The following is a 70435-nucleotide window of genomic DNA, read 5'->3' on the forward strand; positions in this document are numbered from 1 at the left end:
TGCTAAACTCAAGAACTCCTATAATTAATTGTCAGTCAACCACACACAGCATTGTTAATCAAACTGAATATTTTATACAGAAGGGAAGAGAGAGGTAGATCAGATGAAAATGATGTAAATTAGAGTGTAGCTTCATAGGGGTGCAAATTTGAAAGGACTGAAATTGTCTTTATGCTTTATTGCATCAATTGTGTGATTATTGTCAACCACATAAGCAAACAAACCCCTGAGGAGGCTCTTCTCATCGCCCAACTGCAGTCCCTGAGTGAGCCCTACTGTCTTTGACATTTGAGCCACAGGGTGATGGCAAACTGCTAGAGAGACACAGCAGTGAGCACCAGTCCAGAGGGGACGGCATGCAGCTCACCCCTCAACTCCTGCCAACAAATAATTCATACTGCTAACATTTACTTTGTTCAAACGCTGTCCGGTCTTTATCCACCGCCCTGTCTCTGAACCTCAAAGTACCTGTCTGAGGTGAATGAACTAACTTAGTGAAGAGCTAAAATATTGCACATGTACAGAAGCTTTTAAAGTTTTACTGTAGGAAAAATACTTTGAGTGCTCAGCAAAACTTCATGATCTTAAAATAAATATACATGCTGTGGCTTGAAATGCACTTTAATATACAGTAAGTAACAATTGGCTTTACAAAGAACTGGGCTTTACAAGAGTCCACTTCTTAAATAAATAAAAAGAAAGACGAAAGTATCCTTTGAAATTGCATTTCAGCAGATAACATACTGCAACCCAGAGGTGTCAGCGAACTCCAACAGGGAAACCTAAAGCTGCAGGAAGCTTCACATTTTGGCAGCTGCACACAGAAGAAAGAGGACACTATGAATTTTGAAGACCTCAGTTCCCAGAAATGATGTAATATTGCATCAATAAAACTGCTTAACTTCCTCCTCTTCTCGCAGCAGGTTCATCCCTTGATGGAGTGAATACTAATCATTAGAAAAGTAGTTTCTGACTGACTTCGCCACTTTAAAAATCAGCCAAATACTGTTCATTCAAGTCCAAATAAAAAGGTTCAAGCAGAATGAAACAATCATTCATTCTTGATCTTCTTCAGAGGTCTGGTTGAGGGTCGGAGGTCTTCGGGTCCATGAGCGAACGCGCAGTGTTCGGCCTGCAGGGGGCAGCCCTGAGGGTGGTGGTCGTGAAACCAGCAGGGTCGGGTTTTTAGGGCACCAGGGGAAACGGGCTTCCTCTTGGCATCCGCCCTGGAGGACTTCCTGTCCCGCCAGTCTCTTATATACACCCTCCCTCCTTCCACTGAGAGACAAGACACGACAGGGAGACCTCATTAGTCAGAGTCAAAGTGTTCCTATAGCGTTGCCAGCTGGGACGAGTTATTTCAGACATCCAGGGTTAAAGTAATGCATTAGATCCATATATTATTTTCCCAGTAGCACAAACAATCAAACAAGTAAACAAACTGACAGTTGGAGCTTTTCTAATGCTTGGATGGGGGTGCAAAATAGGAGCAACTGTTTTGGAAAATATCTGGTTCATTGGTAAAAAGTCAAAGATAAAAAGCTTGTGTGTATAAAAATTTAAAGGGGACATATTATGTTTTTTCTGATTTTTTGTTATTTATATACTGTTATGATGTCGGATGTTTATATTAAACATGTTCAAAGTTCCACAACTTGAGGTTAATGTAGGTAGAAATGCTCCCCACGAGTAGCCTTTGTTGCTAAGGTTGTTGCTAAGGTTTTTCCATGTGTTGTTTGCGTTGATCACTCATATTTCGGATCGGATTTCGGCTCAAACACGTACGGATGTGTTTGAGAAGCTGACATTTCAAGTAAAGAACGAGAAAAAGTAGTGAAATCCTACTACTGTGGTTTGTTGCAAGTCTCCCGAGGGAAAGCTTCCAAGAGCTGACCAATCAGAACATAGTGGGCTCGGAAAAGGGTCCTTAAAGAGACAGGAGCTAAAACGACCTGTTTCAGACAGAGGCTGAACTGAGGGGCTGTGTGAAGGGTCAGTATGAGTTTAGAAAATTTTTGAACCGAAAATCATGTAAAGATATTCCAGTAGAGCCCCACAGACCTGGAAATGTGCATAATATAGTTATTTATGACTCTCAAGGAGCATTTCAAAAGGAAACATGCAATCAACACGCTTAAAATGCTGTTAACGTCAAGCAGAAGATTAATCAGTTTTGTACGAATTCATCAACTTTGGCACCGTGTTTTGTTCCCAAATTGCAACAACTTAGCGTTCTCCAATTGCTACAGCTCATTCAGCATGCAGCTGGCTTCCTCTCCATAGCAACAACAGCTGTGGCTGATGGGTATTGTACTATTTGGGGCCATACCAACTGACAGAAAGTAACAGTACTTCTAAGAAACAAAGAAAATTATTTAAAAAATATTAAAATCGACAGCCATTACATAAAGCTATTGTAGTGTTAAAATAGACTCCTGTGTTTCTATGAGCATTGAGGACATCATTAAAAGAAACTTTCCAATTGGAATTTACTGTGGTAAAAAAAAATCTTCCACTTCAACTGTCATTAGTATCAATTTAATACAAATAGTGGAAATCAAGTATGAATAAAGGCTTCAGTGGACTAATAGCAGAAATAGTTACACATGACTACACTGGAAAAATACATATTTTTCTCCAATATCATGTGGACTAGCTGTGAGGATGTAGAGACACGTGTAGTTCAGCTACCTCTGAAGACTTGATGGTTGTTCTTGAGAAGCGTCTGAAGGCCTCCGCACTCCTTCTTTAGGAGCTGTAGGGTCTCCTGCTCCAACAGCCCAGCGACCTCGCTCACAGAAAGGCTGCCTGAGGAGGAGGGAGGAGGGGAGGAGAGTGATAAAAGAAGCAGAAGGAGGATGTGGCAGTCATCAATATATTTTATTAAATCATATTTATCCGAGACTTCTTCTTTAAAGAAAGAAGCGTCTGATGCAGCTGATTGACTCGAAGTGGGCAGTTGTTTTGAGAGATTTTACAGAGAGGAAAAAAAAACCACCTCTGTCACTGTCTTTCAGTGTTAGTCAGGGCCGTGAAGTGTGCTCAATTAGAGCTGCTCCAACGAGCTGTCAGAGCGACCAGCATGCATTTCACCGTCGCATCTCCCACCGGCCATTTGAGAGCGTGAGTCATTGTTGTCACTCCCCCACTGGGACAGTAATTTTAGATACCAAAGAGCAAAAAAGGAGAAAGGGGAAGTGAAACACACAGAAGTCCCTGCTACGAGTTCTCATATAAAACAACTCCATGAAAGGAAACTGTAAGCAAATAAATGACATGCCCCTTCGTGTTCACAGCAACCCGCCTTCGGGCTCCTTTTCATAAGAATTTCAGTATTTCTGGCTTGCCCTTTTTCTCCCCAGAAGGGAATTCAATCACGGCTGACATTTGGTTTGTACAAATGACAATCTTCCTCCTCTTTTCTCTGACATATTGGAGAGGACCACACCGCAGGATTTCTAATACTCCTCGTGCTGTTTCGTAACAATGTTTGACCCAAATCTGCAAACATCTTAATGAGATGTTCCAGTCAATAATGTAAAATTATTAAATAATTCAATCCAGGCAGCTTTTTGTTTTCATTTACATGTTAAAACATGACTGCTCTGCAACACCTTCGGCATACTTGACGACATATTCGTGGTGGTACTCCAGACAATCCCTGCAGTGATTATTGAAAATATATTGCCTCTGATCCGAGGTCAGTTGGTCATAGATGTACTGTTTTAAAGCTAATATTTGGGTTTGTTATAACTCTAAACCACATACCAGAGCATCCGTTTACAGCCATGATGGCTTTCTTCTCTCTAAAACTTGTTTTTCTGCTACTGAAATCCTTCAGAAACATACTGTCCACCCAAATACGCCCTAAATTTAGACGGTCAAATTGCTGAGTTAATCTGTAAAATATGCAACACACTCCCACATTCACAGACACTCGCAGAGCCAAACACAGTCCTGCGCAGCAGAGTGTGAAACTGGGCAGACTGCCGTCCTAAAGCCCAGACGCCAGGGAGCTCCAGGCTTTAATATAATATCAATACACCGTTTAGAGCTGCCCTTTACTGCCTACAATGTTAATGAGGATTAATGGAAGAAAGTCGGTATTGACGGAGTAGCCAGATTCTGCTTGGACTAAGACCAGGGCGTAGACTGTTGTTAATGGCTCAGCTTGACGTCCAGTTGAACTTGTTTAAGGTTGGACGTGCCCCCCCCCCGTGTAAAAGATGGCCGGCGATTGATTGCTTGTTGCTGTGGATTGTTTTTGCTGCTTAAGCCAATTCAGAATCAGGCTGAGTGGAGAATAATTAGCGCTGAAATTGCTGAGTGGTGGATAAAGCTTTTTTGAAAGGATCCTTTTCGATTATCAAGAGCACAGCTGTATTACAGGATTATTCATGTTACTATTTTGTTGACGAATAAAACTTGTCATGAGTACAAACTGGAGGTCAGGACCTCCCAAAAAGGTCAGAAGATGATTAACAAGTTAGAAAATGAGAAGAAAAATACAACCATACTATATTTTCTGACTTTTCTCAAATCTTTGCACCTTTACCTGTGAAATATTGGAGAGTTTTATCTTTTCAGGCCTCTAAAAACTACTAAAATGAAACAAGTGTGAGAAGGTGACATAGCTTTGATTAAACTACTCACACATATGACACCTGTGATGAGAACGTTTTGCTTGGCTATGAAGAGTCATAAGCCAAAATGACGGGAATTAGTGCAGTATCCCACTGATTAAAAAAATAATAATAATAATAATAATGATGCAAAAATTCTACTTGTACCAGCTTCTCAAGTGTTAATACTTGCAGATTTTCATAGTCTTCTATGACAGCAAAATCAATATCTTTGGGGTTGGTTCAATAAAACAGGCTATTTGAATATGTCAACTTGATCTTGGAGAAACTGTGATGCACATATTTCACCTTTTTCCTGACATGTTATAGACTAAATAATGAATCTCTAAATCAATAATTAAAAGAACTATGGTCCTAATAATAAAACTCGTGGTAACAGAGAATATTTAGATACTCAGAATCCGTATCACAGCTTAACCAGAGGCTGAATAATAAAGATTATATAAACAAGATCTGTATTTATGGGGATAATATCAGAGTAGGGCTGCAACTAACTGTTATTTTCATTATCAATTAATCCGCAGATTATTTTCTCAATTAATCAGTTTGTCTATAAAATATTATTTATAATTTCCCGCAGCCCAAGCTGACGTCTTCAAATGTCCGACCAACAGTCCAAAACCCAAAAATATTCAGTTTATTATCATGTAAGACAAAGAAAAGCACATATGAGAAGCTGCAACCAGCAAATATTTGGCTTTTTTAGCTTAAAAATAACCAAAACTATTTATTAAAATAGTTTTCTATTGGTCGACTTATCGATTAATCGACTAATCGCTGCAGCTCTATATTAGAGAGCAAGGTATAGTGAGCAGTGTTGGTGTGGATGATGATTCTGCTGGGCCTTCTGGAGGATTGTGAGCCTACTCAACTGGGGGAAAGGTGCTCTGCAGGCACCAAACAGTTAATAACATGCTGTACCGACTCTCACCTACAGTACTGCCTGTTTCTACAGCACATAGCAGCACACCAACACAGTGCAAAGAACATTTTACATCAATACGGTGTGAATTTTAGACCTACTGTATCTCTGTCTTTTGCAAAAACACTGATTACCGGTTAAATATACGGATTTGAGGTTTAGTCTTAGAGATGTACAGATGCACACAGACTTTCTCTCTCAGCATGATTACGTAAGCACATGAGCCCAGTCAGCAGTACAGCATGCATGAATTAATAACTCGACTCAAACCAACAGGAGCTGGCCTCACACGTTCACACCTTACCTTCTCAAAACGTCACTGAGATATATATATAAATTGAGTATTTTAACTTCAGCGCTCAGATATCAAACAATGTGGCAGCAGTAGGACTGGAAGTATTTCGGTACCAATACCATGACAATATTTTTCCCCTTATACCTTAACTTGGGAAATATAAACACACCTTCTGTAGAATATGCCAAACTTCTAAATTCATTAGTGTTAAATCAAAAAATGTTATGTGCTTTAGTAAAATATACTCAGCCCTAGACAACATGATTTCACACACACCCAAAGAAATCAGGATTTTTTTTTAGGTAGACAGTTTGTGTTTTGTTAAAGCTTCAATTTGTCACTTGTGGTGTTGAGTATTGTGTCACATACCCAACACCAAATATTTGTTTGGACAAATAATAGACAAAACTACAACATTGCAGGTTGTTCCTGTTCCTGAGAAATGTTTAAAAATCTAATAAGAGATCAAAAGTGAGGACTATGAGCTCAGGAATTTGGACTTACATCTGAACCAGGAAGCTATACAACCAGGGATCCATCACTAAACATAAAAAATTGATAGATTAAAATATAAATAATCCTCACACTCTTTGAAAACATGTTTAAAATGAAAAGAAATGTAATCTCAACGCCCTTTCAATGACTCTGAGGCCTTCTGGACATATTCAGTATATGCTGTCTCACCCTGACTTTACGCTTTGTTCTTACACAGCAGATAACTGGTAGGAATAACTCAATACAAACGCATTCTCATGCATAAATCATAGCTGGTAGTGCATTATTCATCCAGTCATCTCTATACAGAGTTACAGTCTCCCTTTATTGCCTCTCCCTCATATTTTCATCCTCTAATTTCAGCACTGACATCCTGACAGAGAATTTTCTGTTTTAATCATAGTAGTCCTTATCTCCTTATCTCATTCATATCGTTGGTGTCTGTGTGGCAGCAGGGGTGCAGAGGAGTCGACAAAGGTGATGCGTGGGTGGTGTGTGAGGGAAACAGTGTGTGTTTGCGCGCGATGCTGGCGCAGAGAGGGGACAGGGTGGTGACGAGAGAAGGGGGGAGGGGGGTTGAATGCAAGTGACGGAGGGGGGATCAAATGAGAGGTTGAGACCGCAGAAGTTGCGAGAAGTTGTGAAGAAGTGATTCATCCGCGTTGTTTTAGAGATGTTCAGAACGGGGAAACGACATATTCGTCAAAACTGAGTTAATGGAATAGTTGTGAGAAATACACTTAATCGCTTTATGGCAGAGAAATAGATGAGAAGATCATCATATGTGGCTCTGTCTGAAGCTAACAAAATCCAGCTACCAGCACCTCTAAAGCTCACGAATCAACGCGTTACTGTATCATTTATTGAAGTGTTAAAAACAACATCAACAAACAGTGGACAGAGCCAGGCTAGTTGTTTCCCCCTGTTCCTAGTCTTTTTGCTAAGCTAAACTAACCGGTTGAAGTCGTACATTTAACTAACAGACAGATATGAGAGTGACATCCCTAAAGCGAATAAGCCTTTTTCCCCAATATGTCAAGCTATACCGTTGAGACCTGTATCGGACTTTATAACATCTGTTTTGCCGTGTAAAAAGAGATATTATGCCATAGAAATGTATAACTTTTGTGAAAACTGCTTTTTAAATTTGCACTAAGTACAAACAGAGCTGAAAATCAAACCAAACTGCAGTCTGACGTAGTAATCTGTGACTCTGGACAGCTAAAACAAGAGAGCTAGCAAAATATCAAATGAAAGCAAGCGAGCGAGATAGCCGCGGCTATCCGTACCTGAAGCTAGATTTATTACTTCCCTACCTGTAAATAAAAAATAGTTATTTTGATGAACTGATATAATAATTCAATTAGTTATTCCACATAAGTAAGTGAGGCAGCTGCTAAATCCAACCGTGATGGAGAAGAAAAAAAAAAAGCTAAACCTGCTAAGGGTAGCTAGCTTAGCAAATGTCAGTGGCTGCGTCCCAGGTTTTGACTTTAGTGGAATTCATGGTTAGCTACCTTTAAATCAGACGTTTTAAGATAAAATGTTTTTATTTCAATGTACATCAATGTATATTTCAATATAAATATTAATAGGAGAAGGACAGACACCTAGCAAACCAGAGTTTCATTTATTTCCTATCTGCTATGGGCTGTAAATAGTCAAAATAAAGTCTTAAACAATCTACTCAAGTTAAAATGAAAGTTGAAAGAATGTATCTTTTTTGGTAGATACTACATTTTCTCCTCACACTCTTTTGATTTGTTCTAAGGTATTGATTTTAGGGGTGAAATAATCACCCTTAAAGGACATAAAATGAAAGAATTGCAACATTTCTATCTGTTATCCAGTTTGCAAGACAGCCTGAAAGCTTTAAGCCAGTATGGCTGCCCTGCAACAGATAATATTACAAAGTAATGAATTCAGAAACCCCTAAAGTGCAGAATAATAAGACTGGATGACTAAACATCACAGATGATGCGTCCTACCCTGAATTTAATTTGAACCTGTTCTTCACTTCAGTAGCAGCTCACGTCCAGGGAGATTTGTGTGATTTGTTTGTTTATCTCGGATGTTTTGTGGCTGTTACCTCCTCGGTTCCAGTCGGTGGACAACCCCCCGCCGTCATCCACAGTCATTCCCAGAAGGACATTAGCGACCTGCAGGACAATGCCGTCAACAAAGTCCCGGGGGAGAGCAGCGCAGTTTCGAACCACTTCAACCTTGTCTCGGGGCTGGAACCCGGCTCCCCAGCTGTTCCCGGGGGTCCTGTTGGTTTCTGCATTCCCATGGCAACAGTCTCTGTCATTTCTGATGTCTGACCCTTGAACTGTGACCCCTGAGACAGTCTGGCGGCTCTGAATGTAACAAGCTCTTCTGTGCTCCGCCTGGGCCTCGTCAGACGCCTGGTAGCTTCTCGACTTTCCTACCAAACACACCTGCAAGAGGAAGAGCTGAATGTCAAGACATCTCCCGTGGGTGCTGTGGCCCGAAACTGTAAAACCAGAAACGCTCATTTTCCAATGTATGTATAAACTGATTATGACTGATCCCTGTACATTAAAAGCCCAGTAAATACTTGCTTGTTCTTTTTATGTGTCAATGTGTATTGAAGCCATTAATGGTCATCAGCTATGAAACAAGATCTGATTTATTATGGCTATACTAAACAAGGGTCAGGTGGAGAAAAGGCAGGGATGCACAGCTGTGCTTGTTTGAAGGACAGGAATCCATTTTATGATCATTTTACACAAAAATATTACAAGACTTTCTTATTTTAAAAAGGTACAATATACGCACCAGCATCTCAGAACAAAACAAATGTGCACGTTGTTTACTCAATAAAGTTGAAAAAACAAGAGAAAGCAGCCATTGAACCAACAGCTCACGAAACTCAGATCAAACTGTCAAACTAGGCGGTGCTGATAAAATATGGCTCAAGATTCTGTTACTGCATTGCTTATTTCTCACTTCAGATGTTTTCAGAAACATATTTTAGTGTACTGTTTAGCTGCAATGTGAGAAAGTTTGTGATCCGGCTGCCATGTTGAAAACGTACACGAGAGGACACAGAGGGACTCACATGCACTGACATGTCCAAACAGCTGGACCGGCTATCAAAAAACAAAGAACAGAGAAGCTTGGAAAACAACACACAGAGGGAGTGTGACTTCATTCTCTGCTCAGGACGCCATTACTCCACTATATCTTTACATAGCAAATAGTTTTTTGCTGACATCTAGCAGGGCTGAATGTCATCTATTGCACCCTTAAAAGAAAAAATATTAATCTTATGTCTGCTTTGTTACAAAGACATAGTAAAGAAAGACAGAAAAACGACATTACATAGTATGTGCTACGCCCTGTGGACATAGACAGACTTCTCAGTATTTTCCTATTTTTATGGACGAAGTAAGTAGCTGGAAATGACTTAACTAAAACTCAGTAACATGTTTAGGAGTATAGATTAAAATGAGCTCTATTCAGTCATAAAGTGCACTGTATCACATAATCTGAAATCAAACACATACTCCATCGAGTTGATTTTTTGCCTTTGGATTTTGTGAGCCTACCCGTTTGGTGGACGGTATTCTCAGGCAGTCTTCTTCGGTGTTGAAGCCGCTGACTTGGCTGACCTCAGTGATGAAGTCGATGTATTCCTTATACTGAGACTTCTTACACTGCCGTCTCTGGTATTTTCCATAGAAGTCAAAGAAACAGCAGGGTAGGACGAAGTACCGGCAGGAATAAGATGACCTGCAGTGAGAGCAAGAAACTAATTCTTCACAGTGATCACTATCATGTGTTCATGCACTCAACCTGGTTTTAATAACTTGTCCATTTAAGTTTGGTGAAGTTTGAGAATTGTTCATTTCACCAGACAGGAAGAAACAAACCATTACACCAGATAATTATCAGTGGTAACAGATAAAGGCTCAACATCGCCATCAGGTGGTCACCTTAGAAAACACACACTTCTGCGCTGACATGCACAGACACAAACACGCACACACATTCACACATCCTCCCTCTGCCCATAATGTTATTCCTAATTGGAGAGATCAGCTGGCACTTGAGCCGCTGAGTGAGATTGTGTCTGCTGATGACTCGCCTGGATGCTATAACGGGGATCCACGGTGTGAGCTCGTCCGAGTGGTTCCCAATCAGCCAGTTGGTACCCGGGAATAAGAAGCTCTCACTGGGAGTAATTGCCTTTTCCTGAAATAGCAGACCCAAAAAGCACAAGAGCTACTTAGAGCAGGGAAGATGTGCAGCGGTATGATTTGATTCTGAATCACTTATTGGAAATTGTATGATATACCAGCAACGTGTAAAAGTCTTACACGTAATAATATGTCACAGAACACCTGCCAATGTGTTACAGTTGTTGGTCATTAGTTGATGTACTCAGAAACAGCTTTTTCTTGACAATACAATGACTTTTAAATGATCAAAACAACACAATCCTTGCTAATCCTTTCATATTCAGCTCGTTTAAAAAAAAAAGAGGCCACCACCAACATCACAAATGATGTAGGTTAAGAGTATTAAAGCTCGTGAGGTTCAGAAATGAAGGTTTAGGACGGAGTGCTGCACCCCAGAAAGATTGGTCTGCCTCGTCCTCTCTGCCAAAATCAGTCAATAATAGATGACCTGAGATGGAGGCTGTCAGCAGCTTGTCAAATGAAGGACTGAGGCCAGGAGGCAGACAGGAAAGTGAAGAGTTTTTAGGGCAGCTTTCCTTGCAAATCTGTGTGTGTTTACATGCATTTTCAGCTTAATCCCGTTGTGTGGTAGTGCTTTGCTTTTTTTGGGGGGGGAGTGTGTCCTTTTTCCTTTTAGCATAGTAATGCCTGTTCCATGTAATAACAGAGTAAAAATGTCAGTGCTTTATTCCCGTTAAATAACTATCATTAACCGACATTATTTCTTGCATTTTGAGTGCTAAATGGTTGATTTTTAAAAGGTAAAGTACAGGAAAATAAGCATGTCTGAGTGAGACAAAAAAGTCATCCTGCAACTCTAATTTAATCTTCAGTGTTTGAAATCTATTCACGTTTTGTGCTTTTACACAAAAACATGCATCTCTCGCACACTAACAAAAGAATAGTTATAATAGTTTGACCAGTTTTAAAGTGAAAAATAACTTCCTTCCATTTAATCAGAGCACAAAGCAGCAGCAGCAGCAGCAGCAGCAGTGAGGGGGAGCTGAAACAACACCTACAGCGTGTGATATGAATTCCCAGTTTCATGTGAAAAGATAATAACAGCAATTAAAAACTTGAACGTGTTTATAATGGAGCCGCCTTCTTCACGCTCACCTCCAGCAGAGTCTGGGGGCCGTACATGTCCCAGATCTTCCTCTTCCGAACGTCGATGCCCTTTCCAGGGTGCTGCAACACAAGATGGCATGACGGTCAGCGGCTAATCGCTCTCAGCCACGTTCACACTCTGACACTTTCTCTCTGTGTGTGTAATTTCAGTTTACACCTGACCCAGTTTTTGTTTGGTTATTAAGGCGACACGGTGCTGGTTGATTTCATACATTCAGAGACATGAATTGCCTTCAGCAGCTCCATGTCATTGATTAAGCTGCATGTGAGGATTTTGCTGATTGAAAGACTTCTAGGTTTAAGGGGCCCAGTCTTTAACAGAGGCAGTTTATCTGGATGTAAACATGGAACATCTATCACTTGATTTTTTTAAAATCTGTTGAATGCAGGTTTATATAAGTTTCTACACTTTATAAACTATCAAAGTTTAATAGTATTTTGGCCAGTTGGGGGCAGAATTTCCACAACATGCTGAAAAACACACATTTGATATAATATGACCTCATAAAGTTGTTAGTAAACCGTCATCTATTTACACATCTAGCAGAAGAGTCGTGTAGGTCAAATACTTACTGTCATTCTGGTTCTGCTTTGGTCTTCAGCAACTCCTGAGGGAAATACCTCGCTCTTTAGCATAAATGCTCTTTCACCAGCTAACCACTTACTTAGACTATCTGCTGTGTGGTGCTGAGCAGGTAGAGTACGGTGTGTTTAGCTGAAAATAGCTACTTAGTGCTAATAAAACTGATAACAGCAGTGAAAGTGAACCAAAACAATGAGCTAAAAAAAGCTTAAAGATGCTCTCTAGAGCTGAGGGTGATAATTCTCTGTGGGTTCATCAATACAAGTGACACCTTTTATATTGCATGTGGTCACTTGAACCAGGGTTAATATGAAAATATTGATTAGAGCAGCTTTAAGTGACTCATTTGTCAAATTGTTTTTACTGACTTTTTAGTGAAACTGTTCATTCTGTTAGTCTGGTAGTATAAGAGCTCTACAACAGATATAAAATATATAACAAAGAATAAATTAGACTAGAGCTGCAACGATTAGTAAATTATTCTATTAGTTGATCGACAGAAAATTAACCTGCAACAATTCTGATAAATTGATTAATAGTTTTAAGTCACATTTTTAAAGACTTCTCTGATTCCAGCACCTTAAATGTGAATATTTCTGGTTTCTTTAGTCCTCTATGATCGTAAACTGTATATCTTTGGGTTGTGGACTGTTGGTTGGGACATTTTATGTTACATGTTGGTCTTTGGGAAACAGTGATTAACATTTTTCACAATTTTATAAACAAAACAAATCGATTAATCAAGAAAATAATAGTCAGATGATCGATAATGAAAATAATCTTTAGCTGCGTCCCAGATTAGACAGTAGATTCATAATTTACAAATCAGTTTGTTGAATTGAACAATTTCTGCGCCATTAATTGCAAAGATATGTTGATTTGATTCAGGATGTAGTTTGTTTTTTTAAGAAATCACATCAACTGTCTGGTTTACATTAGTTAAATATTACATCCATGTTCAAAATACCATGACATTAAAGGTACTGCTTCTGAGTTCAGTCTCAGATTCTAACTTCAGTCTGTTGTTTATGTTCAGTTCAGTACAAAACTAGATCCATACAAGCCCTGTTTATAAGGCTGTTAGGTCAGAAATCGCCAGATCAGAAATATCACATCATGATTGTTTTGTGCAGCTTTTGTGGGCTTTCAGCAACCTTTTAACCAGGAAGTAACATTCTATCACAGATGTCGACTTTGATGACAGTCAAAGTTTCAGTAACCAGTTTATGAACTGAACACTGAACACTGAACTCACCCCTTCATTGGTCAGTATGTGAACCAGGAGGCCGTTTCCACAGCCCAAGTCCACAAAGGACTGTTTGTCAGTCAGACCTTTCTCTGCTCGCTCCTCAGACCACAGCACCTGCAGCGCACAGAGAAAGAGAGTAAATACTGCTGTAGAGCCTTCAATCATTTCGGAAAACTCACTGAGTCACTGAGACAGTGTAACACCTGCTGCTGCTGCTGCTGCTGACACCCTTTCACTCACCTCTAGCATGACATATGCATTGATTCACTGGGTTAAAGTAATTTTTCACACTGAAATTGATTGACCCAGCTTTGACTGTATGACCTGACAACATGGCAGATAAAAAAATGAGCTTCACATGCACATATAGACATGTGTATATTCGGCCACACACATTTTTAGTAAGCACACAGAAACTATTCTTTAACGCACACTTTAGGAATAAAGAAACATTATCTGGTGTTAAAATAACATACTATCCAAGTGTGAACCCACCAGGAGATATGTAGCAATGGCAACATCCTCATAGACAAACTTCTCAGGATCTGTCACCTCAGGCCAAACCTAGAGAGCAGAAAAGTGAGAAAAAACATAAAAACATCCACAATATAAAAGAACAGAGACAAGCCTCAGAGTGTCCTCTCTCTCCACCTTGACCATCGCCTTGTACTTCTCCTTCAGCTGCTGGTACATGAGGCTGTACTTCTCCACCGGCAGCAGGGACAAAGTGCTCCTGAACTCGCTGCTCTTGCACTCGGTGGCCCAGCGAACCAGTTTAGGCAGCAGATCTGCCGACAGCCACGGCAGCTTCGGGTAGGCTACGCCATCGGAGAACCACGCATCTGGAGTCAGGACGTGCAGTTCCAAGGACCTGAGGAGAGAAATGGCAGAGTCATCTTGAATGTTTTTGTACTTAAATGTTTATATTTAGGTGCAGCTTACAGGCTGCGAATCAGGTTGTGAAAGCAGATTCTGATTTTCAAGGTTTTTAGTTAATATCTTCTAATATTTCTTAGTGTCTGACATTCAAAGTCTGTTTCCTTCTTGATAAACTATAGTGGACTGTGAGATCACAGGGACAACAATGGAAATAAGTCCAGGTCTTTATCATTTTGTCCCTGAAAAAGCCTGATATGCTGTATTTTACGATATTGTTAAAAGACAGGTTCACAATTTTCCAAGTGTCTTAAAACAAAAGGGATCATTTAATATCCAGTTATCAACGGGAGGAATGATTACAGCGAGGAAAACCTCTTTCAGTGTTCATATGGATACCTGACTGTTGATTTAAGACCAACTTGAAAAATTGTGAACCTTTCCTTTAATACAGCAAAACAAGAAAGCTGATGATCCTGTGTCAGATTTGTTTCTGTGTACATATGTCTGAAAGCATCTCAAAGCTATTCTCATTAACATTATAACATCCAGACAATATTCAGTCCTCGTATGGAGTCATATTATCCTCCAGATACTTAATATTCAGGCTTTGTTGGAAAAAATATGGACATGAAGTGACTCACCATTCTTCATAGTCCTGATGGAGCAGCTGGATCTGATAAATGTTGCCCTTCTTAAGAGACACCTGCCCTTCTGCATCCTCTTCAAATGGTAGAAAGGTCACTTGCTGTCTGCCAAACTCTAGAGAAGACAAATAAATTTAAAAAACAGAAAACTGATCTTGTAAGAGAGCAAATCTTTCATTCAAGTCCAGCTCTTACCTTTGAGTACAACCTCTTTATGCATAGTTGTCCCATAGCAGTTTATTTTAGGAATAAACGTCCTGACACTAGAGGACCAGGGTTTTTCCCTTTCGTGTGTCTGCTCAGGTGAAACCCTGCAGGTCAGGAAGGACAACACATCATGTGAGAGTTCAGAATCAGGGTCATCCAGCAGGAACTTCAGAGCCTCTGTGTCCACATCTTCACTCTCTGTCTCTTTAACTCCGCAGAGACGCTTGTTTACAACATGAGGTTTCTTCACCCACACGTCCACAGCTGACCAGAAACCTTCGGGAAGAGTCTTACATCCTCCTGGAAACTTTATATCGAAGAGTTTTGGCATAATTAAGCCTCATAGGCAAACACGAGCCATGTGTTTACTATCTGTGAACTGTCTTCCGGGTGGCTTTTTTAACGTAAATGTAAGAAAAATGTCACTTTATGATAAAAACTTTTTTGTAAATTAACTCGAATAATTTTACAAATTCACAACCTATCATAGAAAACAAATGTTTAGCTTTATAATCAAATATTACTGTGTAAAAGTGTAGAAAAATATTGTCTCCATCTGATGACGTAACAGACGACAAATAAGCGTAATGACGTCACATGAAAATGTGACGTTATACAGAAGAGGGCGCTCGTGTTCTTTGTGTAGATTTAATTCAATTCAGTGAAAACATGAGATTTCTATTACTGCTCTTCACTATTGTTGGGTTTTTTTTCTTATCAGGAAAAACTGTTGTTGTCATAAATATTACCTGATTCTTTATTACTTTATTACGTTTATAATAAGTACACGAAATTTTCCAGTTTTTTTTTTTATTTAAGCAATTCAAGTCTAGTGAATAACCTTAAATGGTACAAAGGTAAAAAAAAAAAAAAAAAATGTATATTTCAAAGTTATAAAAAGGCATTTTCCAGGTAGTGATAGGTAACAGCTCATAGCTTTTCTGTAGCAGTGGAAGCAAATGAAGCCTTGAAAGTTGATGCAAACAGTTCCTACATGTGTCAGAGCTTTAGTTTATTACTTCCAAACTCTCTGTCTGTGTAAAAGCATAGAGGAGGAAGTGTGATGGTCTGGAGCTCTTTTGCTGGATCCAGAGTTGGTGACTTGCACAGACTGACTGGCAGCCTGGACCAAAGCCTTGACCTCGACCAAAGCATCCTGCAGAGCCAAGCAGTTGATCAGGGGTTCGTCCTGCAGCAAATTAATGATCCAAAACATAGAAGAAAAGAAAAGACAGTAGGCTTCAAATCATGGAATGGCCAGCACAATGGTCATCAAGCTGGTTTGGGATAAACTGGACAGAAGGGTGAACGCAGAGCAACCTGACAGTACAACACATTCAACTTCTGCAACATTGTTGTGAAGAACTTTCAGAACAATATTTGATTTCCATTGTAGAAAGAATGCCATGAGTGTGTCCGGCTGTTATATTAAATATTAAAAAATAGGTAAAAGTTTAATTTCAGAGTACATTGAGATATTAAACTATGTAAATTTCAATAAAACTGGAAAAAATTAGGTGCTCTAAAACATTTGACCAGTAGTGTACAAGTGCCGACATTTTATCAGCTAATTGTATTTAAAGTATTAAAGGTTAAATGTACTCATCATGCATCACAATGTGCCAATGTTATATTATATTCTTGGGTTATTGTTATTACTCATGCATCACTGCATACGCAGGATTTATCTGATGTGTTTCTAAATATAGAAAGTGCATTACATTTTATGACCTGACTGCGCGTTTTTTATGTAAAACATGGTCAGAATTTAAACCTCTTCAAAATTACCAGTAACTCTAGCTGTTAGATAAATGTATCAGAATCAGAATGATCTTAATTGGCCAAGTATGTTTACGCATACAAGAAATTTGACTCCAGTTTAGTGGCTCTTGGTGTTCTTACACACAATAACAACACAACAATCTTCAGCAATGTTCACAAGGAATGACTGTATGCAGGTGAAACTGTTTCTGTGAACTGTAAACAGGGTACGAATAGTGCAAAGAGGTGAAGAGTGCAAACTGTTGAATGAATTTGCCTCAGCGCTGTTGACAGGGGCCATTATTATGGTGTCTTCATGAACACCAAATGAACATCAGCTAATAAAAGAGTGAACACAACAATGTGGGGGATATCATATTTCTCTTTGCTTAGTCTTAGTTTTGCCCTAACACGACTAACACTGAAATTTCCCACTTGTGATTCATACTGTAGCGTCGCCCCCTCACTTCCAGCCAGGCCTGTCTCCTCTGTGGTGGAAAGTAACTAAGTAAATTTACACAAGTACTGTACTTAAGTACAATTTTGACGTACTTGTACTTTACTTGAGTATTTCCATTTGAAGCAACTTTATACTTCTGCTCCACTACATTTCAGAGGGAAATATTGTACTTTCTACTCCACTACATTTATTTGACAGCTTTAGTTACTTTTCAGATGAAGATTTGACACAATGGATAATATAACAAGCTTTTAAAATATAACACATTGATAAAGATGAAACCAGTGGTTTCCAACATTTTTGGCTTTTGATGTCTTACAAAAAGCAGTGTGTAGTCGGGGTCACATTTCAGATGTCTGTGAGTTGTTAACAGCTCCATCAAATAGTGATTTTTCCCTCTAAACTTCTCACATGGTTTCATTTCAATAAATGTTCAAATGATCCAATATGTCACCAAAAGAAAAAGTCCAAAAACTGAAAACAGATTTGTATATCATAACTTTGTTTTTTCTTCTTTCCTCTCCCATGAATCATCTCAGGACCCCTCAGATTTATCTGCTGACCCTTTGGAGGGGCCCGACCCCTAGGTTGGGAACCACTGGACTAAACTAACTAACTGTATATAAAATAGTTCAACAGTTAAATGCTGCTTACACACTGATGCATCAGTATTAATAATCTAATGATGTCATATAATATATAATAATATATCAGTCAGAGGGATGAAACATGTATTTTTACTTTAATACTTTAACTACATTTTGCTGATAATACTTATGTACTTTTCAGGATTTTCCATGCAGGACTTTTACTTGTAATGGAGTATTTTTACATCGCTGTATTGGTACTTTTACTGCAGTAAAGGATCTGAATACTTCTTCCACCACTGAGCTTCCCACACTGTAAGCCGAAACTCAGAAACTTCAGCCTCAGAATGACGAGGTGAAGCTGAGATGAGATTTAAGACAGCAGAACGAGTGTAAACATCCTCATCAGCCCTGGAGACTCAACTGCTCGTCAAACCCGGGAAATGACAGGTTGTTGTCTTAATACCTGTCCATTGGGCGTAGGATGATTTACGAAACTTGTGAATAAGTCAGTTATTCTGGGGCTTTAATGTAGTCATCGCTTGTGTTTGTCATTACTGTTTTGCTCTTGGGTGGAGCAAAAAGAGGACAAAAATAGCCTTATGCCTCATTAGGACCTGAAAACTTGCTCCTGTTAATCTCTTATAACTTTGTTACAGGTGCTTGAAAGAATTAAAAACAAATCTCCATGGCTGCTCCTGTTTGCAGGGTCCTTTGATTCCACTGAAATCTATTGTGTGTGTTGAGTAATCCAGGCAAGCAGGGAGGGAGGAGCGACTGGGAGAGATACTGTACCAGGAAGTGCAAAGTGCAGCCTCCACTATGCTGCTGGGTTTGCATTCAAATAAGCAGCCACATGGAGACAAAAATCCTGTTAAACCTGCTCCGCAACAGCAGGTATGGAGGGCAGAGAGAAAACCATTGGAGTTTCTTTATTTGACTCATAGCTTGGGGAAAGTTTCGTCTGAGTCCAAACATAAAACAAATCTACAAATAATGTAGACTTTTGTTCAGTTATGACTAATAATTGTACTAAATAACATGATTCATGGTATAACAGGGAATGGTCTTACTTCAGGTAAACAACATAACACAAGATAATAAATTACCACATTACTGGGCACACCCGGTTAATGCACTATAATACAATAACTGTTTCCTTCATGAACATAATAAATTGTGCTGATTCAAATTTATGGACTTTTACTGATTGTTTATTTAAGTGTCCGCACCTCTCTGGCACCCAGCTCATATGGGCGTACAAGACACTGAACATGGATATTTCGGGGGCTGTAGTTGGTGCTTTTGGACTGTACTGCATTATTCTGAGATGTGATTCTGATATTTACCAAACCGAAATGAGGTGGACAAAATATTAATTCAGAAACTTAAATTAAAGCTAAACACTTTAATTAGAATTAAACATTTACACCATCCAGTGACATCACATTGCTATCTAATTATTGCTGATTGTAGTCCAACATTACTGTCTTGTGCCAGTCATTTATGGCAGTAGCCACCACCTGTACAGGTACACATATTAGCTAGAGCACGTGGTCCTCAAATTTTTTTATGTCAAGGAGCTCTAAACTGACACAAATTAGACCACGGACCCCCATCTGATAAGATTTTTGCCTTTAGATGTTTTATTACAAGAAACCCATGACTAAAATAGTCATATATTATATCATTGTGTTACTTATTAATGGAATTATAGTGAAAATAAATGAATCCCCTTTATGCTGGTGATCCCCTGGAACCCCCTCAAAGTCCCCTGAGGGTCCCCGGACCACTGCTCTAGAGGTTTTTGCTGCTGTGTGCACTCAGGTGAGAAAAGTCAGGAAGAGGTGTGGTTAATCGAGGAACTGTAAGTGGGCGGAGAAACGAGCCGAAAACACACAGGTAGGCAAGAAAATGCGCTTGCTGCGGACTCACAAAGACATGAAACTAATAAATTAACTATAAACCGAGAAACAACCTGCGTCTATCATATCTAAAGGAAGTTTAGGACTCAGAGCAGAGTTGTGATTTGTGGGGAAGCCGTCCGTCGACGTTGCTGGAGGTTTTAGTGCCAACATGGATCATTTGTCTCGGGGTGTGTGTGGTTAAGAAAGAGCTGTCAGACACCGGAGACTCATTCTGATTAACGGTAGGTGTGACAGGACTTATTGAGTCACTGTTTTATGATACTTGAAAATCTAATGAGAAGTTTATAAGATCTCAGAAAGTTCTTACCAGGAAATTGTATGTATTTATACGTAAGTAGTATGTTAAACTTTACCAAAACGCTCCTGAAATTGTGTTTTTTGACGCTACTAACATATAATGTAACATCTAACAATTTAGTGGTAAACATCCATGGTTTCCATAGTTACCAGATTATATCTCTACTGATTTCTGTCGTGTCTACACTCGGGAAAAAATGCACAGCATCTTGGACACGTAAGGTTCTTCAAAGACGCACCCTTCAACTCTTTAATACAGTGGTTTCCAACCTGGGGGTCGGGACCCCACCAAGGGTCGCAAGATCAACCAGAGGGGTCATTAGACCATTATCAAGAGAGGAAAGCCAACACGACTAGAGCTGCAATGATTAGCAATGACAACAGAGAATTAATCCCTAAATAATTTGACAATTGCTTAATATGATTCCAGCTTCTCAAATGTGTTTCTGGTTTATTTTAGAGCCCAACCGATATATCAGTCAGCCGATATTATCAGCTGATATTGGTTTATCAGAGATATATCAGCATCGGCATATATGTCATCGGATATGCGCCGATAGTTATGTAGGCAGCATTTTATGTATATTTAATCCTTTTTCTTAATTAAAGGTTAATGTATACATATGTTTTTTTGGTTCTGTTTTTTATTTATAGTTATTTATAATTATAATATTCCCAGTGAATTGCTTAATAGGATTCCAGCTTCTCAAATGTGAATATTTTCTGGTTTATTTAGTCTTCTGTTATAGTAAACTAAATATCTTTGAGTTGTGGATTGTTGGTTAGGATAAAAAACATGATGGGCTTCGGCATTTTATCATAATTTTTGGACATTTTATCGACCCAACAATTTATTGATTCAGGAAAAAAAATCGTCACATTAATCAATAATGAAAAAATAAGCTAGTTGCAGCCATAGAAATGACATTAGCATTTTTTTCAATCATTCCTCTAATCTTTGCAGTTTCTTTTTACAGAACTGGTGGATCATTTTACCTTAAAACCTCTGCAAATGATTAAAATAGACTAGACATAAGCATACTAATATTAACAGACATTAAAGGACATTGCTTCTGTCATTAGCCAAACAGGATTAGAAGATTGGTGTGATCGTATCCTAAATGACACGTGATGAGAACTGCTCTGTCAGTGATGAATGACCCATGGTTGAGTTGATCTTGATTTGTTCTTGGTCTTAGTCAGAGGAAACAGGGATCACGAGTGTAAACAAAAGCTCTCAAACAGAAGTGCTGCTGTGCTGGGTAAACAGTGCTGTTGGTCATTTGAAGATTGCAGATAATGACTTGTATGATTAAAGTCAGGCTAGGTAAGTCACATTACTATATACTAAGTGAGTAGTTGCACACTTGGTCACACATGCCATCAGACTGAGAGGATTTTTCAGTAGCTGGGCAGGTTAACGATTCATCACTCTGTACATAAAGGGAAAGATCACAGAACTTGTTGTGTTTACTACCCTTGAATTTGCAGAGAATACATGCCCACTCTATTCTCACTCAAGTAAGGTGCAAATTAATTGGGAGTTGTCCCTGGAAATGAACACAAGCCCAGGCTAGTACCCTCTTGCACTCGCATGATTTTGAAAGTTGTAAGAATAAGCAAAGCTGATTGCTGAAGACAATGTAGCTGTGCTGCTTGTTTAGCGTGGATGTTAATTTTTCCCAGGGTAGCTGACACGGGAATGTCGAAGGCCTTCCCTGACAGCTGCTGGGCTCAGTTTGCTGATAAGCACATGATTTATGGCTGCACAAAGCTTGAAGCCTGAATTATATCCAGCAAGAGAAGGAATTTGATGTATTTTAATATTTTATTTAAAGGAAACTACATTAACCTCATCACATTTGTTGTTGCACTTATTGGTCTGGATGGTGTGATTAAGAGTCAACAATAAACTTATTACAGGAAATGCAGATTCAATTAAAAGGGGAAATACTAGCCGTATCAGGTTATGCAAAGTCATTCTGCTGTTTGACAGTAATTTCGACATGCAGTATGACTTAAGTAGTTACATATTGTGTGAACAGGATCCGGTCGAACAGGTGCCCCGACAGCCACAGACACGCTAATGTTTCTTAGTTTTTCACATTGCTCCAGGACTCCACTGCAGGGTTGTCGCCTTTAAGGTTCAAATTGAGTCGCAGCTCCTTCTGCAGCACTGATACTGGAGCTTTTATGTCTGGTTTTGTTTCCTGTCCCCCTCATCCACCTGTTCCTCTCTCTGTGATCAGCCTCTTCTGTCATCTTTCTCCACTCTCCTAGTCTGATTTTAATCTCTTTGAAGTAGCTCGTTGCCAGTTTAGAGGTATGAGTGTATGCAGAAAAGTTTAAAGATGTACCAATCTGTCATTGTTGATACTTGGATACAATGAATCAGTAGACGGTAAATAGTTGCCAGTTTGAGTTACTGGATACTGACAAATAACTTGTGAAAAGTTGGCACAAGGCTAAAAGCTCAACAATCCCCCTCTGGCATCACACACCAAGGGCTCTTTGTTAGGTCTCCATGGTAACCTAACAAGGCCCAAGTGGGAGCAAAGTAACCGTTACACAGGGTCTTTAATTAGAGTCAGATAGAGACTATTTAGTAATTGTGTCTTTGGGTTTTCATTTTGCTTCCCCAGACTGGAAAAACATGGTTGAGAGCTCAATTTCTTCTTTTGTCAGGAAGTTGTAAAGCCAAACAAAAAGATTTGACGAGATTTCATTCACAGATTTTTGCATTTTCAGAGAAAACGACACAAACAAAAAGTTCCTTTGCTATTTTATAACCTTTGACCTTTTCCCTCAAAGGCAGGTCCATCACTGGGTCATGGTGATGGACCAGGACACTCAGTGGCTGTACCAACTCCTGGCCGAGGTCCAGTTGGAGAAGTTCTACCTGCGTGTCAGAGATGGCCTCAACATCACCCGCATCGAGCACTTCGCCTACGTCAAGGAGGCCGACCTGGAGCAGATAGGCATCAGCAAACCCGGTGAGCCAGATCATCTCCTTTTTATCCACACTGATTACAAATCAAAACATATCATTCACCTGCAGATAGAAAGAATCTCCCACGTGGCTCAATAATAGATGTTTGGTTTAAATGACTTCTGGTAGAATAGAATGGTTTTCTGTTTACTCTCAGTGGTGTTTTTGTCTTTGATTTGTCTCTGATTAACCTACATAAACCATACACATATGCCAAAATTAGATCAATTCATTGTGTTTGTTGTTGAAGTCATTCAGGCGATGCTATCATGAGGAAATACAGCGTCTATTTAAAGAAAATGAGAAGCTACTTTTCAATATCACTACCTTGTTTCTCCCTGTGTTGTTACTTTGTCTTTGATTCAACCTAACAGAGAGTAAACATCACAGAGCAGAAAAAACTATACTATACTGAGACATAAACACGCATAGATAGATAATAGATTAAATTAGTTTAATTTATTGGGAGCTATTGGTGCAGTGTGTGGATCTTTTATCAGGTTTTTGCCTTGAGTTTGATTTTGATCCAACAACAGTAAATATTTTTTGGATGTCCACACCCTTTTCTTGCAAGGCATGAAAGTATTTTTCTTTGACACGCTAATTTTTTTTATTGATGAATCTTTTGATTATTTTACAGTGTTATTATTATTCATTTAGTCTGGAAAAAAGTGAAATATTACCATCACAATTTCCCAGAGCCCAAGGTGGAATCTGTTAAGTGCTTGATTTGTCGAACCAGCAATCTAAAATTGAGAAATATTTAATTTACAGTGCTATGAAATAGAAAAGGAGCCTCACATTTGAGAAGCTGGAACCAGAGAATATTTGTCATTTTTCACTGATCAATGACCAAATCAAATGACCAGTTACAAAAAAAATAGTTTTCAATTAATTTCTGTTGATTGACTAATCGGTTAATTGGCTCATCAATTCAGTGCTTTTATTAAGTTGCTGCAGCATCCTTTTGATGCAGAACAACTTTTCCTTGGACCTTGGAGTTAATGTTACTTCGCTTCTTACAGTAACAATGTTTATAAAAAATCATGTTTTTTGTAGATTTCAAGGCTTTATTAAAACAGGGATTTTAAAATCAGACAGATGTCATGTTGAGTATACTTACATCCATTTTTTCTTCCAGGACAAAGAAGATTATGGGACGCTCTGAAACGCTACAAGACAACTTCACGACCACGCTCATGGATTCCCAAGGTCTGAAACATCTCGTTAAATCAGCTTTGTTGTAGACTTCTTATCTTTTGTGTGTGAACCACATGTAATCAGACTTGTGCAGTAAGTTTTTTATTAATTTATTGATGCACACAGGTGTTAAGCGGACGAGGTCCAGATGGGGGCGAGCAGTGGAGCGGAGGCAATCCGGCTCAGAGCCAGGATGGCAGCAGCCGGGCTCTCCCTTGTCTGATCCAAGACAACGAGCTGGTTCTGGGAGAGAAACTTGGCTCTGGTTCCTTTGGGGTGGTGAGGAGGGGAGAGTGGCACACACCCACGGGAAGAGTGGTAAGAGTTTCAGTTTACAAGATCTGATCAGAAGCTACTCTCCTCTTAAGTTTTGTAAGTGTTAAAGTAATTTTGCTGAAATGATCGCAGCTTTTTATTTCCCTCAACTTTACACTTTGTCATTTAAAACCCACCATGAACAAGTTGTGTTTAAAAAGTGAAGCTGTAGTTGTATGTGCGGGACCAATAATAACAGCAAGACTGAACTTAATGCTGCATCAATCAATATTTTTATATTAGCACTGGATCAGATGACTAGGTGTAATGTGAAAGGTGTTGCTCGTAGCGATTAACCCACAGAGAATTTTTACCCGCCTCACAGTTCCTCTCAGCTTTATGGAGCATTTTAGTGTCTTTTAGCCCATTGTTTTGGTTTTATGGCTCAAAACTTAACTGTTCTGGTTCAGTCTCACCGCTCACCACTCAGTATCTTTTTCAGTTTTCAGCAAAAAAGCAGGCAAAGTTAGCAAATAACTGGTGAAAATAGTGGAGCTAAAGAGCCAGATATTTCCCTCAGGAGTTGGTGAAGACAGAAGCAGAGCTAGAAACCACAGTAAATGTTTGACCTACATGACATCAAATTAATGCTAATGTATCTCTGTTTCTGCTAAATGTGTTAATAGATAACTGTTTGCTATCATGTTATCCCCAAGTGGCCAACAAAACTGTTGCTGTTAACATTAAGGAGCATTTAGCAGCTAAAAAGACTAATTAGCTTAAAAAGAGCTACAAGGAGAGGGAAGCACAGGTGTGGACTTGTTGCCAGAGGGTTTTGTTGTCTTTCCACACCACTTACACTCCACACTAACTGGTTTGAGATCGCCTTTAACATGGCAAACCCTACATGTGAACATGCAAATGGTAGATAGAGCTAGGTTGTAGGGGTCGAATTAGGATTGAAACTCTGTTTTCTTTACTCCTCTCAGCTGCCTGTAGCAGTCAAATCACTAAGGAGCAGCATGATTTTGATGGAGAAATCCTTATACTCTGTCCAATGTCACTATTGATGAAGAATAAAGATGAAGAAACTCCACAAGCTCCAGTTGATGGTTACTTGAATACATGAGGTTCATTGAAAACAAATATCTGATATCAGAGAAGCCTTTGGCACAGTGTATATATGGATACAGTCACACCAAAAACTTTAAGGAGTAGCCTACAGTAAAACAATCACTTCTTGTAGAGCAGCACAGAACACGCAACCTGAGAGGAGGAAACGCTTGGGCACACAGGGTCAGAGTGAACTCTAATTGTAAATAATGAAGATAGTTTAGTTACCCATCATTTCTTCCGCAGGTTTATAAAACTTAAAGTTATATAAACCTGCATTCACCAGATTTTTTAAATGTTTTTTTTTACATTAAGGAGCATTTAGCAGCTAAAAAGACTAGCTAGCTTAAAAAGAGCTGCAAGGAGAGGGAAGCACAGGTGTAGACTTGTTTTGAGTGGGTTTTATTGTCTCTCCACACCACTTACACTCCACACTTACTGGTTTGAGATGGTCTTTAACATGGCAAACCCTACATGTGAACATGCAAATGGTAGATAGAGCTAGGTTGTAGGGGTTGAACTGGGATTTAAGCTCTGTTTTGTTTACTCCTCTCAGCTGCCCGTAGCAGTCAAATCATTAAGGAGCAGCATGTCCAGGCAAACGGACACACTGACGGACTTTCTCCAAGAAGTGACCACCATGCAGTCTTTAGACCACCCAAACATCATACGACTCTATGGTGTGGTGCTCACACAGCCCCTCAAGATGGTAAGATGTTTTGTTGTCTTTTGTTGTTTGAACATGGATTATATATTGATCTATTGACACTATTATCTGTTTAGTAGCCTGAATACACATATATGTCTTTTTCCTTCCTCTAGGTAACAGAGCTGGCCCCCATGGGCTCACTATATGACATCTTGCGCTCACGTCAGTATGAGTACCCTCTGGTGCGCCTCTGGCTCTTTGCTACTCAGATCATAGCAGGTATGGAGTACCTGGAGACCAGGCGATACATTCATAGGGACCTGGCTGCAAGAAATGTACTACTGGCTTCCAGAGAGATGGTCAAGATCGGGGACTTTGGCCTGATGAGGGGACTGACCCAAGAGGCCGATCACTACGTCATGTCGGCACACAGAAGGATCCCGTTCGCATGGTGAGGCCAGTGGAGAAAAGGAGGAAATTGAAGAGGTGTAGGAAGAAACCAAATAATCCTTTTAAATTCTCTTTTTCCTTCTGTCCCATCTACCAGGTGTGCTCCAGAGAGTCTGCGTGTCGGCTCCTTCTCCCATTCCTCAGATGTGTGGATGTTTGGTGTCACCTTGTGGGAGATGTTCACTTACTGCGAGGAGCCCTGGTTCGGCCTGTCAGGCAGACAGGTACACGCTTATCAGCTGCATCTGATCATTCACGCTATGTTGTCAGCGTTTTTATCCAAGCCAATCAGCATATTTGGTTTCATGTTTGGAATGTGCGTCCCCACCCTGTTGCAGTTTACTTTGGAGATATACTCCGTGACTCATCGTTTCAGTATCTCTGACACTTACTTTCTCCAATCCAGATTCTATGGCGTGTTGAAAGGGAGGGCGAACGCTTAGAAAAGCCGCCAGATTGCCCTCAAGAGCTGTATGTTGTCATGAGGAAGTGCTGGGCCTGCAACCCCGTTGACAGACCCAGCTTTGCCCAGCTCACCACAATGGTGGCAGAGGTCTGCGACATACATAACACTTACCATTTAAAATGTGCAGAAATCCACAGAAATGCATGTTTTCTTAGTACATTTTTGTATCCTTTGTCCTCACTTCTCCATCTGCCTCCACAGGCTAAACCAATGGAGGTGCAAGCAACAAGAGACTTTGCTGAACCCAGAAAACTTGCACTTGTGGCCAACGACCTTGTGACCGTCATCGACCACGGGTGGGTGAGAGAAAGAAGGGTGCGACAAAAAGCATAAAGGAAAAACTTTGACCCACACAATAGGCCTTTGTTTAGATGAAATGGAGATTTAAGTCAGCCCCTTCTCAAAAGTGCATTCCAGCCGTGATCTCATGGAGTCCTTGATCCACATTTTCCTTTGTTTGTTTGAACAAGTGGAGCAGCTACAACACTGTCCTCTCGGTGCTTTTTACACCACCACATATGTGGTCAAAATTATGATTGTTGTGTCACTCATTTGCAGTTTTTTTATTGCCCATGATCTATTTGTAATCTAGTCATTGGAGTCCAAGATTTGCATCAAGCAACAGAAAACACGTGACCACCTAAATCCATAAAAACCAGCATAAAATACATATTTCCTGTGAATCATTTACATGCCATTAAAATGGACTTAAGGTATACATCAGAACCCTTTATCCTAATTTAAAATCCATGAAATTAAAGACTTTGACAATGCATCATTTATTTAGACTCAAGTCTTTTGGCATGGGTGGTATGTGGTATGGATTCACCCCTGGCTTGAAATTTCCATCTCACCTGTTTAGTTTTTGTTCTTTATTAATGAAGAAAACTGCAATATATTTAGTTTTTTTTAACATGATAGTTATTTCTTGACCTTTGGGAATCCTAACTCTAACAAAATGATCAAAGTTTAAAGGTCCACTTACTAGCTTTGTGGAGCTTCCAGCCTCGTCTCAGCAAATGGAGCTGGTTCAGGTGTTTGACTTTTATTTGATGACTTGTACTTATTTACCTGTCTCTGCTCTTCACAAACGATAAAATAGTAAAGATTAGCAAAATAGATTGTGGTAATACTACTGAGTACTCACCTGTAACCCATCAGTATCCAGACAGTTTCTGTAATTTAAAGCGAGACAGTAACTCAGTAATGGTAACTTTGAAAGAAAAAATCATTCTTCCTACCAAAGTTTAATTTATAAGCAAAAAAATGCTCCCTTATCCAATTCAACATACTCAGGTTTTGCGGCTACAGCTTTACTTGGTCTGGTATGACCAGTATCTTATGGTGACTAATGTTAGTTTACTTAAAAGGTGGTTATTACTGTGAAATAGACATTAGAGTCAATACACTGACTTTATGACTCACCTCTTCTTGTGTTATTGTTATGTTTTAACACAGTGGACCATGTTCAGCATAAGTTACATAGTCTCACTGTAAACTATGCATGGTCTTCGGTTTCTAACTGACTGAAGTGTTCTGCATCTCCATGTGCAGCCTGGAGCTGTGTGAGTGGAGGGGCCAGAACCAGCGGACTCTATCAGTTGGCTTGTTTCCTGCGAGCCTCACTGCACCGTCACTCCCCGCTGCTGCTGCCGTCGCCACGTCCAGCAACCCAGGGCCCAACTCCACTTCTAGCTCCACTTACATCTCAGCGCCCATGAAGGGCAGCCTGCAACACACCGGGCACGGAGACATCAACCCTGATCGCTGCTGGGGATCACCTGAGAACCTGGATGAGTCAGTGATACTTCTCATTCCTGTTTTGTACAGTAGTTATCTATTATACAAGTGTATGTTAATGATAGACAATTGAGAGAGCAAAACAAGTACAGAGTGAAAAACAAGAATAGCTCTCCTCACTTCATGATTATATGAGGCTTTAGTTGATGCACAAATTTGTATATTTGCTTCTATATTTTGCAAAATGTTAAACCTGAAGAGAAGCTCTTGCTCTTTGCTTCTGAAGGACAACAAACTGTCTCATTATTGTTATTAGCACTCAAAGTTGTTTACTGTCAGACTCTATTAGGTTTGAAACTAACGTTTTCATTATCGATTAATCATTTGGCCTGTAAGATGTCAGATAATAATGAAAAATGCTCGTTATAATATCCCACAGTCCAAGGTGACATCTTCAAAATGTTTTGTTTTATCTGACCAACGGCTCAAAAACAAAAGATTTTCAGTTTACAATTAGATAAAACAGAGAAAAAACTAAAAACTCTGTTATTTGAGAACCCGGAAACAGAGAATATTTGTCATTTTTGCTTAAAAAAATGACTAAAACGATGAATTAATTATCAAAATACTGACTAATTTTCTGTAAATTGATGAATCAGCTAATCGTTAGGGCTCTAAACTCTGTTGAAGCTGAACTGAAAGTATCCTGACACAAAGTCATATACTGTATGTTTGTCTGGTTATGTAAAGAGATACAAATAAATATGCAATAAAACCTGCTTGTCAGTAAAATGATGCAGGAATTATAATTTACCATCTTAGATAAACTGACAGTTATACAGCAGTCAGGCTGTGTCTCACAACAGATTTTGTTCATTTGAACAGACAATAACTCGAATTACCTGCTGGCTGCAGCTAAAAATGTATAACAAATGTTGTTTCCTATATATCCTTGCAGCCTTTGTAGCTTCTCGTCTATTTGTTGTTCCTACAGAATACTTCAAAACAAAACAAAACAAAAAAAAAAAAAAGAGGTTTTTACTCTGCGTATGTTATGTTGAAAACCATATAATCTTAGCGCAGGTCCCTGAGTCACTGAGTTTTATTGCAGAAAGCTAATTGCAGTGCAACATTGAACTTTGACCCGCTGTCCGTCAATATAGCTTGTGAGTCATGGCTAATGTGTTTACTGTTTTGACCTGTACAGTGGCAGCTGGAGGGCGGGCTCCTCCAGGGAGAAGGAGGGCTCCAATCTGCAAAAAATGGCAGGTAGGAACGAAATATAATATAAAATCAGTTGTAGAACATAGTGAGAGCTGCAGGACACACTGTATAGTGTAACCATATAAGTGTCAGTGTCTGCTGCAGCTTTAAAAGATTTGTGAAAAGTGATTTGTCCTTTTATGTTTTCATTTTTTAACCGATTCTGTTTTAAAATGTCTTAAAAGCTGCTTGTTTGTTTCACTGTTTTTAAATGTGAGGCACCTTATCCATCCAACTCAACTCCTGTATTCATTCATTCACTCACTGAATTGATAATGTACTAACAGTTGGACAGTCTGCCCCCTAGTGATTTTATTAATCTATCCCAGCAGTGCCCACATAAACTCTTACATAAGATTATTCACTTGCCATCACCTGTGCAAGACGAATGAATTGTGCAGGCGAGTCTATAAAGATGTGTTTTCTAGTGCAACTTCTGCTCTTTTTCCCTTTTGTTCTCATTCATGTCACTTGTTATGATGGGTAAATGTTTAATTGTACTTTTTGCGTCTCCCTGATTCTTCAGGTATGTCTCGGAGCCTGGAGTCGGTCTTGAGTGGACACCGGCCCCGGTCTCATACAGTCGGGGGGGGCAAAGTGGATCAGCAGGGCAGAGTCATGCCCCCAGGGATGGTAGCCCGCAGTGTGGTGATGCAGCAGGACCCGCGTCGCTTCAGCGAGGCCAGTATCGTCCCTCCTCCCCGACCGCCGCCCCCCAACCTGAAACACTTGAAAGCTCAGAGGAAGCCTACGATCTACCCGGTCCCAGGCACCTCCTGGCCTTCTCAGTTGGTCCTCTCCCCTCCGTCGCAACAACTTCAACCTCAACCCCAACAGCAGCCTCAACAGGGTGTCGGAGGCACCAACCTGGCTAAAATGGCCCACGTGGCGCGGTCGACCCCGCAGTTGGACGAGCAACCAATCGTCAGAGGGAGGGAACGAATCAGAGATCGAGACCGAGAGAAGTCACCTCATGTGCCAAACACGAGAGAAAGTCTCATCTCGCAGGTATGACACAGATTCCTGACTGCTTTAGATACTTTTTTCTGCACAAAACATTGTCCAGTGGATTGAAATACAAGCTTTGTTGCTCTGCTCAGGTAATGGAGGCGGTACATGGAGTGACTATCGAAGAGGTTCGTGCTGCGCTTCAACGTAATGACTGGAACCCACTGCGAGCCGAGCAACAGCTTAAGGTCAGACCATGAAACGACGACACAAAGGGCAAAAAACACCGTATTTACCTGTTTGTGTTTCTGCGTGGGGTCATTTTTGGTTTGAGCATCTGATGCAATAAAGCAAAGACATGAATATTTGGTTTTTATTTAGTAACTGTCAAGAACAAGGCAAGCAAAGAGACTTACGTCAAACAAAAATAAGACAAGATATAAAATAAAAAGTTTAAAAAATCATCCCAAGGGCCCTAAAAATCCTCGATTCCTTGATTAATTGCAGGTTTGTTAGAATGTTTTCACCACATATACAGTACATTATCATCTATGGTGGGTCCTGCGGTATTATTTGTGTTTATATTGTGCTCAAATAATGCAAAAAAAAAGTTGTGTCTAATGAAATTGCCACAAAATAAATTGAAATACTGAAAACCTGGCGCCAGTTAAAATAAATCTATTTTAGCAGTTGTATGGGTGTAATAATAATTAGCCCCAGCATTTTTCTTGTGTGTGAAGTTTAAGCAGCACTAGGTGCTTTTTCACTCTATTATGAGCAAGTTTATAGTTTGAAGATACTAATTCAAACAGAAATCAAGTCAAATTTGAATTCGTAGTCATATGTACGATTGTTTAATACCAAAGAATACCAATCAAACTGAAAGTATTAGGCAAACAGAAAAAATGTACAATGTGTCAAAATACTTTTCATATCATGTTTTTATGAGCCATCAATGAAACAGTTACCATAAAACGTTATAAGTCTCCTTTAGAGGTAATTCAACTGTGAATTTAATTATTATTAAAAAAAACTGCAGTATATGATTCTGCAGTGAAGCATGTTGTATTACAGGGCGTACTCCAGTCTACTGTATGATGTCACAGCAAGTGTTTTGCATTTGAGCGCTGCAGGGAAACAACGTGCGTTGTTGTGTGGCCAGAGTTTTGTTTGTTTCCCCTTTTTGTTTAATTTTCCATAAATGCTTATATTTTTTTCCTGCTTCTGAGGCCTTTTCTTTTGTTGTGTCTTAGTTGGACCAGCTCTACTCACTGAGCCTCTGCTCCAAAGAGGACTGCCTGAGGGTCCTGTCCAAGTACCAGTGGAACCTGCAGTCAGCCAGCCGTTACCTGATCCAATGGTCACTGGACGACAGACCAGGCCAAGGGAGGGATCGACCTCAGATTAGCGCAGAGAGACGAGTGTGAAAGGATTTCTTTTGGGGCTGATACTCTCTTTCCTAATATCTGGATGTTTGAGACTTGATTCACGCTGACACACTCTGACACCGGAAGCTGCCCACAACAACACGTGGGAGATAAAAAAAAATAGGAAAATGAAGATAGAAGAATGTAAAAAGACACACATTTTGAAACGAAGGAATTAAGAAAAAAAGACGAAACTGTTTCTGAGTACTGTTTTTATATTTTTAATGATATTACTCTTCACATTATGTGTTTGTTTTGTGCAAATATTTTTGTATCTTAATGATTTTGTACATATTAGTAATGATTGTTATGTTGAATAAATTGATGATCATACGTGATGATATGAGCAGTTTCCTCAGTTTTTATATTGCAAAACTGCACCGTGATTACTTTAATATTCAATAAAAAGGTTTTATTCCAGTGTACTAACAATCTATTTATTGTGAATTTAAAATATTAGATACTGCACTGGCATAAAGGGATTTCAAAGTAACACACAGTGTCATTGTGGTAGTTTTAATACTTTTATGTAGGAGATTAAAAACAACCTCATATTCACGATGCACCAATCTGCTGCCACTGATACTGACCTTAATATTCTGATCAACCATGAGGTGACTCATCCATATTAAATAGAGTTTCCTTGTCAGTGTTATTATAAAATTCAGTGTTTCCACAGTAATCCCTGGCCTCCTGTTACCTTACATAAACACCATTCAATAGAGGACAACTGAGATTTTAAATTCGGGTAAAAGCGAGCACTGACTGAGTTTTGGAGTCGAGGTATCTGGTGAAATATCAAGTGAGGAAAAAGTTGGATAGTTGCAATAATTATAAACCTCATTTGAGCTCATTTCTCACTGCACACAACAATAAGCTTATTTATGATTGTATAAAACACCGCTAAAGTTAATAAAAGAAACTTCACCGCTCTTCAGAAAGATGAATCTTAAAGGGTTTTATAGAAACTTGATTGAAAGCTTTAAATACCTTGAATATCTTGTGAAAGCTATGTATATTCTGTGTATTCTTCCCAACAGGTGTAACTAAACTTACAAATACTGTGTACATAGATGTACAAGAGTATTTACACAGCAGCAGCAGCAGGTAGAAGTTCAGGTGAGGTACAACCAGTTGCTGATCCACTGACTTGTTGAGTCCTGTATAATAAGGACAAGAGCATTACATATCATGAGAAGACAATCAAATTCAGTTTTTTTCCCAGAAGCTTTGAGGTACAGATGGACATGTGCAGACATGCTCCCAGAAATACTCTGCTTGTATTTCTCACATTCCACCAGGAGGTGGAGCAGTTAGACGTTTAGTATCTAACCAGGGAGGGGGACTTTGTCTCTTCTTGTCGCACCTGAGGTAGGACATGGATACAATCTGTCTTTTAACCTCGATGCAGACAGATAAGAAAGCTGATACTGCATCAATAAAGCACATACTGTACTGAGTAAGTCAACCAGCAACTGAAGTGGAGCAGTGTTTCTTAGTGGAGCTGGACTTTGACAATGCAAAGATCATTTTTTCCAGTGCAATCAGATGTTCCACTTTTAGACTGGTTTCCGAGGGCCTTCCCCTAATATTTCCTGAACACTGAACCAGTGGAACACAAGAGGACATCACTTTTACAATGGCTTAATATTTTTTATTTGTGAACTACTTACAGGGTGTTTTTTGTTTCTGTAAAAAAAAAAAAAAAAAAGTAATTTATAAATCACAAGTTATGAGAGTTACAGAAAAATGGTACAAAATAGATTTTGGTAGAAATACAGGAAACAGACACTGCAGATTTAACGATTTGATTAAAAAAAACAAGCTGCAGATGAACTCAGTGAACATATAATTGCGAAAGTGTTAACCTTTTGGCTACTTTCCACAAAGGCTGATGGTAGCATATACGCACACGCTATGACACGCATTTATACAGTGTGTAATACAAAGCTTTGGTCTGGAATTATGAGTATTAGTGGTAACCAAACCTGACAGGAGGCACACCCATGTAATCCTATAAACGCACAAATGTATACAGAGCAAGAGAATCGTCTTCAAGAGTAATAGGTGACATTTGCAAACATTAACCTGCTTTTTATGTCATTTATTCGAAAGCGCAGTGATCCAATGAGCTGTAAACGGCACAGAATTTACACAAGTTCACATTCGGGTCTCTGTCTGTTCAAAGAATTACAGAAAGTTAATGTATTTCCTTTAAACCCTGTCACTGAAGAGGGTTTCCAACCACACTGAGGTCAGTTTAACACCGACTCTTACCTCAACTTCTGCTTTTTACTTGCTCTCTATTCACACTCTCTCTCTGATATATCATTACACTGGCTCTAGTTTAATGCAGTGGTGTCTGGAGAAATGGAAGGGCGAGGTTCGACACGCATCATGGGTCTCCATAGCAACCACAAGTAAAGCACAGTGGGAGCATGAGAGCATTTCAACTGTGATCTGAGCTGTAGTTTTGTTTGATTTAAGACAAGAGGGCTTCGAGGAAGAGGAACATAGCTGAGAGGTAGAGGAAGAGCACTTTGGTGAATACTATCAGCGTACGTCCACTCTTGTGTTCACAACTTCTAATTAAAAAGACAATGAACTTCCTCTCATTCATGTCACTGAAACAACCACCACTGCCCTGAAACAACCACCACTGCCCTACATAACGGAAGTCTTTTTTTAAACTGTGGCAAATGTTCAGATATTCTCTATAAAGCCTGTTTATTTATAAAAAAACAAGGCAACAAATATGACTTCTACCTCCACATCAGTATTGCACTTACACTAAATATATTGTGATTTCCTCACAAAGCAGTAAGAGTATATTGATAATATATTAACATGCGGCATAAATATGAGCTGTCAATGCCAGTGTAGCATAAAGCACATTCAAAACCCAGATCTAAACATTTCAGATGAGTGCTGATGTTGACTTTTACTTCACTCTGTCGGCACTGAAAAAGCCACTGAGGGCAAGGTTGACTTTCTTGGGAAGGGAGTGAATGTTAGCTGGAGGTAAAAAAATATAGATCTAAAGTCTATAAACTGTATGTAAAATGGCAACATGACAACCAGTGACACTGATCAATTCAAAAGACATCTATGGCAGACATCTGTGATCAGGATCCTTGGATTGGCACCATATTGGCTGGCTAGAATCTGATGAAGGAAGGATTTTTTTTTTTAACAAAAATGAACAGAAAAACAAAGCACTTGAAGAGAGAATGCATATCTAGAGAAAGTCCTTGCACCCATGCTGTTGTTTTCTCTTCCTTTTCCTCTGTTATGAAAACACAGTGCTGCGTTGGTTGGCCTCCCCGACCTTCTCGAAGAACATGAAATCCTGCAAAGAAGAACAAACAAGGGAATGTTCACTACTATCTTCACTTTTCACAGCAAGATCCCGAAAAATCCAAATCATTGGTATTAAAAAAAAAAAAAAGAAAAGAAAAAAAGAATCGGGACTTACGATGAGGAAACAGGCTCCCATGAGCACAGCTTTCATCTTCACGTCCAAGTCCAGCGGGAACTGGATGCCGAAGTTGTCCGTGTCGGTGAAGACCTCCTTCAGAAGGCCGCTCCACTGTTTGCTGATGCGACCGATCGTCTTGTCGCCATCTTTTCCCTTCAGCTGCAGAGCAAAAAGAGCAACTATACTGTCACGATGTAAACATGATAGAGAGGAGAGCGAGAGGGACTATAGCTCTTTTTCTCGCAAGCTGATTCACTGAGTCTAATGAAGTTTCAATCTCACCTTTTAGGCCTACATGCAGTGTGCTGCAAAGTTTTGTCTACATTTAGTGTCTCTCACCAAAACCCAGTGTGTGAATTCTTTAAGCCTAATAAACATGTTGAGTGCATTTTTCTCCCCATTAAACATTTGTAGAGCCTAATTTGTTTTAAATCTTTAAAACACTGTGTTGTTTACATCATGGGTGTATTATATGAAGTGGTTAACTGTGATAACGCTAATGCTAATTGTAGCTAATGAAAAACAGGCTTAAAACAAAATGTACTAAATGGAAAAACTAACCATCCGACTCCTTAAAGAGTCTTTTAGTACAACCAAGCGCTGAACAAGATTTTTTTAGGCGGAAAATGTTACTTTCATGAACTGAAAACACTGAAATAGTGACAGCTACACCTATACTCCTATTATAATCTGGCGTTACGATATGTAACGTATGTAATCAGCATTGTCGTTATTGAACGTTTACTGAGTTAATAAATCAAGTGAGAAGTAGGATCATTTTCTAATAGGCCTCCATACAATTGGACTTCTTTTTGCAACCAGTGGATTCGCCCCCTGCTGGCCACTAGAGAGAATGCAGGTTTAAGTCACTTCCACATTGACTTCATTTTTCTGACCTGGAGCTACCCACATGGGTGTTTCCACAAAAATGTCCAAACTTGGAATGTAGCTTTAAGCCAGTCAACATGTTATCAATCACTAATATCTCCCTATTTTGTTTCCAGTTGTGGTCAAAAAGCCAAATTTCACACTTCAACTAAACTGGATTGTTGGAACTGAACCTGAAGAGTTTCACCAGTCAACACAACAATCCAGTGAGCTCACCTCAAAGTTGACGTCCCCACAGCAGTTGCAGGCGAAGCAGGGCCCCTCCAGTTTCATCAGGGTCTCCTTGTTTGCTCCCTGGATGGAGAACTTCGGCAGGCAAGGGTGCCAGTCCTGTTTGACATAGCCTATGGTGGTGCCTGGCGGTGCCTGGACCTCCATCTGTGGGTGACATACATACACAGTTATACACACATACTAACATGACACAAAAATAGAAAGCTATCTTATGGGGGTTGAAAATCTGCCCTAGTCTCTGGACACTGACAGCTATAAATACATCATCATGGGGTTACGCAGCGGGTTACACGGGAAGGCAGGAATGATAAGTGAGCCTCTGACTGCTCCATTGTGGCACCACATAACAAAGGTAATACGCCTCACATGGCTCCTGTCTGCTCAGTAAACAGAGGGCTGCAGTATGTGAGAGTGTAGCCGTTTGGGTTCAGGTCCATGGGAATGTGCTGTAGCCAGACTGCCAGCGATGTGATTAAATGTAGACGGAGAGAGGAAGGTCTCAGAGGTGGAGGGATGGCAGAGGATTGGGGGGGGAGTCCAGAAGATAGTTTGGACAGACAAAGGGCCATTCATAGTCTTAACAAACCCCTGCCTGAGCAGACTGGCGCACAAAGACGATCGAAACGCCACTCAGCAACTCGACAGTAACACAAGGCCTCTGAGAGCTGTGAGGCTGCAGATTTTTATGCTAATCAGAAATAATGTTTCTTCTCGATGGATGAAAGTGGATTAATCTGAAATAATCTGCTTTAATGCTTTTGCTTTAGAGAAAAACCTGCACACAAACTGCCATTTCAAAATGGCAAAATCCAGGGTCAGTTTAAAAATAAACTTACTTTTAGTGGTTATCTAGACATGCAGATAGTTTTGGTTTTATTGCCTAGATTATGAGATATCTATCTGAGCAACAACATTTCTCAGCAGACACAGTTTTCATAGAGATTACTTGTTTTTGTAGAAAGTTGTACGTTTATTTGTATCATCCAGAGTAATGAGCACACTGTTTTGGAAAAGACGTGTTCCTGTTGAGTCTAATGAACTTTTTCAATCCTGTGAGAATCACAAACAAACTTCCATTCATCTCTTTTACATCAGGGTGGTCTCTTGCATGATTAGATACCATCAGGAGTAACTGAGAAAATGTTTTCGTTTGTAATGTTTTTTTGTCAACTCTGCTTCCTAAGACTTTAAATTAGCATATTTTTTGCTTAGGTTGCTTTTTAAAAAAACATAAAGCAACACATTAGTCACATTTTCTTATATTATATTTACTCTGCATGTTTACTGCATTTGTTCCTTTGATTTCATTTGCCAAACTGCACTTTATTTGAATCGTATTTCTTTAAACTTTTTGACACTATGTATTTCTTTGTTTTGAAGCAATCTGTGATTTGTTTTTTAAAAAGAGTTACAGTATATACAGCAAAGAAAGTGTCCCATTCACTCTAGGAAGAACAAAACTACCCCCTAAGAATGATGATTATTGCTGTTTTTCTTAACCAATAAACTGTGAAAAGTAATAGTTCTCCATTTGAAAATCTTCAAATGATCAATATGGTTGAATATTAACAGACTAATAATGGCACATTATCTTGACACACTTAAGTCAAATATTATAAAACAGATATCAGGGTGTTTATCCATAACTGGTGTGAGTACTCAGGGAGATATGGCACTGACTGAACTATTGACTTTAGTACAATATTGGTCTTGGTGTGATAAATCAATGTGATATGAGGTTATTAAGAACTGTTTTTGACACTTGGAGACACACCTCTTGCAGGCAGCAGGGACACCAGCAGGAGACACAGCGGAAAGGCCGTATGAGGCGGATGACCTCTCTGTCCATGTTGTCCTTGATCTTCATGTCGAAGCTGCGCAGCGAACCGCAGCAGTTCCTGGTGCAGCAGTCGTTCTTCTCTTTGGCCTTGTAGATCTTTTGTCCCAGGCTGTTCTTTATCTCGTACTGGTTGTTGGTCTCGAACCCGATGAATGCTGGGCGGGGTTGGAAAGAGAGGCGAAAAGGAAAGAGGGTGGAAATGGTGAATAGCACAGTAAAGATGAGTAAGGAATTTCAAGGGCAGGTGTCATTTTATTATTATGGTTTATTACTGGGAGGTTTAAAAGTCGCCAGTGTAGCAAAAACTGCTGCTGGTTATTTGCCAAAGGAATTAAGACTAGACAAACAAGTAATAAACTTTACCTTCTAGGAGTTCAACTTTTTGGTGGATCAGAATCTGGTCAATCTAAAACACAAAGAGAAAAACGACAAAACTTAGTAACACTTTTAAATCATAATAATCACAAAATACATCTATCATCAAGTTGTAAGTGTGAGATGAGTCTGAAAGTCTTATTTCTCTTTAAACAAGTGAAAAAACTGCAACCATGATCACTTGTTTGCAATGCAAAGTAACTTGCTTGATTTATTTTCATAAAAATCCCTTCGACTGTATTGAAACCAGCTGCAGTGGAGGAGAGTCAACCTGAGTCACATCTGAAGGTGTGGAAGCAATACCAACAGAGTCTCTATTTACAGGTGACTACCTGAAACATACATTGCTGGAAAGCCAAGCCTTTGTTTAAATACTGTTTGTCTTTTGTTGCAAGTTGCTCCTTCCATATGTACACAAAGGAAACTTTCTGAGTTCTTGTTTTTAGAGAGGTCTTTGTACATGATCTGAAAAATTTCAAAAAGCTGAGAAGTCATATTAAAAATGGCAAATTAAAACCAGATTAGTCCTTTTTTCTTCACTGACTGACTGACTATTCACTTTAACTGGCTCCTATTCCTGACAGAAACCTGACAGTTGTACACTGTGATGGATTTGAAGTGCATCGTTTTATTTGATGTAAAGACAACAAAGTGTCATGCAAAATGCACTAAATGAGGAACTAACAGTAAAAAACAAAGTCATGCATGTTTCCTCTCAACTGATTCACACCTGATTACAAGGGTGGGTTTCACACACAGTCAAGTGATCTCAAGAGTATCTTCTCATGATTAAATCTATCTGAGTCAAGGAGTCATTGTAAGTACACTCAGAGAGGCAACAAATAGAAATGTAGAAGTGGTGCAGGAATAATCAACCTTAGTTCAAGATCTTCTAAGAAAAATCTTGAAACAGGTGATGCTGCGTTTGGAACAAAATCACCTGACTGCACCACTTTTCACTGATTGTAAAGAATTTTAGTTGTGTTTTTATATGTCTCTGACCTACCTGTGTGAGGTACTCGAGCCCTGGTGGGACCCCAACAGGAGCACTGGCTGGGGAGATCGCTCCTGGAGCCCCACCGTACTCCGGCCCTGGAGCATGGCCCGGAGGCCCGCCGTACTCTGGCCCTGGAGCCTGACCCGGCCCCACCGGCCCCGGCTGATACATGACGGGAGGCGGACCCTGATTGTAGCCCATGTTGAACCCTGGCGGAGGCGCTTGACTGGGGTCTCCGTACCCTCCCTGAGGAACTGGATAAGGGGCCACCGACTGGCCCGGCTGAGGCATGGAGTAGGGTCCCTGGTTGGGTATTCCTGGATAAACTGGCAAAAAGACAACGATACTACTTCAAAATGTTGTCCTTAACAGGCTTTTTCTTATATTTGACTAATTTTGAATATTTTGATAAGAGTCCACACATACAGTACGTGCACTGTGTATAATGAAGCTGCAGCTCTCACACACACACACACACACACACACACACACAGTGTTTCTTTAGCATATTATATGAGATGACATTCAAACGGGAAGCAAGAGAGATTCATTTAAACCATGAAACATAAATAACCAAAAAAGAAAACATATGAAATCCATTCAAATTAAATAAAAATAAGTGAGAAACATAAATAAAAATATAATGCTAACAAAGATAAAAACACAAATCAATTGTCTCCGATGAAATAATGCAGAAACACGCATTTAGTTCATCACTGCACCACAGTGACGGGTGAAGTCATGATATATGTGTGTGTGTGTGTATGTGGCTGATAGCAGCAGCTGTGTGTTTACTGTGGATCATCCTGCTTTTCCCTGCTGGGACCACAGAGCCAATAAGCTAATTATTACCTGAGTGCTCACAGGAGAGCACGTAAACAACTAATACGTCTCGCCATTTGAACCTGTTTAGCCGCATCTTCCTGGTTCAATATTTGTTTGAAAAAAAAAAAAGGTTTCAGAAACTAAACAATTAACCTGACAACACTGTTTATTTGAGCATGAATTCAACAGATGCAGATTTTTATCCGACCAGAAGAAACTACAATAATCACTGAGGTTTTCAGCTGGCGGTTTAGAGCAGTGGTCTGGATTTCTTCAGTATTTTCTCAGTGTGCCACTCTGATCTTTTAATATGGGTTTGCACAAGATTATTCACTCACTCAATACATAGCCATTCAAAAATAATATAAAAGAAAACAAATACTGTCTGGAAAAGATGTTAAATGGTTACCGAGAAGTGCGAGTGGATCTCTGTTTTTAATCAACTGGAATGCTGGCTGTCATGTGTTCGCTAAATGTTGACACCATACAAGGAATGTCTCTCAGAAACAGTGATTTGAGATGATCCTGCTGCCTAAAGTTTACATGAGGTTCATTTTAATAATCATTTTCTTTCTCATAGCCAGAAGTATCGCCCTATTTCAGATCGCCCGACCCCTCCCGAAGCCGAATACACGTTTTCCCAATTAAAGTGTCTCAGCAGAGGTATCAACAAACGGCTCCTTTCTTGTGTGTTCCCTGGATCTTAAACGGATGCTATAATTGCTCATAAGAGGAAACATGTGGGCTTCTCCTGCATTGAATTTCGTTTTTTTTTTTTAAAAACGCTCTAATATGTTTGTTTTCCCATAAACAAATTCAGGGAATAGGCGGCACAACGGTTGTGTTAAAGTTTTCATTTCTGTTAGTAACATCTTGGTCAATAGACAGGAAATTGATCAACAACACTTTTGGTTTTGACTGTGTTCAAGATCAAACCGAACACCTTAAACTTATTTTCTCAAGCTTGTGATTGGCTGCTGTGTTCTTGTGGCTGTATGTCTGTGGAATAAGTGTGAGCTCTGAATCTTCTATTTTATTTATTACATTCATTGATGCTGTATGCAAATATATATTCTTATGTACAGATCAAAGACTCTCTTTTTCATAAACTACATAACATTTCCTGGCCTTGCCTGTAAAATGTCACTCATCACGATGATTATCAGTGCTGCTATTGAGGAATTAGGAGTCACGTACTGGCATCACATTTGCCTCACAGCTGACCAAACTGGTTTTTGTTGTCATTGCTCAACATGAGTAAAACTGTCCGAAAGGTCACAGGACTTTTTTCATAGCGATACACTCCCTCGGTTGAGCTTCTATTTAATGTAGTTAAGTCTCAAAACAACTGTGGGTTAAAGCCAGAAAGCAAACAATCCATTATGCTTCTGTCTTTAACACACAAAGCCTGAAATCAAAAAGAAGGGTGTAATGCTCAGTGAACTCTGAAGCTCTTTGTTGCTCCACCTCTTTCCACATTCCTTTCTCTACTTGCAGGAAATAAACACAAAAAATGTAAACCGGTACGTATGAAGGAAGGCTACCCTCATCAGCAAAGAGAGACGTCCCCGCACGACCTATGCAGGAGAGAAATCGTACAATGGCATCTTTCACCTCCACCAACGGCTGAAATCAGGCACCTCACTTTAAATGCAATTACATGCATTCAAGGAATTCCTTTCAAAATTTCACCTCCTTGGGCGGAGGATGGAAATTACTCACGTGCATTTACTTATTCACAACATCACGATGCTCAGTTTGTGACAGAACTGGAAACATTTGGATTTCACAATAGCAGTTTGACATAGTGTGAGAAGGAAATAAGGAAGTGAAAGCCATCATGTTTAACTCACATCACAGTTTGTAATTAACTAAGAGAAATATAGTTGTGTTTTCCTTTCTGCTGTATTAAACAACTTACCAGGGGCAGACATAGTGTAGCTGGCAGCAACTTTGCTGGGCACTGACTAAAAAGGAGGTCACACTTCCTGGTCCACTCCCTGGGATCTCTATGGGAAACTGGAGGAATGAGGAGGAAGGACAAGAAGGAGGAGGAGGAGGAGTTGAGGGGCGCAGTGATAAAAAACAGAAAAAAGAGTGAGGAGGGGTTCCACAGAAACAGAAAGAAATAACAACAAATGAGTTCAAGAAAGACCAACAGCCTCATTTAATCACACAATCATGTTGACTGTATGTGACCTGTGTTGCCCATTAAACAAAAGCCATGTTTTTGTCTTCACACTTCAGTGGTTTAATTGGTTTATAACCATCACAGTGCAAAAGTCCAGCTGGTTAGTCAGCTTGCAGGGGGGAAATCATGTGACAATGAAAGTTGAAACTAAAGGTCAACAAATCTCACTTATGAGTTTAGATGCATGAAAATAAAAACAAGTAGGTGTGACATGTTTTGCAGAAGAGGAGAAGGAGGAGGAAGAGGAGAGGGGGTCCCTGCAGCTTTTTCATGCAGCTTTCATATTACAAATACTGAATTTCCGGTTGACTCATACCAAAATCCCCCATAAGGTCAACGACATTTTATCTCGATTCAAACACTCTCCATAGCTGTAGTCTAGCTGTATCTCTCCGGCTCATAAACCCTCGTTGCGCCTGGTTAAAGCCTGATAAAAACCCTCTCATGCATGCGTAATTGACAAGACACAACGGGGAAAAAACACAGAAATAACACAGAAATCTCACCTCTCTGGCAGCCGATTTCTCCTCTACTACAGCTAAAAAATCGATTTTTCAAGACAGTGAAGTGAAAGTGCAGCAAAAGACTGATCCTCGGAGCCTGTTGGAGGCGCTTCTTCCCGTCTTCTTAACACGAATCTGCTTCTCTTTACTGCTGTCGCCTCCCCCCTCGTCATTTTTGTTTAATATAATCTCCTCCCCTTGCAGTGTATTTCCATGAGGGTGAGCCAAACCTAAACAGGATTATCATGAAGGTGGCGCAGAAATAGACAAACAATTGTACTTTTAACGCCCGAAAAAGCTGCAGGATTTACATTAAAGGAGCAGCCTGCACGTATATTCTGACTATTTAGCCCACATCAGCTGATACAGACATTTTAACAATTTGTTATGTTAAGAGGGTTTACCGTTTTTATTTGCTCTTTTTACAAAAGCTACACACGAGGATTTGCTTCCAGTAAAGTGCAACATGCTATTATTAGTGTATGTACCAGCAGGGAGGGGTCTTTTAGACGTTTAGCAGCGACCACCAATAGAGGGCGCCAGTTCTTCAGTAATGACACATACAGTCAATGCCAAACATATAATTAATTCTTCAAATTGTGCTCCATTTACCAAAACTATAAACACAAATGAATAACTGCATCTTCACAAACTTCCATGTCAAAGCCAAACTCTCCACTCAAAACCATGTAATCTCACATCTGAACCAAACTTTGCCTTCAGATGTCACTCAAAAGTCGTCAAATACACTAAAAAAAAACAGCCATTACACTCAAAACACTACTGTAAAAACCTGCTACTGTAATAAATGATGGTGCTTATGTTTCTCCCTCAGAACAACCTCTTTTCATGATGAATACAATATAAAGAAACAACTCTTATATGTTTTCAACATTTTCTAATTCTTGTGTACTGTAGTAAAATAAACTGAAACGGAGTGAAAAAGTAAATGTACTGTAAAATACGCAGCTGATAAATTACGTAGAATACAGTAAAATAATTTCCATGTATTCACTAATAGAAACCAATGAAAAACACACATAAAGAAATAAATCACATTTATTTTTGCCTCAGTGAACTGACTCATGACCCTGTTATTATCTATCCTGAGCTTCTGATTGGTGTGTGAACAGTTTTGATTCTGAGTGTTTCCATCTGGGGATTTGTGTGTAAATTGGGTTCCAGCTGTGATGACCTGAATTAATGATATTGGATGTTGGTGAGTGAAAAAAGGGGAACAGTGTTTATAGTTTTGGGAAATTGGTTTGTCTTCTGGTAGATGGTGTCATGGTTTGGGGTATTTAGTTAATAAGCTCAGTTATAGCATGTAAGCGATCGAGAAAAACTGTATATAATATAATATATAATGGACTGGACTAAGATAATAATCATTTTTTAAAATGACATTAAATGTGTCAAAGGGGAATTCAAACTCTTTTCTTAACATGAATCCTACTGACTGGGGTCCCCACAGACCCCAGAAGTGTACTAGTTGTCATATCTCACAGGTGCTTTATTCTATCAATGTAATTTTTTCATGATCTTGTCCGTCAATTTGTTCCTAATGACATTATATCATTGTTTTCTGTTTCTGTTTTAGGGTGTTTCTGCAATTACACTCACTTTTGACTCTCCCAAATAAAAAAAATAAAAAAAAATCAACCTCTATGAATTTTAATTTTAACCACCAGAGTCTGTAATACATATAAACAGGTGCAAACATTGCATATAGTCATTAAGATTTTAATCTGGAACATGCTTTTTTTTTCATCACTCATTTTTACAAAATGTCCTTTCCGCAACATTACAATAATGCTCATTTTATAAATTTTCCTCTCTTTATTTCTATAAAATTTTGAGACATTTAAATTCATTTTCATCAAGCTTTGTGCATCATTGTAAATACTGATATAGAAAAATAATTTTAAAAAATAGGGGATTTCATGGTTTTCTCTACACTGGAAAATTTAGACAGTAACCCTAGATGTCAAATGTCTTTATACACACAAAAGATCAAATATGTTGCTTTTTATGAGAGATATTGCAGTTCTAATGTGTAAATCATCTCTACTTAAGTGTTAAAATACTTTTTGCAAATAAAAATCATAATAATAATTAAAATAAAGCATTGCTGCGATAATGACATCTTGTGTCAGTAAGGACATAATGTTAATAATAAATGTTAATAATGTAACCTTAACAATAAGTTACTGTAGAGACAAAACAGAAGGTATTACATGTGTCAAAGATAGCAGAGGTATGGCAGTACAGACTGTGTCAAATACTAACACGCTACCAGCATCTCACCACGACATTACATTATTGTATCAAGTCCAACTATTTCTCATTTCAACCTGAACTCCTTCCAACTTTGAGGCTTTTGGCACATGTACAGGTAACTAATTAAAACGAGAACGAGAAGTTCTGAGTGATTAAGCATCATGTGCCTGAACGTCACTGCTTTTTGTTCTGGCAAAAATCCAACCACATTCACATTGTGTACTAGATCACATCATCCTTCAATGGCCAATTAAAACTACTGACCCCAACTCTGTGTGTTGTTTTGACCAAAGCACATAGGTGACAGAGTGATTGCTGAAATAAGTAGGCCTATTTCACATTACATTAAAAGATATATGACCAGGTCATTAATACCTAAAGATGCCTTCAACTTATTTTAATACAAAATATAACAATGTTAAGGGTTCTGTATGATAGTTAATTAAGGATATTAATTGAATTTCTGGTCTACTCAGTAGATCATAATTGAGTTTGAATTCCACACTAAAACAAAAACTAGATGCTACTGAAGGTAGAGTCCATGCATCTACCACACACATCCTACCTCATACACCATATGATATTTAAAAATGAGCTCTGTTCTCTGATAATACTATAATGTCAGCTGTTGTGGGTTCAGGCTTGTATTACAACCAAGCAGTGACAAGTGACCTCACCACTAATTGGCACACTGGAATCAGGTGTGTCTCTGCTTGGTTGAAATACACCCACACCTACCCTTAGTTTGGACATCCCTGATGTGTGTAAACAAATTTGTGTAAGCACTGACATACAAAAATTATTTATAAGCATTTTCAAAAGGTATGAACATGATCCAGGATATTGTAGATGAATTTGGTCTCATCTAGAGTTGCAAAAATGACATGTTTATGTTTAGTTTGACTTAATGTTTGCAATATAATATATAACTCACCTTGAATTTGTCTCTACACCTGTGACACCTAAAGCTGCTGTTGTTGAAGAAATTACATTTTTTGCTAATATTGCAGAAAAACGACAGCTAGCAAGGTCTGCTACGTTAGCTTTGAGCAACTAACATACATGAATTCAACAGATATTTATTGATTTTTAAGATGTCGTTCAAAATACAGTTACTGAGCTGTATGGTACGGACACACAATAAATACTTCAGGAGACAAGATTATCTTTACCTTGTTTAACCTTGTTTTTCTTGAGCTTGTCAATCTGTCATCCATGTACTCACTTGCTAACTTCTGTTTCCATGGAAACTAGATTTATTTGGCTTTGAAAAAAACTTTATGGCATTTGTTCGTGTGGGGGACAGGCGCATTTAGATGAAAAAATCATATAAATGATCAGAAAAAAAACAAAGAGACAGTGTCATGTAATAATAATAATAATAATAATAATAATAATAATAACAATAATAATAATGAGAGGAAGACAAACAGTGCAACAACATTTAAACCAGCCAGAAGTCAGAGCTGGCAGCCACAAAAACAACAGAAATACTCCTCGCATCTCTCCCTGCAGCTCTTAAACTCTCTGGCTGTCTGTTCCTGCAGTTGTCAGCTAGTAAAATCTTGTTTTAAAACGTTAAATCGGGCTGTAACCAGAGCTGAACCTGTCCGACCGCAGCTCTGCTCCGAGGCAGACATGTTTAGCTGACGGACAGTTTTGGCGGGATTTAACGTTTTAAAATAAGACTTTACCAGCTGATAACCACAGGAACAGACAGCCAGAGAGTTGAAGAGCTGCAGGGCGAGATGCGAGGATTTCTGTTGTTTTTGTGGCTGCCAGCTGCTCTTCCTCCCACAGACAGTCACAGACAGAGAGACCCCCTCCACCGGGCTAGCATAGCTGTTAGCTGCTGTTAGCTCTTGAAGCTAAAATGGCCCTCCCAACGGTCGACTCTACGTCAGCAGTGGCCCCGCCTTTTCAGGGCTGATTTTAAACTGCAGATGACGAGTTGAGCCATTTTCAACCCATAAAATGACCTTTTTTTTTTTTTTTTTTAAATAAATTTGCTCTCAATGTCAATATTTACACCAGCGCTGATGTGTTTCATCACAGTATAGTCATGTAATTTAGCTTACAGCTCAAAAAACATGCTTTAGTATGTAGTACCGTTTTAATCTACTGCCTCGACCAGCCGGATTTACCGTTTAAATCCAAAATTTCACTTCTGGGACTTAAAAATGACCGTAGTTGCGGACACCCTTTAATTAGTGCTGTTTAAAAATATCAATGTATGCGGGTTCTGGAGGACCCAGTCAGAAGCGGCCAGCTCCACCTATGCAGTTTTAAAGGTTCTATTATGAAGCAATTTACATTTATTAATCATTTTTTATTGCTAATGAGTCAACGCGTTGTAACGTAACTTGAAAAATGAGACCTTCACCGACTTTCTCAGTTAAGTATATCAGTGTGTGGACAGATTGTGAAGGAACTGGGCCGGATTTTCTGCGATTCTCTCGCTCGCTAACATCGACAAAGGACCGGCATATACCTCAACAAAAAAGGTGCTATCCAAGAAGAAACACCTTGCAGATGTTAGCTCTCCGCCTAATGAGACAGCTAGCTTCCTCTGTCAACCACTACACATTTCACAATAAAACACCCCTACAATGACAAGTCGCTCACTCTCAAGCACACACAGCTAAAACATTATCTCCTCAAGAAAGAGGCAGAAAACAAGCTCCAGAATGATAGCAAAACATAGCTTACCCCTTTAATTTTTCCTGTTGGCAGTCGTAGTCGTAGGTCTGACAAGCACACATTTCACAATAAAACCACAGCGTGTTTTTCCATAATGAGCAATCCATGAAAAATCCTACTTAAGTAAAAGTACATAAGTATTATCAGCTTGATGTAGTAAAAATATTGCAGTAAAAGTAGTGGTTTGGTCCCTCTGACTGATATATTATTATATATTATATGACATCATTAGATTATTAATACTGATGAATCAGTGTGTAAGCAGCATTTAACTGTTGAACTATTTTATATACAGTTAGTTAGTTGAGTCCAGTGGTCCCCACCAAGGGGTCGGGTCCCTCCAAAGGGTCGCCAGATAAATCTGAGGGGTCCTGAGATGATTAATGGGAGAGGAAAGAAGAAAAAACAACGTTCTCATAGACAAATCTGTTTTCAGTTTTTGGACTTTTTCTCTAATCTTTGATTTTTTGTGACATATTGGATCATTTGAACATTTATTGAAATGAAACCATGTGAGAAGTTTAGAGGGAAAAATCACTATTTGGTGCAGCTGTTAACAACTCATGGACATCTGAAATGTGATCCCAACTACACACTGCTTTTTGAAAGACATCAAAAACCAAAAAGATTGGAAACCACTGGTTTCATCTTTAACAATGTGTTGTATTTTAAAAGCTTGTTATATTATCCATTGTGCCAAATCCTCATCTGAAAAGTAACTAAAGCTGTCAAATAAATGTAGTGGAGTAGCAAGTACAATATTTCTCCCTGAAATGTAGTGGAGTGGAAGTATAAAGTAGCATCACATGGAAATACTCAAGTAAAACACAAGTACCTCAAAATTGTACTTAAGTACAGTACTTGAGTAAATGTACTTAGTTACTTTCCACCACTGTGAAGTATTAGCAGCAAACTGTATTTAAAAACTGTATAAAAAGTAATTTTTACAAAAGTATAAAGTATTTTTGGATTATTGATATATTATGGCTGCATTTTAATGTTGTAGCTGGTCGAGGCAGTAGATTACTCTGTAACAATGGATCATATTTTATAAGCTTTGCATGTCACATCTCTTTTTTAGCAATATTTTATTTGAAAGAGAGTTAAACACAAAGAAAATTAGAAAATTTTTTCCCAGCTGAAGACGCCTACTCCCCCCCCTAGACCGGACAAAACACAAAAACAGCAAATTTTTACACCTAAACCACCACTGTGAATCCCCACTGTGATCTAATATCAATATCTCAAATATGAATTAACAGACGTGAAATTATTTTTATTTAAAAAGAGCAAAGATTAATAACATCTGTAACCTTTCATAGTGTTAAAACACAGTCAAATCTTGAATGTGAAAAAACTTACTAGTAATTGTAACAATTCTAACAACAAAGTACAATATTTTACTCAAAATGTGGTGCAGTAGAAGTATAAAATAGCATATAATGTAAATACTCAAGTATAGTACAAGGGACCACTGTTTAAAACTAGTGTATCTAGACCTGATGAAACGTGCAGCTGGTTTAAAAAAAGACTTTCACAGGATCCGATATGAACACCGGGATATAATTAATGAGTTCCTCTCTGCTCTAAATTAGTCACCAAATGGAGTATGCAAATAATTAACTGATTGAACGACTGATTGAAGACTGATAAACTGCCGGGTTGGATGTTATGCTCTTGATAAAGGGAGATGATTGCTAATTACAACCCTACCTTCCTCTTCCTTTATAAAACCATATGTGCTCAAAGTCAACTTTAAATCTTACCTTTTTCATGAGTCGTTTGGTGTTGGGATAAAAACTCTGATTCTCTGAATAACAAAAAATAATGATGAATAATAGTAATGGCGGTCTGTGAAGCTTTACTAGAACACCTAAACACAACACACACGTCGTTAATGTTATTAGTTACACCTGTGCTTTTCCTGCTATGGCAGTGAAGTCAAAATATCTGCCGTTTCTTTTATCCCCGCTGACAAGGACCAGTCAGGGTGTCTGTGATCAACAGGAACATAAATGGTTGAGTTGGAATTGAATTTCTGGACTGATTCAATCTGGTAAATGTCTCGTTGTTGTCTGTAAATCTTGTCTGCAAACTTTTCTTGGGGGGGAAACGGTCTCTGCTGAGTCTATATTTGGCACCTGCTGTAATGCCTGATACTTATAGGGCACTGGACTTGGGGCGTGGTATGAGGGAAGTTACTCACCACACACACACACACACACACACACACACACACACACACATACACATATATCAGACCATGGTCACTTTTGGGGACATTACATAGACTTAGATTCATTTCCTGGAGACTTAACCTAATCCTAACCTTAACCACTGACCCCAAAATCAGCTTTTTCCCAGTTGCGAACACGGCTTTTGTCCCCAATTGGATAAGCCGTCCCCAATTAACTGGTCCTAAGTCTGAAATATGTCCCCAAAAGTAGCCTATGTCAGATACACACACACACTGCACACATTAAACCATGGATGAAGCTGTGGCGTCGTCAGATTTTGTCACATAAATACACATTTTTGTATTGCTATACTATTGAAGACCATTATTTTATTATTATATTACTATATTATATTATTTATTTACAACTCTAGTTAACACTAGAACTCCAGACAGTAACCCTAAACTAACTTTCTCCTGTCCTAACAGATAATCTGGGGGAAAAAGTATAAATTGTACTTAAATGTAGTATACAAAGTATACTTTCATGTCCACTGCACTGATGATTGATGTACTTAAAGTATGCTATTTATGATGTAATAAAAATGTACTTAATGTTTTAACAATATACAATACTATATTTTGAGACACTGCAAAGTTGTAATTTATTGAGTTTTAATACACTTTTTCTGTACGAATGGTGGATGTTTTTTCCTTGTGCTTTGTGTACACAAATCATATTATGTAAAACATTTTGGGGATATATTAACATAAATTTAATATACAGAGATACATGTTTAATATGATTTAAATGTGTAACTATCATGCTTGAAACAGTTAATTGAGTATACAACAAGTAACTAGTTTTAACGTAATGGTGTCTGAAAGAGAAGCACAGTCAGAAAATATCACAGTTTAACTACAGAAATCATAGCATACTTTTGAATATAATCAAATAAATATTTTTATGAGACACCTGAAAGTGCGATTTGAGAAAACCTGCGCCGACAAATCATGCTGGCAGCCTCTTAACTTAACCTTATAACCTTTACCTCACACAAACCTGATCTTCAACCCTAAATTAACCCCTAACAGAATTGTTTGGCAACGAAATGTCCCCACTCTGAAGGATTCTCCTCAAGTTTGTTGTATTATATATACAATAAAATAACACACACATAGTCACACACCCACACAGAGGCCCCTAATGAGCCCTGTCCCTGATAATGGAGGTAATCAGTGCAGCCTATCTGGCCTCTGCCCCTGCTGACATGCTGCTAGCCTTCCCTCGGTTTATTTATACACGCCTGATCTATCAGCAATAGCTCTATGTTTGGTGAGCCTCAGTGTCCCAAAATAGAAATAATTAGGACAGGGCGGGAAAAGAGGAAAAGTGAAAACGTGTCTGAAAGCGCATATTCTCCATGCTGACTACCCCCTCCACCCACTCATCCACCATCCACCCCATCCTCAGCCAATCTCTCCATCCATCCCTGCTTCACTGTCGCCTCTCTGTTTTGTTTTCTGGAGACAGAGGCAGCAGGCAGGCGGAGGAGGAGGAGGGGTGGAAGGGGGGGTTGTGTGTGGTCTGGATTGGGTGGCAATCCGCCGGTGAAGTCGGGCGTAACAGAGTGATCAAGTCCTCCAGATGACCACACACACTGGGATCCTGATACTATCTCTGATCTCTGTCTCTGCGCTTTTCTTTTGGTCTTTCAAACCAAAACCTGTTGAATTAGTGCAGATAGAAAACTGTCATTCATTGATTAGTAATAATCAACTCCAACTCTGATGGTCTGTTAGTAAAAAAATGAAACGTATGCTGGTTTTGTTTGAAACTGAATAAGTTTCATGGTTTTCATGGTTGTTATGTTACATAGTTAAGCAGTTTAAATGTGTCGTTTTGGCTCTGATACCTTTTGATGGCATTTCTCATTATTTTAGATATTTTATAGATTAATTAGTTATTAAAAGTAATAATTTCTTCAAGGTTAGAGAGTAACAGTGACAAGTTTGGGCCATTGGATGAGTTAATAAGGAGCATTAACTGTTTTTTCTTTAGAAGACCATTTAACAACCATTTAAGAACAAAATACAATGAACCTATTGCCAAATCTAAACTACAGATAGGTTTGGACAATGACTAAGAGACTTTCAATGGAATCATATATTAATATTGAGCAATAAACAGCTTGTTTTTTTTAAACAAATTTTTAATTTCAGTAACACTAACACATTTCTCCTGTGAGCACCTGTGGCTGGTGTAAATATAATGAATGACGATATCGTGAAACACAGTTGTGATAAATACATAAATTTGTTTTCATAGAAGTTATAGTTGTTGACACATACTGTACATTAATAAACACTTAAAATGTCCTTATGTCCACTAACAACTATATTATAGTGCGTTATGAACTGTTCATTAAATGTTTATATACTAAATGCTAAATAGGGGAACTTCAAACTGCTTACAATTGCTTTTAACAAATTGATTTGTTTTAGGGAAAAGTTGCAGTTACTCTACAGAATTAGCTAACTTTTCTTCCTTGTTTTGAGACTTTTAGGATTTAATGTTAAAATTAACAAAAGTTACTTGATTAGAAGAATATTTTAGAAAGGCCTCATTTTTTTTAAAATTATCTTAATGATTGCAAGCAAGTTAAAATTACAAAATGAACAAAATTACTGTCGTTTTTAAAGGACAGGTTGACAATTTTTCAAGCATGTCTTAAAACAATATTCAGGTACCCAAATGAACATTGAAACATGTTTTTCTTGCTGTAATCATTCCTCCTGTTCATACTGAGCATTAGAAGATCCCTTCATAATGCATTTACAATGTAAGTGATGGGGGACAAAATCAGCAGTCCTCCTTCTGTGCAAAAATGCATTTAAAAGTTTATCTTAAACTAATGTGAAGCTTCGGCATCTAAATGAGTCAAGTCAAGTAGATATATTACAACGTTACACTTTTTATTGCCAAAGTTCCTATTTTTGTTACTATTCATCCACCACAGCTCAACAGGGAAACACAAAGAGGGAATTTGATGCTAAAAAGACTGTAAATGTGGCAGATATCCGCCAGGGATGCACCCGGAAACAAATACATTATTTGGCGAAGCATTAATAGTGTTGTTTTTTACAAATATTTGTTTCATACAAATATTTAAAAAAATATTTATTTTCAGGAAGAAAAAAAAACCCAAGTCAAATACCAGAGCACAGGTCAGTTACATCTCTCTCCTCTGCTCCGCTGTTACGTCTATCAGCAGATCTCAATGAGGGGAGTCACATCCACCTGCTACATGACGCACATTTCCTAATTTGGACATCACTTCTGGAGTTTGGGGTGTTCACCAGAGATAAAGCTGAGCCTCTGACACACTCGAAGTGCTCCCAAGGGACTCTCCATAACCTGTTGTTCCCCATCTCCTTCCCATAAAATTATATTGTAAAAAATAGGCAATAAATGAAAAATGCAAAGCAATAATCGCCTTTGAAATTCTTCTCTACACATTACAGGGTGTGCTGTCTCTGACTTATGGGTGTATAAATAGGTCGAGGTCTGTCTGCAATGGCGATGAGTAAAGTTTTAGCTCAGTAGTCAGCGCAGTCGTCCATGATCCAGGAGACTCCAGTTTGAGACTCGGTGTGGGGACCTCCTTCGTAAGGTAGTTTATTCATGAACACTTATTGTAACACTTTAATTTTCTAAAATAAAAAGCGTAATAAAAACAAAAACAGGAGTTTTAAGCTTCTTTCCGCTTTTATTAAAATACAAATACAAATAATTTTGCTGCCTCAACAAATACAAATACAAACACTGCATTTCATTCCCTAATATCCACTTTATGATCAGACTGCTGAAGTCTCATGTAAGCTTCAGATAAACTTTTACATGCATTTTTGCTCTAAATGACTGTAGATTTTGGTCAGCATCACTTACATTGAAAACACATTTGAAGGGGATCTTTTAAAAGCCAGTATGAACAGGAGGAATGATGACAGTGAGGAAAACCTCTTTCATATGGACACCTGACTGTTGTTTTAAGACAGACTTGAATAATTGTGAACCTGTCCTTTAAGCTTTGTCTTTTACATGAGTGAAAAGTTTATGTATGTATGTAAAAGTCTTATGTAATGCATAACAAGACAGTTTATTGCAATGAACATAAATCACATAATTAATATCATAATATTGATTTCAGCCTTATTAGCCTTTATAAGTGATATGAGAAGATAATATAATTTAATATACTTTAAATGTATATTTAATATACATTTAAATACAGGTTTGAACCTAAAACATTTCAATCCAGATGAGGGCAAACCCGTTGAAACCAGCCACAGGGTAACCCTAAAGTAATCCTGTAAACAGTTACAACATCCTCAACAATGACCTTATCATGCTCCCATCTTTCCTTGTATCAGCTCCAAGGAAAATGGATAAGGGCGAGGCGGTGAGGTATGTGTATATGTATGTGCGTGTGTCAAGGGATGTTGTCAGCACATAAAATCTCTGAAGGGTGGCTTTAGAGGTTCGACACTAATGATGACAATGCCAGGCGGCAAGGCGGCAGATTTAATTGGCACACACTTAGCCTAAACAGCCCATGATGGCAGTCCCATAATATAAACCCACCCTACATGCATGGCTACAAATACCCTCCAGTCCAAACTGGTCGACAGCACAAAGACACAGAGCTTCAACCAACCAGCATCTTTCGGGGCAAGAACTTCGTAGAGAAAAAAAACCAAAGACTCAAGGTAAGCGTGTGGTCGCTTTTATAATTTACTTTTTTGCTTGTGTTTTACCGTGTCGCTTCACTGGATCAGACTTTAAACTCACTCTTCTTCTGCTCAGATGCTTTGCTCCAGATGTGTGATACCTTTCCTGGCTTTTTACCTGTCACTGGAGAAGATATCTGCAGCTGTCTTGCCAAGCGGATTCAGAAATAAAAGGGTAGGCCTTACCACACTAAAATCTTGCACCCTTTAAAGGCCTACGAATAACTCAAATGACTGCATTTAATCCTATGTATGTATCCTGTGTGGCCTCTTACTATTTGATTACCGTCCTCAGGAGGTCAACTGGATGGACCAAGAGCTCTTTGCCCGCCAGTCTGATCACTCAGACCAGGGAGACCTCTCTGTGGGTGATGCAGGAGACATGGGCAGGGATGTGGACGGCCGCCCCTCTCAGTCAGAGGCTTTCCTCACCCCAACAGAACTTTCTCTCCAGCGCCAACATCAGAACCAGAACCAGAACCAGAACCAATACCAGTACAAGCGTAAAAGCAACGAAAAGAGGTGAGGACAAAATCAGAGGAGCAGTGTTAGACATGTGAGAGATGCGCCGTCAAGAGTTTTTAAGTATTTGGAGTAATTTAATCAAATATATTTAATATAAACAGTATCTACTATGATATAATTTTCAACAACAAATGTGTAGACATTTTTAAATTTTGTTTTCTGCATTTAGAAATCATGTTTGCTTTATTCTTTTGATAATTAGTAACTATGAGAAGTTGTTGCTGCTTTTGTGGATTTTAGTCATGTAAAGTAAAATAGGTTTAATGTGTTTAAATTTCTTTTTTTGTGATATTCATTGATAGGACTGCTCATATGAACACAGTAGGTTATTTGAGACAGTGTTAATAAATAAAATATGAATGTATTATAATGGATTTTTGGCTACTGTGCATCACAGAATTTAACTGTTTTGGACTGAACTTGTCTTTCTGCCTTCGCTGCGTCTACAGGAGGAAGGTCGCTCGTCTGGATTCCATCGGCAGCTTTCAGATGAGCGGTTTCCGAAATCGAAATGTGAGTAACGATTTAAAATTTCTCTTATAAATATGTTGATGAAACCACTATATTAGAGGCTATACTGAGACAAATGGACGATATTGCAGCCTATTCGATCTTACTCCATAAATGTTGAATAACTTTATTGAAGAAAATCAACCTTCATCACAATGACTTTTAAGTCTTTACAATTAGTAAAGCAACGGTGCAATATTAATGAGCACCATCAATCTCTATCAATGTCTAAATGTTTCAGTTACAATAGCAGTCTTGAAAGCATAAACCATTTTAAACTTGCATACCTTACTCAGGTTTTCCATGTCATTAATTACCCCTTTGTAGAGTCACTCAAATAGACGATAACAATGGTTTAGCATTAATAATTCATAAAGACCTTGTTTTGTCAGGTATGAAGTATTGAGTCTTCACACATGCATTTATTTGTGTTACAGGATGAACCTGATGCCTCCCAGGAAGACTACAAGGAATAAAGAGTGCCTCATCTTTTAAATCAATTCATCTGCAAAATCATCATATATCTTCCATATTTATTCATGAACTCCTATTTAACTCACTGCCATACTAACAAGTGACTGTTGACCGTCTCCCTCTAGTGGTGAAAGACAAGCATGAAAAACACTTTGCTGTGTGCCAACATTTAATAAAGTGACAAAAACTGAACTTGAAACGTCTCTTTATGTGTGAATGACTCCGAAAACCGTTTGTATGATCCCAAAGACTTTTTATTTTCAAGCTACAATTAAAGAAAACAATATCAGACTGCAGAAAATATAGATTTTGCTTGGGTATTTTCTCTCTTCACTTTCACATATGTACAGTTGTCAAAAGAAAGGATATGTACACAGAGTTGAAGTTGTAGAGAGAGTGCAACTGCTACTGGACTTACCAAGACTCTCCCTGCCAACAAAAAGAAAAAGCACATGGTAAAACCAAACAACATAAACAAATGCCACGACCTACGTGGCGTCAACTTATTTTCTGTACACTACAACTTTTTGTTCTCGATGTGAGACAATCTTATGTCCGTTCTCTGATGCGGGGCGCTTATCTAAATCCTGCTTTTCAGAAAGCTAAGAAATAAAACAATTACGTGAAATAGAAAAAAAAAAACAAAAACAAAACAAATATTTTACAACAATTCAAAAACAAGCCTCAGAGCCACTTTTGACATCGTAAAGCACTGCCAAACCATTCATCTTACAGCAACGTTACCCTCCCTCGTATCGGATGAGGTTTTAAACATGAAAAACAAAACAAAAACAAAAAAAAAACACATGAAACACATCAAAATTGAACAGCTTTCACTGTAAATGTTGTTCATGGTGAATGGCTATCAGTGACTGATTAACAAGCCAGACAGGGAGAAACATTAAGCGCTCAATCATGAATGTACACAGCCACACGCCAAGTACAGATTTAATCAGCTGTAGTTCATCATAAATCCCAATTACCACCCATATATGCAGTGGAAATCGTATTTGGGTTTAAAAAAAGTGCACTGCTAAAAGAATTGTCTGTGTGCAATTTGAAATTTTAGATGCAGTTGCAAAAATAATATCTGTTAGCCGATTCTATTAAATCAAGGATCACTTACTCTAGAGTAGTGAGATCTCTACATCGCAAGGTTCAGTGATCACCACTGACGACCGAAGCAAACTCAGGAATAAATCGCCAAAATACAATCAAAAATAAAAATGAGCTGCCCGTCTAGCATCATGACGTACTTCTAAACAAATAACAGGAGTGACATTTTCCATCTCTTAAGCTTATACATTGAGTCAATGTGTAAAACTTGCATTGATTTAAAGAAGAGCGGAAATGGCTATCAAGAAGAAAATGCTGCTCCTTGTGACGCTAAATGAAAATTTTCACTGATTTGTCGTCTCAAGAAATCATTTATAAGTCGAAATGCACCTTCAGTGAATATGAAAACTTTATGTTCACGTCACTAGCACAGTACACAACAAAGCCAATTAATTAGTAACAAATAAATGATTCTCCGCTGTCACTGTTGCCTTCTATCCAGTTCTTCACAGTAGCCAAAGAAAGAAAGAAAAAAAAAAAAGGGGAAAAATGAAAAGTACAGTGAGGGATAAATAAGAATGGTTGTGATTGTCAAAAGAAATCCTACAACCTGACAATACAGTTGCCATCCAGGTGATAATTTAGGCTGTTTTGGCTGCAGGCATCAAAGAAAACGAGTGTGACAGCAAAAAAAAAAACAAAACAAAACAAAAAAAAACAGGGCGGGTGCTCCTCGTCCCTCCCGTCCGCTTCACTTCTAAGTGTCTTTTTTGTGTCCTGACCGCCGCACGTCCCTGCACTTGTGGCAGTAAAAGATGTCGGGAACGTTGGACTTCTTGATCTTTGCGCACGACAAGTGCACCCATATGCCGCACTGGTTGCACTCGATCATCGGCCGTCCCGCGAATGGCTTCCCACAGTAACAGGTGATCAAGTCCCACGAATCGTCACCTGTGTCGATAAAGAGAACAGAGTTACAGGATATTATAGCGGATATTAAGTAAGAGGGTTTTGGCATATAAAGAAATTAGAGTTTATTTTCAAAGGACAAAAGCACAAAGACACACCTGACTCCACCATAATGTCTTCATCGGCGATCCAGGTCTCGCCCTCGCTGGAGCTCATCTCTGCTTCCCTTATGGACTCCTCTGGCTGCATCTTCCCCAGGCCCTGCTCGCTCGGGGTTGAGTCCCCATGCGCCGTCAGCTCCTCCGTCCCGGCTCGTACCTCTGTGTGTGTGTGCCTCGCCTCAGAGTCTGTCTCACTTTGAGTTGCTGAACTCTTAAGCTTCTTAGCTTTTGGCTGTTTTGAGTTTTTGCTGCGCTTGATGCGGGCTCTCTTCTCGCCTTCGCTACTGCCACTATCTGCCGCCGTCATGGCAGAACCCAGTGACAACTTTTTAAGTTTTTTGTCCTTTTTGCGCTCCGCCTTAGTGCTGGCCTGGCTCTCGTATAGGGAGTCTTTAAGGCGCATCTTGTCCAGCAGAGTGCTATCAGAGTGCATGCGGCGAATGTTTTTGCCCTTGTTTGCTCGAGCTTTGCGGACGAATGTGTGGATGGTGTGGATATCGGAGCTTCCATCTGCCCAAGTATTACCCATGGAGCTGCTGCCTCCACCACCACCATCTGCTGACAGCCCTGAACTGTGTGCAGAGCTGGACGATGTTGGTGACCATGAGCTTTCCTGCAAAATAACAAGAAGCACATTTTAGCTATTTCTTCACAAATTGAACAAGACAATAACATAATTTCTAAAATCCACAGTGACATTCTGGGCAGCTTACCTCTTTTGGACTGGGGATGTAACCAGCATAGGCCAGGACAAAGCTGCAGAACTTATTGAAGTCCTCAACGGTCCTCTTTTTCCTCTCTGGGGGCTGCATAAAGCACACACCTTTATTAAAGAAGGTTCCACTAATCTTAACAAGCTCCAACAACAGAAACCCTACTGAATGAACAACTCATAATTTCAAAGCAACGTTACAGAGTACTCACCAAAGGTTCAGTTTTGCACGTCAACAGTGAATCTGGTGAGGAAAAAAAACAAATCTGTAAGTCACAAGTGTACCACTCGTATTTATTTCATAGAAAAAAACCTACACAGAGAAAGAGCAAGCACACGGTTGTCTTTGGGTATGATGAGACACGAGTGAACCATCGCTAGCATTAGCTTGCTAACACGGCTCAATAACTTAATCAGGGTTATTAGTGATGTGCATGTTGAGCTCATTTAACAGTTTACTGATAACCGTTTAAGCAGAAAATGAACAGATCAGTCATCAGTTGGTTAACTGGCTAATTACGTCTCCCAACAACCGCAACCGGTGTCATTTGGTCACCATCTGAACGTTACGCAAAGTCTGTATTTAAACTTGTCAGTTTTGTATTGTCTTGATGCTACCTGCTGCTAACGTTAGCTGACATTTAGAGGGGAAGCTAACACGTTATGTCGACAGGAGCAACGATAACAAAATATAGTTTGGACTAATGCGATCTTATGTAGATTAAACGAGTCTGGTTCAAACGCCAGAAGGATAGTGGTGCATTGGTAACATCTATTTTTGAATTGAGGGAGAGTTGAGAGGTGCTAACCATCAGCCACTAGCAGCTAATCACGCTTGCTCAACACCGTCCATCAAGTTAGCTTGGCGTTAGCAAGGCGTAACGTTTAACCGACGGTGTTGTCAACGTTAAATATCGTGTTAATTTAGAAAATGGTGTTTTTTCATGAGCTGCATTTACTTCAAACCGACAAGTTGGTGTGTTTTCACCGAGGTAGTTGACTAACGTTAGCTAGCTTGCAGCTATTTGATGAGATGGATCGGCGCGTTAACTTGACTCTGCAATAAATACAACGTTAACATTAAATTAGCTGCATTAAACATTACAGGGCTTACTTTACTTACTTTCACTGTATTTTAATGACAAACATCGGTAGTTATAGAGCAAGTCAAGTAATTGTGGAGGCATACGCAACCAAACGTAGCATTAACGTTAGCCATAACTTACGGTAAGTTAGCAATCATAATATCCGCAAAACACGGCAGCCACATTTCGGCGTCGTACAGAAGCAATTTGTTAAACATACTCGTCACTTATACTGGCAAAACATAACGTTACCTTGGTGCTCAGACATTATGTCAAGCATTGTCGCCTCATCGACAAGGCCGCGATCCAAGAAACAGAAGCAGCAGGCGAGCTAGCCGGAGAGGCGGCCGTCGCACTGTGCCTTCTCCCGGCGTGGCTGCACCTTACCGCCGGGCAACTTTAGCAGCAGCAGAAGAAACTCTCCTTAAAAAAAACACTCCACTGTTGGTGTTGAAGTTGTAATATTCCCTCGTTGGAGATCCGTTAAAGTCCGCTAACGTCCCCCAAGGCAAACCGCCTCTAAACTGTCGCCACACTTGACGATATTAGCCCGACAAAATACTAACGTTAATTCCCTTGTCGCTTAACAAGCTTCTTCTTCGTCACTGCATACATGCAATGCGCAGTATTAAAATACGGCACAACTGTAAAACCTCTTTAGATTTACGCGAATGCTAGTTAATATAGGTCCATGATGGGAACTTCTCAGATTAAGTTTTTTCCCCGATTCTTTCGTTGAAGGCATACAACACTACTGGTGTAATTCCACTGTCTTCTCTGTGCGCGGCAGAAGCATAGCCGAAGCCTCTTCAGTGTGCCAGCGGAGTGGTTGCCTGATGGGGATGCTGGGTAATGTAGTTTATTGAGTAGTCATTCTCCCCGGCATAAGCACAGATTTGAACGTTACCGAACTACATTTCCCTCATGATATTGTAGTTTAAGTGAACCCTGGGATATGAAGTCTTCGACTCGATACAACCTAGACTTGACATGCTACATCGTGAAACATGTTGAGTTTGAATAAGGCAAAAAAGCTTTCTTTCTCGTAACAATATTACTTCTTTTTCGCCATTGTCGCTCTTGAGAGATGTCAGGCTTTCTGCCGTTATGAGTTCTCCGATGTTTATCATGATATTCACGTTTGAATAGGTGGTGAATCAGAAGCAGGCTAAGTAGCTGAAGCTATCTGGACTCTATACAGTTGACTGCTATATCATGTTGCCTGAATTATTGCAAGGAACTGATGGCGGAGGGTTTCTTATAATACAAGGTAAATGAGTTTTACCTGTGAAACTATCTGCTGCACTGCTGTTGCAGCGTTAACGTTAGTTTTAAAGGAGTGTCGCCACTGATTTGACAGTTTTTATCAGTCCAGTGCATTGTATTGTTATTGTCATAGACTTCAAATGGCTTACAGTAACAAACTGAACTATGTTTCTACTTGTATTCATAGATTCTATTAATTACTCTGGTCGACACCTCCTGAGGAGTTTCATCAGTGCTGCACTGAACAGGTAGTCATGCTTACAGTAGCTGCTTGGTTATATACAGTATGTACTGTGTTTATTTGCTGAAAAATAACCATAAATACCTGCCTGTACCTATGTTGTGAATTTAGGGAGGAAGCTGTCCATGTACTTGGCTTTGAGGTCAGTGAGGAAGAGCTCAAAGATGGATTGAAAGGATCAGCTACTCAAAGGTAACCAAGATAAGTGCTGTAACAATAAATCGATTAGTCAATAGAAAATAAATGGCCAACAATTTTGATATGTTTTCTGTTTTGTATCTTTGTAAATAGAAGATTCCCTTCAGACATGTTTTAAGAAATGAAAATACTCAGCTTTGACTAACAGTTTAACTAACAAAACATGTTCAATTACCTTGTTAAAAACTCTTTATATTATAAATTACTCTTATGTATATATAAATATTGTCTATTTCAAAAATTTAACTGCCACACAAAAGATTTCTCCAGATGAATCAATGATAAAAATATGTTGTGGCCCTAAGATTAAAATTCCCTGCATGAGGCAGTTTATTTAACTCATAACCAAACTGACTTCTAATGACTTGTTTCTGTGTCTTCAGGCTACACTTTCACGACGCTTACACCGACCCCCTTGGCTGGACTGATCACCCTGCTTTCACAGTTCACCAGTTCTGTTTGGAGCAACTTACGCACCTCATCAAGCAAACATCACAACACAAACCAGCTACTTTAGTGATTGACTCTCTTTCGTGGATTCTGAGACATCGCAGCTCTCCCGATGTCTGCAAGACTCTCCAGCAACTTAAAAAAGGTGACTAATTATCTTCTATGTTTATGTTTTTATATACTTTTACTGGGTGGAAAGCATGAAGACGATGCTTCAGCAATTATGGCTTTTAGTTTTGATTATCTGTCATCAGAGATGTTAGTAGAAAACTGCAAAGTGCACCATCTGATTGTCAAGCTATATTGGTTGATTTATTTTGAGTCAAGTGTAACTGAGAGCCCATGCTGTAATTCATCTATTTAAGGGTGTGTTTCTTTGTTTTCATTAGGGGGAGCTGTTAGAGCTATCATCGGTCTGCTGCATACAGATATGCATCAGTGGGGTACTGTGGGAAGCATATGCCACTTGGCTACTTCAGTCATCACTGTGGCACCAGGAATGAAGGGAGATGAAGCAGTGGCAAAGACAACAAAACGCTCAAAATCGGGGAAAGTTATGCAAGAAGTAAGTAGTGTTTCCATGGGGATGACTGGTTTGTTTTCCTGCACTGTCAGAAGTTATTCATAAGTTTCTTTGTCCTTAGGAGGCGATTTTCTGTATCAAAGAAGATCTTACAGTCGTAGTACAGAGTAAGCCCAGCCATCTTGGATCCAAACAGACTGACCCTGAGGAACAGGAGGTGCAACAGATGTTTATCTACACATCATACTCAGATTAATAAAGAAAGGGCTCAAGCAAGGCAGGACTGAACAGTTTCCTTTTTGTGTTTCTGTAGACGGACCCAACAGCCAACTTAACGTTCAACCTTCGCTTATCGGACACAGAGCGCGAGGCCAAGGAAAAACTTGCACTTCCCTTTGTCTTCAGTAAAGAGAAGTGAGAAACATTTTCCGCAGTTACAATGGGTGTTTTTTTCTTCAGTGATATGTTTTGATATTTTTACTCACCGTGTTAAAATTGTCCCCTTTTTTTTCCCTTTGACAGGAAAACAGCTCTGCTTCACTCAGGCCCGGGTTCAGGACGAATTCTGTACGAGCCTGATGCCAACGACGACTATGACCAGGAGGATCCTGATGATGATCTTGATGTGTAGGCTTAGGGCACAAAAAATATACATTTCGTGTCCTCTTTGCCATTCAAGTTGAGCAGAACGACCGCCTTAACATCGTCTTAAAAAGCTTTGAAGATATAAAATGATGCCTAATATTTCTGTTGGAAATCTGTATTCTGTTTATAAAATGATTTTATCCAAGAACTTTAACTAATAATATTGATCACATTAGTTGTTTTTTTTTTAGTGTTATTTTTTTCTCACTGAATAAAATTGTGCTGGTATCACTTGATGTGACTAACAGCCTTGTTTTATTTATTAAATTGAATGAGTAGGGTAGATATTTAATGTACAGTTCAGTGCCCAAACTATTGCATTATCACTGTAGCCTTTTACATAGCAGTGGTCTCCAACATGAGGGTCAGGACCCCTTCAGAGAGTCTCATGATAAACCCTCAGGGGTCACAAGATGATTGAAGTCATAAGAAAGAACACAGTATATTTTCATTACACAAAAAAATGTTGTTTTTTTAGTTTTTCTATTTATTGTAAAATTTATTGGATACTTTTTTGTCTTTTTTGAGAACCCTGCCATAACTAGAGGTATGATTAACTCATAAAATTAATTACTCAGAATGCAGTTTTTTTCCTAATAGGTTGTTTTATTGTAAATTGTGTTTAAAAATTTGAATTCCCCCCAAGTTGCTCCAAATGATTATTAATCTCCAGTTAAACCATTTCCAATTTTAAATATCACAAAATCATTAGTGATGGATATTGTTTATTAGCTTCCTAACAGTTTCAAATAATACATTGGACATAAACTTTTTCGCATTGACTTTGTAGTTGGCAATCCCTGAACTTAACAGCTGATAAAAGTTGTAAAAGCCGTCTCTGCCAAATAGATATATGGTTGCTATGAAAAGTATTTGACCGCACCCTGGGGATTTTTCCATATATTGTTTTACAACTTGAAAGTCCCCCTCCAATAAAAAAAAAAAAAAAAAAATTTCCTCTTGTTCCTAACAATTGGATGTTTGAGCGTCACTGTGTAGAATGAGGTACTGTATGTGCAGAGTTTGACGCTAGAAGGCTGTTTTCATCTGCTGAAAGTAGAACGTTTCTCTGTTCTCATTGAAAATCTGATTTAAGGGGTTACAAGCATGATTTGTGACAAAAAGAGGGACAAAGAGTAGATGTCATTTTAAGGATTTTAATCAGAATCATCTATATTGGCCAAGTATGTGTACACATACAGTGAGGTCCAAAAGTGTGAGACCACATTGAAAGTCTAATATTTATCTAATATAAAAGGGGGGTATTCTAAATACTAAGATATTCTGAAATTCATGTTCAAAGATTCAACTTTTCACTCAAAGTGTTAAGCTCATATTATCATTTGTAATGAAAAAATAGTATTACATTCAAAACAAATGAAAAATAGAAGTATCTTGACTAGTGGTGTCAGACTTTTGGATTCCACTGTGCAAGGAATGTACAGTTTGGTGGCACTAAGGGGAAGTTACACAAAATAACAACACAACAATCTTAAGAAATAGCACAACAAGCCTCAGAAATCACCGGCAATGTGGTAATTATACTTTTTCTTGGAAAAAAAAAACATATCAGACGCAAATTATTATTCAAAGTAGAGTGTCATCTTAAAACATGTCTTAAACCACAGTGGCTTAATGAGGCTTGTTGACTGTAAAAATTAGAACAAAACTTCATTTATTTACATAAAAGTAAAACCAGAAAGCGCGTTTGTGGTAAAATGCACTGCGAGAGTATCAGAGAAACAACGGAACAAGCAAAAAAAAAAGAAGAAAAACAACTAGAAAACTGGTTCATGTATTTAGCACATTGGCACTCTGTTGCTCGTCCACGTCGGTTTGTTTTCTCTCCACGTGGACGTGCTGCGCGCGACCTCAGGACTCCCTCGCGGAAGTGACGGCAAAGGCGGCGATGGCGGCTCGCAGTTTCATTCCGGATTTCCACTGGACTACAAGCTGATTTTACCCGGGCCGGTTACACTTTGGGGAACTTTTTTTTAAACGGCCTCTCTTCGGGCGCCGCGCAGAGAGAAGGAGCGTTGAACCGGTGCTTGACAGCGAGCGGCCCCGCAGCTCTTTTGGGGTATTTTTGTCCGAGGTTCAAGGTGGTCACCCCGTCGAGCTAGCGCTAGCTCTGGAGCTAGCTTGTCAACTAGCTGCGTGCTAAAGATCCACAGCAGCAGCAGCCAGCCGTCGTGCAGCAGCTTTTCTTTTCACCACGTCTGTCTTTCACAGTTATGATGCGAATGCACTCTACTTAAATGTTAATTGTGCCACAAGTGTGCAGAGCGAGGTACTCACACGTTTGCTTGGCCTCTTAATTTGAACAATTGCTAGTTTGGCGGTTGTGGCCACAGAAAAGAAAAAAAAAACGGATTTTGACTTCTTTGATTGTCTCAACAACATCGGGCAAAAAGCGTGCCATCAACTGAGAATTGAAGTTGAGTTTCTTTGAGGGGTCTTTGCGTGCTCGTCAACATGCTGAAGACCCGGCAGTGTTTACTTGGCATCCGCACTTTTCTCGGCGTAACGTCGAGAATATGGGGCTTCATCATGTACATCCTCAGGAAGCACCTACGGACGGTGAGAATGGGGCTAAAAGATATTTGGTTTATTGCTTTTGAGACAAGTGAGGAAAAAAGTATTCACGTTGCCATGGCTCCCATATGCCTAAACATGAAAGATGCTCAGTTTACTTTCTTGTTATATTGTCTGTGTTTCTCATGAAGTGTCACGTGTCAACGTGTCCATCAGCTATGAACATTTAGCAAAATGATGTGTAACATGTGAAGGTATGGACAAATCCCCATTAACTGAATAAGTGCATCACAACATATATGTGTCATATAGGGCTGCAGTTAATGGTTATTGCAATTCAATCCATTATTTATGTATATAAACTGGCAGAAAATAGTGTAAAGTGTCTATCACCGTTTCCCCAGAGCTTCAAAAAGTTTATTTTCTCTGACTGACAGTCCAAAACCTAAAGATATCAATTTAAAATGGAGAAAAGTAGCAAATCCTCACATTTGAGTAGCAGGAATCGGGTAATGTTTTACTTTTTTTTCCCCCCTTTGTACATGACAAGCAATTTATCGATTATCACAAAAAGTTCTCTGTTGATCAACTAATCATTCTACTGTTTCAGCGCTAAATTAATACATCTGTTTTGTTTTGATGTGACAAGATGTTGGCTCATCCAAGTGGAAAATCTCCCACATCCAACCTCCTATGTTCGTGGAGCAGCCAGCGCAATCCTGCAGGTCACCTTCAGTTGCTCACAAAATGCCTCCATAATAAACATGGCATTTAAGGTGACAGAAGCCTGTAACTTAGACACACGCACAGGTGTCGCTGGTGTCGTTAATAGACCTCCATATGTGCTGTAATGTATGAGTGGACTTCGACTCCAACTCTGTGTCAAGCCAACAAAGCTTGGAGGAGCGCCCTGCGTGTTGTAATCATCTCGCTGTTCGAGGTTTGTCTGCAGTTTATTGTGTGGCAGTAACACTTGCGGGTTGTCAACAGGCCCTGAGAGTGAGTAGTCCAGTCCATGTTATGGCTGAAGTGAGAGGGATTATGTCAGCACAGAGAGCGCACTGTTCCCTCTCTCTCCCTCTGTTTCTCTCGTTTTCACTCACAGTTTAGCTCTGTTGTTTACAGCGTGTGATGCACTAGAACAATGTCATGATCCAGCAAGCGCTTATGTACACGAGCGACGCGATGTAGGTGATCCTATAGGTAGCAGGCAGGTAAACCGTGACAGGTGCATGTGATGAAAGATATTGTAAGGAGAGGATTTTAGGACCCGTTTAACACCTCTAAAACAAAAATATTTATATGAATTTTAAGTCTGTAGCTGCCCGGGTTTGCTTCACTATAACTATAATAACCCCTTTTATAAATCTAATTATCCTCTTTGAACTCCATCTTCTGTTGTCTGTGAATCAAGTCAAGTTTAAAGTGTTTTCCATTCGAGTAGACACCAACGCAAACATTGACCAGATCCAAACTTTTGGATCGTTAAAGGCTTTATTGGATTATAAATATTGGCACCAGGTCATAATACTGCGCACCCTACTCTGTGTAAACAGATGACGAGATTGTTGCCACGATGTTGCGTAATGGTCCTGCACATTATCTCCCCGAACGATACAGTGACGGAGACGACAGATGTGTAGCTGAGTAACAATTAGATAATCAACACAAAACTCCAAAATCAAGTTTGCAGCCATTTCATAAGTAAAATTACTTGTATCTTGGTTACAGCTTGAGTGGAAACAGTTTGTAGATTAGTTGGTTGGCAGAGGATTAATTGTCAACTCTTTGATTATCGATGAATTGTTTTAAGTGATTTTCAAGCAAAAATGCCAAAACATCTCCTATAACCGGCTTCTCAGTTGTGAGGATTTGTTGCGTTTCTTAGTTTTATGTCATCATAAATGAAATATCTTTGGGTTTTAGACAGTTGGAGCAAACAAAACATTTAATTTTAAGGTATCAGCTTTGGTTTTAGGAAAATCTAATGTGCTCTTTTTGTTAGTTTCAGCCGTAGTTACATCTACGCCAAAAGGTTTCCTCTTTTCTTCACTCATTATCTCAATTATGAGTCGAATTCTTTGGGTTTTTGGGGTTAAAGCAAAACTAGCTGAAATGTTAGTCGTAGCTCTAAGTCAGGAGGCAAGAGGGTTCAGTCCAAGTTTGCAGGTCTGGGGTCCAGATGGACGCTCTTGAGCTGAGTCGAGGGTGAGGTCCCCCTGCGGTGCCCAGCAGCTGCTGCCACCACCAATAGGCTTCCCCCAAGCTTGCTCTGCCAGGCTGCAGTGGGAGGGGACACACAGGGAGGCCCTGTCCAATGCTTAGGTACCAAGCAGCCCAGGCTCAGTCAAAGTCACCCTGCAAGTCTCCCTTTCTACGTGTGCCCTATGCTCCGCTGACACCCACTGACAGCTGGGGGGGATAAAAATAGCCCTGTGAAGAAAAGTGCATAGCCCCTGGGCAAGAGCGGCACTGGAAAGGATCCTCTCTGTAGTCACTTTGACCACAGCGGAGCGAGGAAGTTAGAGTGGTGGAGTCATAGAGTGGACACAGCTGAGTTCATTTCAGGATTCCAGTACGGTGTCCGCTGCTCTAAATCTCTGATGTATAGCAGAAGAAGAGAACTAGTTTGCCAAGAATTTATTGTCTAAAGGTTCAAAATATAAGTTTTAGGATGGTGATAAATGAACATATTTGTTCTAATATTAAATCATGTTTGGTCTTACTCAACCTAAGCTCAGTTTTAAGTTTCAATCGTGATGTTTTTTAAAAACTGGACAGTGGATCTTAGTGGTTAAGATAACATAAGCCACTTCCTCATACCCCAAAAGAGCCTGACTGTCCATCTGTGAGAAATTACACAAAGTTTTATTGCCTTGGAAATGAAGACAGACACGGAGTGTCTAAGAGTAAGAAATTATATGATTGGAGGGTTTAGTTCACTTCTTTCATTCTTTCTTTCAAATTTCTCACAGTTAAAGTTACAAAACACATTAGGAATCTGTCTACAGTATAATTAATAAAATATGGTTCAGTGTGTGGTTTACTGTTTGTGCAGTAGCCTGATTTTCTGCTGCAAAGCGT

General features: G+C 39.2%; 6 protein-coding genes across 10 annotated transcripts in view; 3 read left to right on the plus strand and 3 right to left on the minus strand.

Moving 5' to 3' along the window:
• Positions 1 to 603: 603 nt before the first annotated feature.
• Positions 604 to 15833, minus strand: trmt44 (tRNA methyltransferase 44 homolog). Its single transcript, XM_067579715.1, has 11 exons — positions 15239 to 15833; positions 15041 to 15158; positions 14172 to 14391; positions 14016 to 14084; positions 13527 to 13634; positions 11677 to 11748; positions 10467 to 10573; positions 9928 to 10111; positions 8445 to 8793; positions 2692 to 2808; positions 604 to 1278 (listed from the first exon to the last, which is right to left on the minus strand). The coding sequence occupies exons 1-11, from the start codon at positions 15579 to 15581 to the stop codon at positions 1052 to 1054; spliced, it is 1914 nt and encodes a 637-aa protein (XP_067435816.1). The 5' UTR covers positions 15582 to 15833; the 3' UTR covers positions 604 to 1051.
• Positions 15834 to 19879: 4046 nt separating this feature from the next.
• On the plus strand, positions 19880 to 34514 carry tnk1 (tyrosine kinase, non-receptor, 1). 3 transcript variants are annotated; one of them, XM_067579000.1, is made up of 15 exons: positions 19880 to 19960; positions 20058 to 20207; positions 23095 to 23276; positions 24414 to 24484; positions 24599 to 24790; positions 26397 to 26549; positions 26663 to 26940; positions 27037 to 27163; positions 27346 to 27492; positions 27607 to 27701; positions 28960 to 29202; positions 30353 to 30414; positions 30935 to 31416; positions 31509 to 31604; positions 32610 to 34514. In XM_067579000.1, exons 3-15 carry the CDS (start codon positions 23114 to 23116, stop codon positions 32781 to 32783), a joined length of 2283 nt encoding a protein of 760 aa, XP_067435101.1. In that variant the 5' UTR covers positions 19880 to 19960; positions 20058 to 20207; positions 23095 to 23113; the 3' UTR covers positions 32784 to 34514. The 3 variants fall into 3 exon arrangements, with proteins under 3 accessions (XP_067435101.1, XP_067435100.1, XP_067435102.1); XM_067578999.1 differs by having other exon boundaries at positions 19942 to 20207; XM_067579001.1 differs by having other exon boundaries at positions 19942 to 20207; positions 23099 to 23276.
• A 330-nt stretch (positions 34515 to 34844) lies between these two features.
• Positions 34845 to 47667, minus strand: LOC137174021 (phospholipid scramblase 2-like). 3 transcript variants are annotated; one of them, XM_067579003.1, is made up of 8 exons: positions 47567 to 47667; positions 43342 to 43439; positions 40605 to 40921; positions 39587 to 39629; positions 39158 to 39378; positions 37366 to 37527; positions 36259 to 36420; positions 34845 to 36132 (listed from the first exon to the last, which is right to left on the minus strand). In XM_067579003.1, the coding sequence occupies exons 2-8, from the start codon at positions 43352 to 43354 to the stop codon at positions 36073 to 36075; spliced, it is 978 nt and encodes a 325-aa protein (XP_067435104.1). In that variant the 5' UTR covers positions 43355 to 43439; positions 47567 to 47667; the 3' UTR covers positions 34845 to 36072. The 3 variants fall into 3 exon arrangements, with proteins under 3 accessions (XP_067435104.1, XP_067435105.1, XP_067435103.1); XM_067579004.1 differs by lacking the exon at positions 47567 to 47667 and adding an exon at positions 47329 to 47349; XM_067579002.1 differs by lacking the exon at positions 47567 to 47667 and adding an exon at positions 44118 to 44554.
• A 10031-nt stretch (positions 47668 to 57698) lies between these two features.
• phf23b (PHD finger protein 23b) lies at positions 57699 to 62268 on the minus strand. Its single transcript, XM_067581015.1, has 5 exons — positions 61746 to 62268; positions 60621 to 60652; positions 60410 to 60502; positions 59694 to 60309; positions 57699 to 59577 (listed from the first exon to the last, which is right to left on the minus strand). Exons 1-5 carry the CDS (start codon positions 61771 to 61773, stop codon positions 59384 to 59386), a joined length of 963 nt encoding a protein of 320 aa, XP_067437116.1. The 5' UTR covers positions 61774 to 62268; the 3' UTR covers positions 57699 to 59383.
• Positions 62269 to 62425: 157 nt separating this feature from the next.
• On the plus strand, positions 62426 to 65052 carry elp5 (elongator acetyltransferase complex subunit 5). Its single transcript, XM_067581016.1, has 9 exons — positions 62426 to 62518; positions 62643 to 62763; positions 62947 to 63007; positions 63112 to 63192; positions 63582 to 63793; positions 64038 to 64213; positions 64293 to 64388; positions 64485 to 64585; positions 64694 to 65052. The coding sequence occupies exons 2-9, from the start codon at positions 62709 to 62711 to the stop codon at positions 64800 to 64802; spliced, it is 891 nt and encodes a 296-aa protein (XP_067437117.1). The 5' UTR covers positions 62426 to 62518; positions 62643 to 62708; the 3' UTR covers positions 64803 to 65052.
• Positions 65053 to 66222: 1170 nt separating this feature from the next.
• Positions 66223 to 70435, plus strand: part of LOC137175261 (CTD nuclear envelope phosphatase 1A) — a 12968-nt gene continuing 8755 nt past the window's right edge. The window contains exon 1 of the mRNA XM_067581017.1: positions 66223 to 67396. Within this exon, the coding sequence (XP_067437118.1) occupies positions 67292 to 67396 (105 nt within the window). The 5' untranslated portion in view covers positions 66223 to 67291. The remainder of the gene's footprint in view (positions 67397 to 70435) is intronic.

Source organism: Thunnus thynnus, chromosome 22 (genome assembly GCF_963924715.1).
Source record: "Thunnus thynnus chromosome 22, fThuThy2.1, whole genome shotgun sequence".
Lineage (NCBI taxonomy): Eukaryota > Metazoa > Chordata > Actinopteri > Scombriformes > Scombridae > Thunnus > Thunnus thynnus.

What these genes read in the sequence shown, in the direction of transcription:
- trmt44 (XM_067579715.1), bottom strand. Translation starts at nt 15,581, where the DNA reads ATGCCAAAACTCTTCGATATAAAGTTTCCAGGAGGATGTAAGACTCTT. An exon ending in CATCAGGACTATGAAGAATG is followed by an intron (nt 14,392 to 15,040) that starts GTGAGTCACTTC and finishes TTCTCTCCTCAG; the next exon opens with GTCCTTGGAACTGCACGTCC. An exon ending in CAACCATCAAGTCTTCAGAG is followed by an intron (nt 1,279 to 2,691) that starts GTAGCTGAACTA and finishes CTTGTCTCTCAG; the next exon opens with TGGAAGGAGGGAGGGTGTAT.
- tnk1 (XM_067579000.1), top strand. Translation starts at nt 23,114, where the DNA reads ATGGTGATGGACCAGGACACTCAGTGGCTGTACCAACTCCTGGCCGAG. An exon ending in CACGCTCATGGATTCCCAAG is followed by an intron (nt 24,485 to 24,598) that starts GTCTGAAACATC and finishes TGATGCACACAG; the next exon opens with GTGTTAAGCGGACGAGGTCC. An exon ending in TCACCTGAGAACCTGGATGA is followed by an intron (nt 29,203 to 30,352) that starts GTCAGTGATACT and finishes TGACCTGTACAG; the next exon opens with TGGCAGCTGGAGGGCGGGCT.
- LOC137174021 (XM_067579003.1), bottom strand. An exon ending in AAAAGTTGAACTCCTAGAAG is followed by an intron (nt 39,379 to 39,586) that starts GTAAAGTTTATT and finishes AACCCCGCCCAG; the next exon opens with CATTCATCGGGTTCGAGACC. An exon ending in GTGGGGACGTCAACTTTGAG is followed by an intron (nt 36,421 to 37,365) that starts GTGAGCTCACTG and finishes TTTGCTCTGCAG; the next exon opens with CTGAAGGGAAAAGATGGCGA.
- phf23b (XM_067581015.1), bottom strand. Translation starts at nt 61,773, where the DNA reads ATGCTTGACATAATGTCTGAGCACCAAG. An exon ending in ACATCCCCAGTCCAAAAGAG is followed by an intron (nt 60,310 to 60,409) that starts GTAAGCTGCCCA and finishes GTTATTTTGCAG; the next exon opens with GAAAGCTCATGGTCACCAAC. An exon ending in AGACATTATGGTGGAGTCAG is followed by an intron (nt 59,578 to 59,693) that starts GTGTGTCTTTGT and finishes TTATCGACACAG; the next exon opens with GTGACGATTCGTGGGACTTG.
- elp5 (XM_067581016.1), top strand. Translation starts at nt 62,709, where the DNA reads ATGTTGCCTGAATTATTGCAAGGAACTGATGGCGGAGGGTTTCTTATA. An exon ending in ATCAGTGCTGCACTGAACAG is followed by an intron (nt 63,008 to 63,111) that starts GTAGTCATGCTT and finishes TTGTGAATTTAG; the next exon opens with GGAGGAAGCTGTCCATGTAC. An exon ending in TTTGTCTTCAGTAAAGAGAA is followed by an intron (nt 64,586 to 64,693) that starts GTGAGAAACATT and finishes TCCCTTTGACAG; the next exon opens with GAAAACAGCTCTGCTTCACT.